We start from the raw sequence: 71,758 nt of genomic DNA on the forward strand, positions 1-71,758 counted from the left end.
TGGTACATTCATTTGAGATTTATTATTTCAAAGTTATATTTTACCTGTTTTTATCTATTTATTCAATCACAATTTTTGAGTATTTTCTTTTTTATTGTAATTTTTTTTATTTTATATGTCATATAATATGGGATTTTAATTCTCATACCATGTCAAGTAATTAATATCAACCATACGAAAATACATATTAATAGCAGTAATGAGGTGTATAAAGTCAAAGGACTTTGATAAAAAAATTGAATATCATTAAGATTTTAGTCAATGAAAGTTAGTAGTTGGGGAACGGATCTAAAATCTCTCTTCAAAACAAAAAGTGCGCATAAATCATTCAAATATATATATATCATGTGATATACACGTGTGATGGCTTTCAATTTCAGCTAGGCCCCCGTGCACTTCAAAATTTGTTGCTTTTTACCCTCGCCCCGTTCAATTCCTTGGCAGAATAAAAACTCAATAAGGGGCCAAATCCAAAGTTGATCCGTTTTGAGACTTTTGCAAAGCAGATATTTGTATCAAATTGCATTAGGTAATTAACTAATATAAATTGAATCAAAGTACTCAAAACTGAGGTAGTTTATTCAGATGGTCCCGACGCCTACGAAACGAAATATATGAGAATCTTCTCTGCAATAATATTATTCCGTCACAGTAATATTGTTCCATATGTTGGTAGAACTTGGGACAGTGGATACCACGGTGGGGTTTGATTACTGCACTCTTCGCTGAGACTTTTTAGTTAAAAATATGACTTGGCCAATTGACCAGGCTACCTCTGGATGCATTAGAGCAAGTCCACTGGGAGTGGATTGCCCGACATCCAGCATCCAAAACAGGCCGGCCCCAAGCCAAATTATTCCAGCCCAACCTGATAGGCTGGCACCAAATCCAAGTCATCCTATAGGCCGGCCTAGAATGTGCTGAGCCAAGGTCCGACCTATGTGACATCATGTTGATGCCAAAGTGATGTCACAAGCCATTTAATTTTTTTTTTTTTGCACCAGGCGCGTGGGAAGCACGCGCAACTAGGCATGCGTCGCCAACAAGAAATTAGAGCTGGGGCCCACATGCGCAGTGCACCAGCCAAAACCAATTTTTACAAGTGCCATGAATTCCGACGAGAGTGAAGGGGCTGAACGCTCCTAGGCATGTTTTTCGGTGAATAGAGGGGCGGCCGCCACTCCTCGCCCTCAGGTAGCTTCACCAATGGGTATGACCGTATGAGTAATGGCTACAAACACAGCATCAAATCTACGCTACCTTAAAAGACTAGTCCTAACTAAGTATCGAAGTTATTGCAGATATAACAACTACAACCGCATTACCATTACCATGCAGAAACCAAATATTTGCATGGAAGAAAAATCTTAGGGTAAGGTCGTGTAGTGTAAATTTTACCAGGACGAGACTAGAGAGAAGAAAATTGGGTCCAATGATGAATGATGGTGTTTCGTTTTCCCAGGTTGGTCGGGGTCCATCCTCTGCAGCTATGATGACAACCATGAATGGTCATGGGTGCGTAGACGTGGCTCAGTCCAACAACCAGTTGGAATCTTGCGGATTGGTTCAAATTATTTGCTGTCTATCAGTCTCAGTCTCCCTCAGATGAACAACGGAAACCCAGGCAAACCAACAAGACCGCTCTGCTCCCAGATATCATGGCTCGGCCCCAGCCCAACCTCTCCTCTCGTGCGGTTTGCAAGTAATGGGACCCAATGGCTGATCGATCTGTTTATAGACACCACAAAATGATGTTTCCAAGTTCCATCCAAGCCTACAACGAGGTTGGCTTTTTATAATTTGATTAAAAGGAGAATAATTTTTAGACTATATTTGTAAATTATGTAATGTGTTACTAATATGAAATAACCATATTAATTAACATTTTAATATAATGCAATTATCAACAACCACATCATATGATTTACAAAATATGATTTAAATAAATAGTCTACCTAGTTATAAGGAAGAAAGAACTTTGCATGTACTTATAGTTGTGGTACTCCCATATTATCAATTAGCTGGAAGTTGATGCTTGTCCACTAAAATATATAAAATAGTCTACCTAGTTATAAGAAAGAAAGAACTTTGCATGTACTTATAGTTGTACTACTTCCATATTGTCAAGTAGTTGGAAGTTGATGCTTGTCCTCCTAAATATAAACATGAGGAATTTTTTGTTAATAAATTTTTGGAATGCGACGTGAGTTCTATACAAGAAATTTTTCAGTCGAAACATGGACCGATACATCGTACACCACGTATTATAATATAAGTACTAAGATGCTTAAAGAAAAACTCTTCTCCACTTATTATGATACGTAGAATACCGACTTCATATTTCAACAACAATAAATATCTGTTAATCTTGTACATCACGATTATTAATGAAAAGTTCTTACATGTGCACATTTGCATTGTTTTGTGTCAATGTATTGGTACAGTTTTTGCGCACATATATATTATTTAGCAACATATATTTGAATTTGAAGTGAATTAACTATAAAATAAGGAGGGTGTATTCAATTGAAATTTTGGAGATATAAATGGATTTATAAATGTGCGAATTTGAATGGAGTTTAATTGATTTGTAGATTTTTCGTGTAAAATTTTGATTCAATTCCGTCAAAATTTCAGGGGAATAGGTGAGATTTAGGAATGTATAAAATATACTACAAAATCCCTTCAATTCCCTCAAATTCCTTTACTTTTTAAAATTCTCTAAAATATTCCTAATTGAATACACGTAAAATGTTATAAACTTCTTTAAAATCCTAATTGAATACACCTGGATTTCTAAGGATGTTAATAAACTGTCTTAAAATCCTGATTGAATACATGTTGAATTTCATATTACTTAAAAATTCTAATTGAATACTCCTAGATTCATTAAAAGAATTAAAATCCCGCAAAATCCCAAGTTCCCATTGTTTGAAAAAAAAAATTTCTACAAAACAAGTTAACAAAATTAATCAATAAAAAATTAAGTAGATCACCTAGTTGGGTATCGGGGCCGGTTTTGAGATTTTTGAGGTTTGTGGCGACACAAAAATATGTGTCCTAACTTCATATAAGAAAAATTATTTGTTTTCTCACGTAAGATTTCAATAAAATAATACTTAGAAAAGCACTTCAAACTTAATAATTTTGAAATACGGAAAAACTAATTTATTTTGTGTTGAGAGAAGGTAATCAGAAAACACCGGGCTTACAAGTAGATAGATGATGAGTTTTGTTTTCCTTCTATATGAATTTTTAAAGTGATTTATATAAATCGGGAGGTTTTTCTTTTCTTCCCTTTACTAACCTTGTTAATTAATCATTATTTTGAGTCTTTAAGTGATATGCATAAGCAATGAATGATGATTTAAATAAACCTATTGGTGACACGTCATAAGAATTGCAAATTTGGTCTAAAATTATGCATTACTCCTTGTTGAAGGTTAGACTTGAATTGGTATGAATGTTTAAAAACTACAACTCACATTGCTATTAGCTAGTAATTAAGAAGAAATTAACAGCCAAACAGAAATTCGTAAAAATTAGAATGAGTAAACATGCACATAGCATTTTGAACTCAAGACCTCTTGTTAATTTTAAACAACAAAACCAAAGCTTCTGATTAAACTTCTTGATCATTTAACCAAATGTTTTATGAACTTTTACTCTTGTGGAAAGAAATTCGTAAAAATTGGAAAGTAAAAAAACCACACACAACATTTATCCAGAACCTCCTCATTAATTTAAAATAGCACAAACCACCACTTTTAGTTAAACTTTATGACATTTGAACAAATTATATAAATTTATACTCTTATGAAAAGAAATTTGTAAAAATTGGAAAGTAAATAAACACACAGTGTTTTGAATCCAAGTCTTCCTCACTAATTTTAAACAATAGAACCCACCAATTCTAGTTATTTTTTTGGATAATTTGACCAAATTTTATAAGTTCATACCCTTATGAAACAAATTATATAAATTTATACTCTTATGAAAAGAAATTATAAAAATTGGAAAGTAAATAAACACACAGTGTTTTGAATCCAAGTCTTCCTCACTAATTTTAAACAATAGAACCCACCAATTCTAGTTATTTTTTTGGATAATTTGACCAAATTTTATAAATTTATACCCTTATGAAAACATATATGAAGATACCACCTTAATAATTTTGGTGCCCCCAATTCTTTTGGCCCCAAATGGTCGCCCAGGCCGTACTTGGCTAGAATTGGCCTTGTTGGGTGCTTGGGCTACACTCCCATTTCACACTAGAATTAATTATAGTGTTAGTAAAATTAAAGGATAATAATTTTGTCCTTAATTAATAGTTAGGACCTCATATCTTTGTTTTTTTTTTTTTTTTTTTTAACAAATGATATTATCTACACTAAAGGAGGTGAGGGAGTGGCTAAGCCTCACAATGGCCTAGCAATAATGCGGTTCAAATTTTTCTTTGGCGAGAATCGAACCTATGACATCTCACTTACAAATGAAGAGGAATACAACTAAACTGTAGTAATAAATAGCCATATCTTTACTTAATAATAATGGGCAAACACTAACGCAACACATGTTCTATTATTTTTTGTACAAAAATATTCTACTGTAAGGGGTAGAGATTTTGTTATCAAATAATGAACCAACCCTAATAATTAGGTATTGAATTCATCATTTAGGTGAGTCATCTTTACCTCAAAATAATAATGGTCGACTACTAATTAATGCAACATATTTTCCAGTTTTCTGTACAAAAATATTTTACTCTTAAGGTGTGAAAATAGCCAACCATACTATCGAACTCATTAATTATCAAGTGATCAAGTCGTACGTGAGATTTCTTTGATAAAATTGAGTATTGACGGATGTAGGAGAGGTTTATTTTAAGGAAAACTAATGAAAATGACTTGAAAACTTTGAGTTTTAATCAAAATGACAAAAATGTGTTATAAGTGAATAGTACAAGAAGTGACTTTTTAGAGTAAAAATGTCATCTTCATTAAATTGAACAGTACTGAAAGTATTTCGTTAAAACTCCCTTTATTTTAATAGAATGGTGGGGATTAGTCCAGGTCATGTAAATTTTTGGAGGAGTTGGTAGAAGGTTAATATGTTCGTTAGAATAGTAAGAGTCTTGCGAGCTAATTAAGCAAAGCTCTTTATGACATAAATATATTGTGATTTGTAATTGCATATATACCTAGACTCCTTAACTAAACTGTTATGACTTGCTACCAAGGCTATACAATATTCCTGATATGTAGTTGCAGATTTGCAATTCATTATATGACTCATCAAGATAACTATTATAGCGAATTCACAATGATCATGACAACAGATGGAGAAACTTTAGACATTAATATATTGGGATATCAAGGCTACACATTGCCGATCGGTATGAAATATACTCTCAAGTCTCAACCTTGGTTTTGTCAAAGTAAACTAGGTTCCATGTTTCAGAAAATACGTACAATAACTAATTATATGTTGTGCTTACTGCTTAAAACCATATTCCCGGGCTTTCTCTCAATATTAGATAGATTAAATGAAACAGAAACAAAACTGTAGTGGAGTGAGTGGGTAGGTAAGGATTTGGATTTAGGGTTTTTCTAGTGAACACATATGGCTCATTGTTTCATGTAATGCAAGATATTCGAATGGCGGAGCACAGTGTGGTCCAAAGCATAAAATAATAGTACAGTCTGACATATACAGAAATAGAGTTAATTACACGATTGCCCATGGATTTAATTCACAAAGGTGACCCAGTGAGTGATGACGACCCTCCGCCCGCCCTTCAAAGTTGTGAATTTTTTGTGATGCCCAAAATTTGTCTAGTGCTGCTCAACTCCTCCTCATTTAGGGTGCCTCTGGGAGGGACCACTGCCCCAAAATTTACTTGTCCGTTGTCTCTAGGCCCCGTGGGGTACCCTACAGCAATGCAACAATCCTTATTCTTAAAGCTCTCCACTCGATTCGGTTTGGACGGGTATACCTTAAAGATTATTGTTAGCACTAACATTACACCGACCCAGATGCTTAATATCGCTATATCAGCAGATATTTTTAATTCTGAGTTGTATAATTATATTTTGTGTTGCATTTTGGAGGATAAAGTGACACAGAGGGTCCTAAGATTAGCTGCAAAATTAAAGCAGCATTATATTCTTATACGGATATATGCACCGACTTGCTATTTGAGCCTATTTTCTTTCAAGAATATATCTGCCAACCTACTTTGACATCCTGTATTGGGTCTCAGTGTCTCATTTGGTCTAATATCCACAGGAGCACAGGCATGCACTCCATGCCATAATCAGAGTTGTCATGTTTTTGAACAAAAATAGAGAATAAGAAAAGAGTTGTCTAAGTTTAAACATGAGAAACGGACTTCTGTACGTGTTTCTTTTTTGGGGCACTAATCAGAGTTGAATGCAATATTTTCTTTTTCTTTGGTATATATTCATGACATTTTGTTACGTGATACTTTCTAATTGTTATGAGTATGAATTCTATATCAAAAGAGAAAATAAAATCCTCAACTTTGTTCAATGATCGTGTAATTACAAGCGTCATACAATATGGTAAGCATCACCTTGAGGAATATATGAGCACATATAATTAAGAGAGGTTAAAAATAAGCTACACATAGACTCCTTTTATCTCTCAGCTCTCCCCGTCTCACCCTCCCCAAAACCAAACCTAGGTTTCTGCAATCTTAGTCGCTGGCCCCTTGCTCCGGCTTGGGGTCGTTGGCAGCCACTCTCCACCTTCCTCCCAGCCTCTCTCTCCCCCTCCTCAACCCTCTGCCAACCCATTCACCTCTTTTACTCCCTTCAGTCCCTCCCCCTTCTCGGCGCCGCCCCCTCCCCCACGTCCCCCCCTCATCTCCCCCCGGCTCCCCTACCCTCTCTTAGCTTCTATAGCGCCTCTCATCCTCCCCTCCATGGCTCTTTCCCACCATTTTGTGAGTAACTCGTCCTTGGCTATGCCTCTACCCAGATCCGAGCCATCCCCGTTACAAGGTTCCTCGATTTTGGGTTGGTTTGTGGTTTGGGAAGGTTTCGTGGTTGGTTCCACTTCCAACAGCTTGTTTCCATGGTGGTAACGCTCTCCTCGACCGATTTGGTGGCTACGTATCCTTGCACTTTCAGATCCGGCAGATTTACTGCCTGGGTGTTCAAAACTGACGACGCTGCTGGCTTAAGTGTGGTCTTGGTTTGTGACCTGCTCACTGAGATGAGCTGACGGATGGTCCTTTCTCGGAGTAGTGTTTGACTCCATTGCCTCACCCTATGAATGTTGTGGTTGCGTGTTTGCGGTGGTTAGATGTTGTCTTTGCTTTATGCGTTGAGTTTGTGGTCTTATCTTTCAACGATGACTTTTTGTGGTCTCGTTCTATTGTGATGGTTTTATGTGGCCTCGTATTTATGCGCTGACCTATGCGGTCGTTGGTATAAGTCTATTGCATCTATCGTGTTTTTGTAACATATTTGTATTGATGACGTGTTGTAGTGTTAGGACAGTGTTTGTGGTAGGTGTATAGGGGTTGTTTGTTTTACTGTGCAAATTTACTCCATATCAGCTCACTAGAGCTTATGTATCCAATTGACAACCTCTGTAATTGTTTATGAAGTTTAATGAAATAACACTCTATTGTTTCTTGTCAGAAAAAAAAATAAATAAATAAAAGGTATAGAAGTAGCATGATAAAAGAGAAGAAAATCAAACAATAACCTTATAAAATCCATCAGAAAGTAAAAAATCTGAGAGTTTATCGAATGATAAATGATGTCGTAGGAATCCAATTATGAATTTACACATTTTCACTTGATCTTGAATACATTACACCATCTGATTTAAATATTATCATTCTTTTGGTTAAACTCATAATTGAAAACTAAGACGCTTTGAAAGATAGAAATATTTAAGCAATTTCTAGGCAATTTGTGGTATGATATGTTGGCTGTAGCAATTACAGCTCATAAGGATATGAAGTAGGGTTACGTTTTGAAATAATAGTCAAGAAAAAACATAGCATGCAGGAAACATATATATCAATGCTTCATATCCAAATCTCATGCAATATGCCAGCACCACAACACGTCTGATTTCTTGGATGCCAAACATTAATTAGAATCTTTGTGCGCCACGAATGCAAATCCATAGTGGTCCATGCCACCCTATACAATTGGTCAAGGACGACATTGCATGTCCATCTGGAAATCTCCATTTCCATTTAACTAGTTCTGCATGCAATCTCCTGATTAGTCATATCATGTCCAACCTGAAGTTTGAATCGGTCCGATCAAAAACAGAAAATGTATACCTAATTTTATTAAATATAATTATTAAGTAGTTGTGTATCGTTTTCTATCTTAATTCCTTGAGTTTTATGAAAGAGCAAGTGGCCAAGCTTACAATTCAGGCACCACAAGTGCAAGCAGCTGAAGTACGTACTGATCGATCTGAATCACTGAATGCCATGTTCATCGCTTGTCTGCCACAACTGTCAGCTAACTTTGTGGATTGCATGAATTGTGTTGCTATTGGTGTGTTGATAAAGAAATAATGACAGAATTCCCGACGAGGCCAGTAATGTGAAATAGCTTAACGTTCGTACTATGCTCGTCCTGTTCCTTGATAGTAATGCTTCAAAGTTCCCCAAAAAGAAAATTCTGGAAACAAAGTACGAATTTGGACTATAATATGCAACATGTAAAAAACATATTAAGAGTATGCACAAATGCCTTTCAAACTAAAAATCTTGTGAATTTACCATCCAGATACCCATGTTTAAGTGCGAAGGTATCTCCATTAGTTTAGACGTATCATTTGCAACTCATTTGAACCATTTTTTAAGTACTTTTTTTCCACTGATTAGAGACCCCAATAAATGAATTTAGTTGACTAAAGTTTGTGAGACATATCTTCTACTTATTTGAAGATAAGATGTACATCTTTGAAAGCATAAGTTCTTTTTTTTTTTTTTTTTGAACAACGATATTATCTATACTAAAAGGAGGGGGTAGGCTTAGACTCAGAATGGGCTAGCAATAATGTGGTTCAAATTCGCCCTTGGCGAGAATCGAACATAAGACCTCTCACTTACAAGTGAAGAGAAATACCACTAGGCCGTTGTACTAAGTAGCAAAGAACAAGCTTTTTTAGTTGGCTAATTTCCTAGATTGTACACAATACGTATCCATAAATTCGTATTAGTGCTGAGTTTATTTATTTATTTATTTTTTTTTTGAAAGAGGATTCGATAGTTTTATTGAAATTATCAAATAGAATACAAGTCTTGGTTCAGCACCTCCCAAATAGAATTCGGAGGTTCCTCAAACCAAACAACTGAGTCACTACGAGATAAACTTAGCTTGGCAAGGCGTGGCTTGCATAGCATCTCAATGAAGGCCAGAATTTATGGAACTCCAATTGGTAAGTAATGTTCCATTCATATAGGAAATCATGTATGAGAAGTTTGGAAATGTGAGATCAAATATATATGCTTAGTGTTTAGGAATCAGTTTGGTTTGGGTTGTAGGTTTCATAGAAAATCAATTTAGTATATTTAATTGTGTTGGGTAAGTGGTCATTTACCATAGCAGTGGAAATGTGTCAAGTCCTTATATGACGGCATGAGTTCAAACCTCGTTGGTGACTAATCTAATATCTAATCTAACAAAATCTATCGTTTGACAAAAAAAATTGTGTTGGAAATAAAATAGATTGGAGAATGACGACAGATTGATTGTTGGGAAAAATCAAAGTGTATACTTTTATTATCGTTAGACCTCTTTATGTAGGGTGAAAGTAAGTTGGAAAGAACCCCAAGTTTCTCTAATTTAAATCAATGATTTATGAGTAATTAACTAACAGTTTTATGCATTAGTTAAGAATACTGATAGCCACATAGACATAAGTATTTAGAACACTCCTTTTTGGATGTCTGTGCGTTAATGAAGTTTTGTGCACTGTCAATGATAGTTGCCTTGATAAAATCATGCTTGGAAAACCCATTAGGACAAAACCTAAGTAAGCCTTAAACCGAGTAGTCATCGTTGTCAAGTTTGAAGTATGTGACTTCGGTCTTCAAGAAATTGAACTTTGAGTAGAATATGACCCTGGAAACTGCAGAAGTTTATCAGAAGTTGACAATAGCTAGCTGTTTGTATTTTAAGAAAAAATAAACAAAATAAAATCCAAATTTAAAATAAACGAAATATTTTAAACTCCATGATAAATATAAACCATATATACAAGTAGTCTCATATGGCTTTCAATAGTCCTACAAAATGTGAACTTTTTTCGAGTATGATGTAACAATACAATTTCATTTGAAAAGTGGAGTTGCCTTTTTCAATTTGGCCAACCTTTTTACAATTTTTCGACATTAAGGGAAAAATATGACTAAATAGCCCTTGATGATACGAGTTGCTAATTACTATAATTTAAAATTATCAATTACCATCTATCTGTGATCCAATAATTCTCACTTGCATGCACATGCTTAATTTATAAATATCTCATTGCTTGTTTATCAATGCCTCCTCTGGACTTCCTTTGTCATAAAATGAATTACTTAGAGAATTAGATCATAATATCCAATAGAGTGTTATTTTCAATAGGGCTTGAACTGTACTAATCTCTACTTCTGGGAGTCCAAAACTTGGAACCTATTTATATATATGTCATACTTCAGACATACAACATATATTAATTTACGTAACTTGTGAGACAAAAGAAGATGTATCAACACGTATTCACGATGTTCTTGAAACTAGATACCCCTAATGAGACAATCAACAAAATTGCAATAAATATCAGCACAGCTAAAATAAAACAACTTGAATCCCATTTCTATGAATGAATCATCCTTGTATACACAATTAATTAATTGGTTGAAAAATAATCTCATCCGAACTGATCATGATGATGATGATGCATGTGATCAAGATGCATCTTCCAAGTAGAAATTAGCAATGAATAAAATGCTTAAAGCTTTTGGTAGGCAAGGATAAGTTGTGTGCTCAAAATCAATCTGAAGTAGCATGAAATAGCCTATAAAATTTGAGAATTACGCTGGTAATAGCAAACGATTAATATAATGACCGTCATGTAGATACATCTAGGTCATTGGTCAAATAGTCCACAATTTGCTGTTGATTACCTAAAGGGTCAAAAAAGTATATACATACAGATGAAGAACATGACCACAAGAGGAGTTTACCTGAAAGAAAAGTAGAATCCATAGACACCAAGGCATCCAATGCTCCAAAATCATGTGATAAATGGAAACTCTCAACAATTGTAGGATAGGAAACATGTGCTCTAAATGACCTTATGATCCTAAAACACCATCAAAACAAGAAATCATAGACAAACAAACACAATGAAATATTTTTAACCCTAAAAGCATCAAAAGGTTTCCTGATTTCCAAGCCTATATCCTAAAGGCTAATGCTAGCATTAGAATGAAAAACGTTTTCAAATGAAGTTACTGCTCGGAATTTGACCAAGCAATCTGGTTAGTAAGTAGTTGTTTTGAGATTAATTGCTAATGTGAACATGAACATAAGAAGTTGATATTTGAGTTGGTTCTCGACAATAATTGATCTTCTTTTTAGGGGTGTGTGGTGTGCTATCCACACACCTTATTTTACTTTTCACACATCTTTTGATAATTTCTGTCCGTTGATCTTTTTTAATTCATCCGATCCGATGGCCGAAAATTAAAAAAATATGTGAGAAGTAAAATAGGATGTGTGGATATCACATTCCTTTTTTTAATGCACACGAGTGCGACAGGGAAGGAATGGACTAAAATGCATCATAACAAATGGGTTGCGATGCATTGAACAAGCATACTTGCCTTTTAAGGACTTGCCCTGTAAAGTCATTAATTAATTGATCAACCTTCACTTTCGAACCCCCCAAAATAAAGAGTAAATAATAATTAATTAGAAAATCTAGCTTTGCTAATGCATGCCCCATCTAAACCATACCACTAACTCAGAATGATAGTACTTGCGTTTAAATAATCATAACTCCATAATCTTCTCCTATAACAGATCTAGATCTTCGCTTTTAAAAGCACAATATTGATGTGATCAAGCACTAATAGTTTTTTATTTTTTAGTTTATTTTTTGTTATAGTTTTACATTTAGATTATTAAAAAGTCCACTCATCTTGTATTTGATTACAAATGCTTATCAATGAAGGGTTATTTTTTCTTATAATAAGTAAATGGTCTAACCTGCAATATTCAGTCAAACAATATATATAGGATAGTGCTACTAACACACTTATTTTTACCTTTTTGTTATTAACATTTTTATTTAAGTGTGATTGTGTAAATCCTATATTAGATTTTATTCTAGTTATTCTTCCCTATTAGGACTTGTATTCCTTGGAGGAGAATGATTTCTTCATTAATTCCTTATTACTATAAATAAAGGCACTGCGTAGGGGCAATAACACATCCTCTACATAACCCTACAAACACATCTCTCTCTATTCTCTCTCTGTGTCGCCGACCCTCTCTCCCTGTCAGTTAAATATAGGCCACAACATGTTATCAACACGCTCCTACCACTGCACTTAGGAATCTGACATGGAAGTTTTTTGCATCAAACCAGTTCATTAATATCATCATGCAATCAGGTCCTTTTAAAACAACGATTTTTATCTCGATATTTTTGCAGCCCTAATAGCATGAACATTCACTATAATGCATGACCCAACTTTACGTTTTTCGAAATTTAGATTTCTATATAAATTGTGTATGCATTATATTGATAATTATTGAATTATGTGAATTTGATATTACCATGAATTGCATCAAATATATGTCCATGCATTAAAGTATTTATATGAATATGCATTGAATTAATCTGGAAATTGAAAAAAATATTAAAATATGGATTAGGGTTTCGTTTTAAGCCCCTTCATCGTGTGAACCGCAGCTGGCAAGCTGCCAAGCCGTCAAGCCATCAGCCCTAGGCCTGCAGCCTGAGTGGCAAAGCCGAGCCGCAAGACCATAGAACCGAAGCCGAGGGCTCCTGGTTTTGAAATCCAGAAAAAAAAAAAAAAAAAAAAAAAAAAAAAACAAAACAAAACAAAAAAAAACCGATGCCTTCAATGACGTCTCTATCATCACAGGTGGATCTGCAGCCCAACCTCGACCTTAGGTTACCGTCACAACGGCCTGAAGCTCATTCACCGACAAAGATTAACCGAAATTCCTTTGACTCTCGTCGGATTTTTTTTTGAGATTCCAATTTGAATTTCTAGGGTTTTTTGGTTGAAACGTTGAGATATCAAAATCTCCGTTCATAATCAAGGTTAAAAAAAAAAACCCAAAAATGGTACCCTCGAGTTTTCCCTTCCAAGATTTGGCCACCTGCAGTGGCAGCGCCTGTCATCTTCTTCGATGAAAACCCTTAGCTCTGCTAGGACTTCTTGGTTTAAGCTCGATACCAATTTTAAGGGCTGGGATTGACTTGGGCTGAAAGAAAAAAAAAAAAACCTTTTTTTTTTTTTTTTTTTTTTTTTGGGCTCACTATTGCAAGCCCAAACCAACATCTCAGCCCACTCATAACACCAGCCCAATTGGGCCTTAGTGTCCCCGTGTCCTCGCTGCTGTGGAACCCAGCCGACGAGGCTATTATGGATTTCCTGCGCTGCGACACACCGGATCCCAGCCTTGCTGGTGCATCCGTGCTCTCTACCGCACACAATCAGCGCCCTTACAAGGGCCTATTTTAAGCCTGGCTTTCCTTGGTAGCCCGTTTGCTACCTTGGGGTTGAAGCCTTTTGGCTTGATCAGCCTATTCTAGCCCAAATTTGGGCCTGGATCCCACGATATTAATTTGCTTAGCCTATATTTTTAGGCCCTGAGCTTAATTGTTTATTTTTTTTAGACAATTTGGTTTTTATAATTTTTCACCCACACTTTAATTTTGGCTCGAAGTCCAAATAACTAATTCAATTATTATAATTCTAATACCTGAAGTTCTATTTGCATATTTCTGTATATGTTTGTGTTTGTCTTCAGGAACATATGAACCTGAAGTTTTCTTTAAAAACATCACCTATGAAAACCCGAAGTTTTTTTCATGAAAATTTAAACCAATACGAATTTGACTTGACTGCTTTAGAGGTCTCTGGAAGAAACTACCTCCAGTGGGTCAAAGATGTGAAACTCCACCTCATGGCAAATAATTTGCATCCTGCCATTGAAGATGAGATGGACAACCTGGTTGGCAAAGTTGAGAAAGCCACTGCAATGATCTTCATCTGAAGACACGTTCATGATGCACTGCACACTGAGTACCTTGCTAAGGAAGATCCACGAGCAGTTTGAATCGCTTTGGCTGATCACTTTGATCACCAAAAGGACTTCTTCTTGCCTGAAGCAAGACATGACTTGCAGCATTTGTGCTGATTTTAAGTTTGTGAATGAATATAATTCTGAAGTTTGTCGAATCCGATCACTTCTCAAGTTCTATAACGAGACCTTGACCGAAGAGGATCTCCTGAAGAAGACCTATTCGACCTTCTTTGCTACTAATATTATCCTGCAGCAACAATATAGGGCTCAGAAGTTTACTAAGTTTTCAAATTTAATCTCTATTTTACTTCTCGCCGAAAAGGAAAACTAGCTGTTGATGAAAAATCATCAAGCTCGACATACTAAGGTGACTGTTGTTCCTGAAGCATATTATAACACAAACCAACACCCAAAACGCCAACATAGGCGTGGTTAGGGTGGCCAGAAGCCACCCCGTTAAGGTCAACAGAGCCAAGGCCCATCTAAGGGAAGAAACTAAGCTGAGAAGCACTTTAACCTCGTTCCCAAGGCCCTAAACTTCAAGAATAAGGGCAAAGCACCTGAAACCATAGATGCAGACATGTGTTACTGCTGTGGTTCAAAGGATTGTTGGTCCCGTATTTGCCATGCTCCTCAGAAGGTTGTAACTGAATATCATTCTTGTCGTAAGAAGTTTGAATAAACTTTATGCAAGTGGATGAACCGAAGAGTACTAAGATGGAGGTTTCTAACTTTCAAGATGCTGTTACCCAATGGAAGGTTAGAATCTTAAACATAAACTATTTTCAGTTGCATTTAGAAATAATGGGGCCGAATTCCAATATGTGGCCGAACCCATCCCTTGTTTTTTGGTTTAATTTTGAACATTTTTCCTTTATATTTGGATTATTTGTTGGTGATTGTTTTTGGATATTAAGTTTTTAATTAATTACTACCCTTGAATACTTAAATTATTTTGAATGGATATTTGTTTTAAGAACTTTTATGCATGTCACCGATTCAAATTAATTTTATTCTAGGTATGACTAGTGGAAAAGTTAGTTGTTTGGCAGATAGTGCAACCACACACACCGTTTTGTATAAACGCATCTATTTCACTAACTTCATACCTAAGAATGCACCTCTGACAACCCTTTCAGGCCCATTCAACTTAATCGAAGGATACGGTAAGGCACGTATAATGTTGTTGAGTTTCAAGGACATTAAAAACCTATGTAAAAATGGAGTTGAATTTCTGTGCATAACTTTCTACGAATATGGCTAGAAGCGTATTTTAGAGAAGATGGAGAGTATCCCGAGTGATCTGTATACTACGAGCTATAGAAAGCTACTAAGTGGCTGGCCCTACCTCAAGAACTGTGTACAAAATTACACTTTGGCATGATCATTTGGGACACCCTGGACGAACAACGATGCGCCGTATTCTCAAATCTTCACACGGGCATCCACTAACCCGAAGTTTAGGTTCAATTCAAGGAATCGCATGTCAAACATGCTCTATGGGGAAACTTATTATTAAGCCTTCTTATGACAAGATTCATACGAATCCTCCTATTTTTCTACAAAGGATTCAGGCGGACATTTATGGAACGATTTACCCTCCTTGCAGACCATTTAGATATTTTATGGTTTTGGTTGATGCCTCCACACGTTGGTCACACGTGTGCTTATTGTCCACAATGAATGCTGCATTCTCCAAACTATTGGCTCAGGTTATCAAGCTTAGGGCTCACCACCCTAATTATCCGATCAAATTCATTCGATTGGGTAATGTTGGAAAATTCACATCTAAAACTTTTGATGACTATTGCATGTCGGTTGAGGTTGAAGTTGAATATCTAGTACCCCACGTTCACACCAATAACGGCCTGGCAAAGGCATTCATTAAGTGCTTACAAATGATTGCTTGATTGTTGGTCATACATACCAAGCTCCTGATCGTTTCTTAAGGCCATGCAATATTGCATGCATCCATATTGGTTCACCTGAGGCTTGTTGCGACCCAACCATATAATGCCCTTCAGTTACTTATCGGATACGAACTCGACGTATCGCATCTGCGCGTTTTTGATTGTGTGGTCTATGTACCGATTTTGCCGTCTTTACATACAAAAATGGGGCCTCAACAAAAGATGGGAATCTATGTCGGATATGATTCTCCTTCGATCATTCGTTACTTAGAACCTTTGACAAGCGATTTGTTTACTGCTCGTTTCACGGATTGTCACTTCTATGAAATAGTATTTCCGTCGTTAGGGGGAGATAAGAACGTCAACATTCCTAAAGAACAATGCAAATGATCATGGACAACTCCATTTTGTCTCATTTAGATCCTCGCACCGCTTAGTCTAAAACTAAAATGCAGTGCATATTAGATCTCCATAGCATGCTAGAGATTTCACCAATCTAGCGTGAGTTACAAGATCACATATTCCATCTGGGAATGTGCCTACAATGATGGATGTACCAAATGTACGACAGACTTCCCTCTTAGAGGCCTGGGACGCCACTTTGACCGATCCACATACATTAGCGGCTAGCTAATCATTTGCCCCTATACAAAAGTGTGGCAGACCACTCGGTTCAAAGGATTCACACCCACGGCATAGGCCCCTAAAAAGCCTACTATGAATATGACTGTCGCCAACTCATTCTATCCAACTCATGAGAAAATTCTAGATTAAGGAAGCATCCTTGAAGAGACGAATCGACCTCCCAAGAATCATGAGATTTTGGACCATTATGCTAGCTTAGATGATGTTTGGTGTAGAAATGAAATGATCATCAACGATGCATTGGCATATGTAGTAGCTACTGGCTACTGAGATCATGCTAAGCGATTACATTGAACCCTGTTTCGTTGATGAATGTCGCGACATAAAACTGATTGGTTAAACTGTAAATAAACAATCCAAGTCAAACTCGATTCGTTTGTGAAACATAAAGTGTTTGGACCTGTAGCTTCTACTCCTTCACATGTGAAGCCCATTGGCTACAAGTGGATTTTCAATCGAAAACATAATAAGAAGAACGAAATTGTGCATTACAAAGCTCGTCTTGTTGTGCAAGGCTTCTCACAACGCCCCGAGATTTACTATGATGAAACTTATTCACCCATTATTACTTTTCGCTACCTTATGAGTTTGGTAGTTTTCGAAAAACTGAGTATGCAGCTGATGGACGTAGTAACTACGTATCTCTATGGGGATCTTAATACGAAAATTTATATGAACGTTCCCGAATAACTTACATTGACTAAATCAAATATTTCTAAACCCTGGAACACACTCTCAATTCAGCTGAGGCATTCACTCTACGGTTTGAAGTAATCTAAAAGAATGTGATATAACCATCTAAGTGAGTATTGGACTAGTCAAGGATATGTGAACAATGAACTATGCTCTTGTGTGTTCATTAAGAAGTCACATTCTAGTTTTGCGATTATTGCAGTATATGTCAATGCCATGAATCTAATCAGATCTCTTCAAGAGCTCCAGAGAACTGCCACGCACTTGAAGTCGGAATTTGAGATGAAAGATCTAAGAACGACTCGATACAATCTCAGTATCGAGATAAAGCACCATTTGGATGGAATCTTAGTACATCAATCAAACTACACCCGAAAGGTGTTGCACCACTTTAACAAGGATAAAGCGAAGCCTTCGAGTACTCCTATGGTCATTCGATCGCTAGATGCAAAACAAGATCCTTTCCATCCGAATGAGGATGATGAAGAGATTTTGGAGCCTGAAGTTCCTTATCTAAGTGTGATAGGCACTTTATTATACTTAGCTCAATGCACTAAACTCGACATCTCCTTCGTTGTTAATCTTTTGGCAAAATACAATAATGCACCAAAACACAGACACTGGACTGGTGTTAAAGACATCTTCCACTACCTTAAGGGTACCACAGATATGGGCTTGTTTTATCCTTACAGATTCCCGAGTGATGCCGCACCCCCTTATCTCGAGTCAATTCTCGCCTTGTTGGTTATGCCGACACAGGATACTTATCTAATCCGCACAAGGCGCGCTCTCAAACAGGTTATGTCTTTACTGTTGAAGGCACCGCAATCTCTTAGAGGTCAACTAAACAGACCTTAGTTGCCACTTCATCTAACCATGATCAAATTCTCGCCTTACATGAAGCAACTCGGGAATGCTTTTGGTTAAAAGCAGTTGCGAGCTATATTCAAAACTCATGCGATCTTTACCTCGTTGTTGACATTCCAACGACGATCTATGAAGACAACACACCATGCATCGAACACCTCAAGAAGGGTTACATCAAAGGAGACAACTCCAAGCACATTGCGCTGAAGTTCTTCTTCTCACATCAACAACAAGAGCATCAGAAGATTGAAATCACTCAAATCTATTCACAAGACAATCTGGCCGGCCTCTTCACCAAATCACTACTAAAGGCGACGTTTCATAAGCTTGTTCAAGGCATTGATATGCATAAACTTTCTGAATTGTAACATTGTTAGTTCTCTTTGGAATTATGTCAAACTCAGGATGGGTATCCTGAAGTATACTTGCTTGATCTTAATGTACTATTTTTCCCTACGATTAGAAGCATATTTACCACTGGGTTTTTGCTATCTAACAAGGTTTTGACGAGGCACCCACCTTGTGTTGATCATATCCCTGGTGACGTCCCGTAGACATTTCATTTGACTTTGCATTTCTCACGCATTTTTCCTTAGCCTATGGGTTTTGTCCCTACTTGGGTTTTTACCATAGCCATTGGGTTATCTGTGAGACTTACTTCCTTATGCAAGTTCCTACCTTACCTGAGACTAGTGTGTTCCCAAAATCAGTGCCGAAGAGTCAACTTCCTTAACCCTACATGATGTTGAATCTACTTAAGTATTTACACATTCAAGGGGGAGTGTTATAAATTTCTTATTTAAGTGTGATTGTGTAAATCCTAAATTAGATTTGACTCTAGTTATTCTTCCTTATTGGGACTTGTATTCCTTAGAGGAGAAGGATTTCTTCCTTCCCTTGTTACTATAAATAAAGACAGTGTGTAGGGGGAAAACACATCCTCTACACAATCCTACAAACACATCTCTCTCTATTCTCTCTATGTGTCGTTGGCTTTCTCTCCCTGTCAGTTAAATATAGGCCACAACACTCTCATACATGTTTGTTAATTTTTGGCCAGTAATTTTCTTCAATTCATTCGATTTGAAGGCCGAAAATTGAAAGGGGTGTGTGAGAAGCAAAATGAGCGTGTGGATAACACCACCCTATAGATACACTGATAAAGACTAAATTGCATGTCACTAGGTCAGTCAGGTCAACCAGTTTTAGAATTTTTGAGTTACCAGACAATCAACATCAAGCTTTGCCTGGTCAAGAAACAAAAATGTTACTTTTACCTTATTTTTATACCACATTTGTGCTATCATTTTAATAGAGATATGATCTACATGTATTGGTGAGCTCTACTTCTATTAGAGATATTGTATATCTGATATGAAAAATGTAATAAGTGTAGCATTGCTCATAAACAAAAAAGAAAATTTATTTCTCTGAACAAACTAGATTTTTTTTTTTTGAACAAACGATATTATCTACACTAAATATTTTTTTGGGTCAAGCGATAGCGTTAGTAAGTTAGGTGTTGGATTAACCATCGACAGGGTTCAAACCCACGCCGTCATGCAATGACACAATACATTTCCACTACTGTGATAAAAAGCCACTTACTTATCTACACTAAATATTGAATACAATGAAATTATAGAAAAAAAACAAAAACAAAAAAAGACCAAGCAGAATAATCTTTTGTAGATAGAAATAAAAATTGGGAAGGATAAAGTCTACGCAAAGTGAAGAACTAGTTGTGATGTGATTTATCGTAAGAGTAGAGTTAGACTTTTTAACTCAATTTATTCATGTTGAGATAAATTAGTTAGAGCAGTGTATTTTTCGGTGTTTTTTCTTTACATTGTAGTTTGAAAACCTTGAATGTTCTTTCCCGTAAGTTATATCAGGTCATATATAATATTTTTTTAATTTTTTAATTATATAAATAAAGAAATAAACTCAAATTTTATTATAAAAAAAAATTAAAAAAGGAAAGTGCCAAAGTTTAAACTCACATGGTGATGCAAATGCTCTTGCCAAACATTCATGTGGTCCCATTTCACATGGGAATGCTCCCCCCAACTCTTCCCTTAAAATTAAAGGTCCAGATTGCATCCCACAATCCCCCAACGCACCTTGACCGTCCTTTGAGTTCACAATTTTGCATAGGGGTTAGCTGAGCTTGTCCAACTCTTGTCGCCCAAACGCCGAGGCAAAATTCCTCAAAGGTGCTGCTATTGCTACCGACAGCTTAGCTTTCCTTTGTCCGTAATTCATGCAAATGAGAGAGAGAGAGAGAGAGTAACAAATTAAACAAATTTAAGGCATACTGCACAACTCCCGCTTCTTCCTTCAATCATATCTATAAAGTACAACACACACCTTGCATTCCCACATCCCCACAAATCATACACATTTCTCAAACCTCTCCATAGCAGAAAAAAAAAAAAAAAAAAAAAAAAAAAGGAAAAAAGGGGAAGAAAAAAAGAAGGGAAAATTTTGCCTCAACCAGAAAGAAGAACTTGCTTGGTTCTTTTGGGTTTTGCTAGAGCAGATTACCGGATTTTGTTTCTTGAGGTTCAAGAATTCGTTTTTTTTTTTCAGTCGAAGATTGTTGGGAAAAATGGAAGGCAAGGCTCACGAGAATGATCTCAACCTCAAGGCAACAGAGCTGACACTAGGGTTGCCAGGGAGAGATGAAACTAGTGACCTTCCTAATCAAACCAAGAAGAGATCACTGCCAGCTGATTTAAAAAATGAAGAAGGAAACCCTGATGCTAAAAATGCCGAAAAGGAAACTGCTCCTCCTGCAAAGTAAGCCATTTTATCGATTGATCTTGTTGAAATGAATTTATATTATAAGAAATATATAGTATGAACTACATATTGGAGTTGTTGTACTCATAAGTTTTGATGTGTTGGTATGACAGGGAACAAATAGTGGGGTGGCCACCAATAAGATCTTATAGGAAGAACAGCCTCCAGGTAAATAACAATACTGAGGCTGAAACTGCTGCTGGGATTTATGTGAAAGTAAGCATGGATGGAGCACCTTACCTCAGAAAGATTGACCTTAGGGTTTACAAATGCTACCCAGAACTCCTCAAGGCCTTAGAAGTCATGTTTAAGTTTACTATAGGCCAATACTCAGAGAGGGAAGGCTACAAAGGATCAGAATATGCACCTACTTATGAGGACAAAGATGGTGATTGGATGCTGGTTGGAGATGTTCCATGGGAGTAAGTTCTCTCTCTCTCTCTCACTATATATATCTTTCTGTATATCGACATACGTACTCACAAGTCTTCTGTTGCTATTACAGTATGTTCATGTCATCCTGCAAGAAGTTGAGAATCATGAAAGGGTCAGAAGCCAGAGGCTTGGGGTGTGGTGTATGAAAAAGACAAGTCAACCCATAAGAGCAAGGGAGAAGAAAAGATATATCATCTCTCTCTAGATCTCATGATATGGAGAGAAAATTAATCTCACAGCTTGGGTTATCGACAAACTAAAGATATTCAGATCTTATTGTCCTCAATTACTGACATGTCTTCTCTGGATTTGATTGGGATTGTAGACAGAAGCAGAAGATAATCTACTGAAGTAATTACAGATTCATTCCACAAAGTTTGGGTAGCAAGATTTGTTTGCGGTATGAGTGCATCTTTGGTCGATGCTATATCGTGTTGTTTCTGATGATTCCGTCAAACCAAACTGCATACAGAGAGGGATTTTGGTTCCAAATAGATTGTTCAAAAATGAACAAAATATGGCATGTTTCATGTTTGGGTTATGAATTATGTACTTTTGATATTTGGTATGGATATATAATAAAAAGCTACATTTTGAGTGTATATGTGGGTAGACTGCATGCAGATTTTGTACTCTTTTCTTGTAATACAAGTTGAAAAAGATTTCTAGATATGTTCAATAGTTTCACTGTTCGATTCCATTCCACTCCTTAAACATGATCAAATTGACAACTGCGTAAAGATTTTGCCGTTATAACAGATTTGGATGTTCGGGATAGCTAGGGTGCAGCAAAATCTTTGAAGGGCTATTGATGCATCTTATCCTATCTATTAATTATATTTTGATCACAAGCAACCATAAATTTCAATCTACCAAGAACTTCCTGGACATGATCAAGCAGAGTTTAAGGCTGTATAGAAGAACAAATTTTTTAATTTGTTCGCTAGATATTCTCGTAATATTGATCCATAAGACTTGGGATGCAAATCATTTAAGAGAATGGAAAAGCAGTCAGCTCAATAAGAGTTTGAATAACCACAAATTGCTCTTTGTTTGGTCATCCAAAGATGCTGAAATTCAGATTTCATGTTTTTCTTGCACACCATAAATAGCTTAGAGATCAGTTGATTATGAACATTCACTCTTGTACCTAAGATTCTGAGTTCGATTCTCCCTCCAACTAATATAATGAAATTAAGAACAACTCGTCTTTCAACCCAGTATATGAGCAAGGCAAACTTACCAAGTCATATTGGGAATAGTAGTCCCAATATGCACATGGCTCATGATGTTGGAAGTGTGGAAAATGGATTACCTTTTCTCCTGGCCTTTTAAGATATGGCTGTCTACAAATCTAAACCCTAATTACCAAAACATGTCAGCAAAGTCGGTGATTGAGTAAATTCATTAAACTGTCTTTTTGTCTGGAAATCTTAACAGGAAAAGAAAATTATTTTGGAACTACGTAAATATTGTATTAACTATATGTGTATCAGTACTTGGTCATTAGCAGGGGATGCATCTGACTGCTTTACATTCTTTGTTTATATTAGATGCAATTTAATAACAAAGTCACCTTTATTGAAGCATTACAACTTTAATTATATTTTAGATTTCGTATGTTTCAAAAAATTTAACCTTCCCTTTTTATTTTATTTTTATTCGAATTGTCGCACATTCCATGTTACCATTTTCATTAAAACATGTTAATGCTGACTTTAGTTTATCTTAGTGTTAGTGTGAAAGATGTATCCAATACTAAATTAGATATGTCTGATAAATACTACAAGCCTACACAGATTACTCATATTCTGAAACATTATCATGCCCTTATCCCGAAATAATCCAGAACTCATACATAATATATCAGCGGAAACAAAATTAAAATAAAGTAACCAACCCTACTCTCATGTAAGATTTAAACCAATATTAGACTACGGAAATGATTTTCAAACAACCTTGATCTACTTATGCACATATTTGATTATTTCCACCCCTTGATTCTCTTTTGCTCCGGATTATTCTTGTGGTGACCTCCATCATCTTAGTAGTTGCCCAAATTCTTCCGCCTAATTTCCCTAATTACATATATTGCAAATTTAAGTTATATCCACAAGCAAAGATAAGAGATTATTACGGCAGGATAGTTTAAAAAGAAACTGTGGTTCAAACTTGTAAGAGAACTTTCTAACATAATATTATTACAAGCATATAGTTTTCGTTAACTCACAAAAATCTAGTAACAGAGATGATACAAATAAATGGTAAGTGTAGCACTAAAATCGAACGGGTTTCACATCGAACGCGCATCTCATAGAAAAGTGGAACTCTTTGGATAAACATGTAGTCTTGTATTAATCGGAGATTTATCATTTTCTAGTCTTCTAACTATTGTAAATCACTTCATCATTTGTGTAATTATCTCATGATGTGAACCAAACCCTGAGAAATATATACCAGATACTAGGCCGTGGCCCTAAAACCTAACTAGTATAGTATTTTTGTTTTTGCTCAACCAATCCAATGGGAATTTTCTCAAAAAAGAAAGAAAAGGATAATTTTTCAGGAAGAAACTTTCAAGAAAAAAGAAGACAAAATTCCAGTCGGTGAGATTATTGCTTTCTTCATGCATGGACTGCTGTTCAGGGAGGGATTTCCATTTTTTTGCAAGCATATTATTGGCTCCTATATTGCTATACGTAGAGAATTAGAGTCAGTAACTAGAGGTCGAAGAGATTAGGCTAACATGGAGGTAGGTAGCTTATCTTATATTAGTTTGTTTCATGCTTTTTCTGTGAGTTTTCATCTTACTGTGCTACATTTTAATATTCTTTAATTTGCGTACTATAATTGTGGCTTTCTTTTCATTTGATTAATTCAGAAGTGGTTTCGTTGGGTGAAGTTGGTTTTCCCTATCATGAATTTTTGTTTATCAACGGCGAGAGGGGATTAATTCAAACTTGGGTCTACTTCTGAATTCTATGACTTGTTTGGAAATGCTTTTAAAATAACTAAAAGCATTTTTAATGAAATTAATTTTGACACTTAAAGGGCTTTTTTAGGATCCACTTGGATTTTACAAGGATTGATTTCAAAACTTTTTTCACCAAAAGCGGTTTCATCTCGTTCTAAAAACACTTCCAAACAAGTCTAAGTCATTGTGGATCTAGAATGTATATATTATATTAATAATATTGGACCTTTGGATTTCAATATATGTCAACAGCTTCAGGAATGTTATGAACTTCATGGTTAAGACAAAGACTTCTTCCTCAAACAATTTGACAACTGGAGGCACTATATAAGTACTCCATCTTGTAGTTTAATTTTTGCTTGTAATTTTATGTTCCATTTGTTTCTGCACATTTCGTGCTCATAATGTGACATTATTCTACTTTTCTTGCGTATTGGCTATACAATTTCAATTTTAGATTGTATTGCTTTTAGCATATGTATGTTTTAATTTGGTATGGATACGTTTAATTAGACATGAGTACAATAAAAATAAAAATAAATAATTGCAGTGCCTAGTAAAATGTATCCATTTCAAATTAAAACATACATATGCTAAAACCAATTATCCTCTTCAATAAAAACAATTTTTTTCTCCGGCTAGCATCAATATCATTTGCTAAAATTTCTATTCATTGACCTATAATATTGATTGACTCAATCCTGACACTGAGAATAATTTGTGACCAAATAAATTACCTCATTAAAGAAAAGCGTTGCGCATGTGTAAAGATGTTCTTCTTTTCTTTTTTTTTTTTTTGTTTGCTACCCCACTCGTAAAGGTGGGGCGTCCCTATTAACCCAAGGGGCTTAGATAAAGATGTTATTATTGAATCAAGCTGATAACGCGTGATTCAAAACAGGCTTTTCGTGTGTGTAGGGAGTCTAGTTCATAAAATTCATGGTTTGCCCCAGTTTCAACTCTCCAGTCCCCACCCAAACAAGTATTTTACTTGGGCAATATGTTAGCAGAACTCCTCCCAGTAATCGCTTCTCAAGGGCATTTTACGACGTTGGAACAATTTATGGACTTGTGTTCCAAATCTAGACTACAACGATAAAGCTTTTCATTTTTACTCAATTATCGTTGCTATAATAGACGAATAGCGAAGATTTAATTAAATTGTCAAAAGCAAAAATAAACTTGGAATGTGTATTTGCTCAACAAGGTTCGAATCGCGGCAGCGGAACATACTGTTATCGAACTACTGAACCTGCGTATGGTTTCCAGAGCTTGACAATTCTGCTTTCTGTTCGCTGTCGATTAAATAACCCAGAAGCTTCATATCTTCCCTAAGCAAATCCAGTACAAGGTATATCCTTTCTGAACCAAAATGTGACATATCTCCCATAACAAACTCATGGATTTCACATCCCAACTCAATCCAGCTCGACCCTCTATTCTTCTAACCCCATGCTCTCTAATCAACGCTCTTACTTTTGCCACGCCATCCCACATTCCTGCAGCAGCATAGGTATTGGATAACAGAATATAATTGCCAGAATTGTCTGGCTCAATCTTGAATAATTCGGCTGCAGGCAACTTCAGCCAGTTGGACATTGCGATGGACCCTGCACGCTGCAAGTAAAGCGCCCCATACAGCTGAAGGAGCTGCAAATGGCATCTTACATATAAGCTTGTACGCTTCTCTGAGGCATCCGCCACGACCAAGAAGGTCAACAACACATGCATAGTGTTTCACAGAAGGATGAATTCCATGTTCAAATGTCATTTGTTTAAAGTACCTCCTGCCCTCAGTGACTAGACCAGCATGGTTACAAGCACTCAGAACGCTAAGAAAACATATGCCATCTGGTTTTATGCCTTCCCTCTTCATCTCCTCAAACAAAGAAATGGCATCTTGACCCAGTCCATGGTTGGCAAAGGCTGAAATCATGGTGCTATAACAAAGCAAATCCTTTTTTCGGGCCATTTCAAATATTTGTACAGCCCTTTCAATGCTCCCACATTTTGCGTACATGTCTATCAAACTAGTGACCACTTGCAGATTAGACAGAGATGATTGTCCCAAAAAATCACCCACAATGGATTCTGCTGTACCAAGAACTCCTAATTGTGAGCAAGCCGAGATGATTCCCAATACAAAAGTCTCATCTGGTCCAACTCCTAGCCTCCTTGAAGTGTTTATACATCTCCAAAGCTCTGCGAGGCTCCCCATTTCGCGCATAACCCCCAATTATGGTAGACCACGAAACCAAATTCTTCTCAGGCATCTGATCAAATAAGCTCCTCGCACTAGTAATATTGCCAGATATTATATAACCATCCATCATTATAGTCCACGAAGCAACATTCTTATTTGGCATAATATTGAAGAAGTCTTCTGCAAGTTTGATATCCCCTGCTTTACATAACCCCGAAATCATCAGATTCCAAGTCCCAACCTCACGGATTGGCATTGCTTCAAATAAAGAGAGAGCATTACCAATTTCACCGGCATCGGTGTACCCAGAAATCATCACATTCCATGACACCAAGTCTTTGGTTGGCATTTTCTCAAAAAGAAACCTTGCCTCCGCCATGTCCCCAGACTTCACACATCCACATATCATGCTTGTCCATGAAACTGTATTCCTCTCAGGCATCCAATCAAAAAGCTCCCTCGCAACATCAACTCTACCATTACCTCCATAGCCTGAAATCATCGAATTCCAAGAAACCACATCTTTTTCATTCATCTGGTCAAATACACCCCTAGCGACATCAACTTTGCCACATCTCATAAACAAGTCAATTACCGCATTTTGAACGGTCAAGTCAGAACCGAATCCAAATTTCAAGACAAACCCATAAATTGCTTCCCCATCTTGAACTCTACTCTGCCTAGCTAAAGCCTTGAGAACGGACTGCAAAAGTAAAATTCAATGGCCCAACGGACTCACCATGCATTTGGGAAAACAGATACAAAGCTTCTTCATATCTACGATTCTCGACATGCCCATGAATCAAGGCAGTCCAAAGAAAGGAATTTGGTTGAGTAATTTCATCGAACAGCTTGCGGGCATAGTCGATAGCTCCAAAGCGAGAGTAGAACCTAAGGAGCTTGTTGAGGACAAGGTGGGACGAGAGGAACGAACCGGTGACTAGGAGATGGGCATGGATGGATTTCAGTGGTCTGAGAGTTTGGCATTTGTGTACAAGTTTCAGCAGCGAGTTATTCATTTCATGGCGCCAAATGGGAGGAAGAAATTCTAACTTGTAACGGTCACATAAAGTACTTAAAATTAATGGCCAGCTGGGAAAATGAATAACGGGCCTTGTGCATTGGGCCCACTGAATTGATTACAAGACGATAATCTAAATTACTCTAACCTAAATCTGCACTCGAGTGTCGTCTAGTTCAGGAAAAGATAGTTAATTAACCTCTTCTTAAGTACTTTTTTCTTATTTTTCCCATATGAATTTAGTCATTTTGGAAGTGGTTTATTTGTTCTCTAATTGGAGAACAAAATTAATTACCTATATACAACTACACTCCGTAGCAACACCGTTCAAATGATAGAAAGGAGGACCCCCGGGGTATACGTAGGAGGAACAAAATGCAAGACCACGAGTAGCATGTGTGCATGCTCTTAACCGCTTGAGCTACAATGCCATTGGAGTTCAAACAATCGATATTGAAAACCGTAAAAGAGTAGATAATGGGATTCAAAACAACTTATAATTCTTCAAAAAAACCTTGACCTCAAGGTCGCCAATCCTCCACCAAACGGCATAAGCCAACAAAGAATCAGCTGCAACTCTATGTAAGCCTCTCATCTGTGTTTGTATTTAGAATACATGTAAAACTAAGGTATCTCACTATATTCAGTCCTCTGACATAAATTCCATGAGCGAAAATGTCCAGCTCCTTCCCCTTCTTCAAGAATATCTGAATTCCTATTCATACCGAAGCTGATGACCCCCCGTTTCAAAAACAAACTTTTGAGACCTACCAGAAAGAAAATGAAAATGTACGTAAGTTATGCTACAATACGCCGAGTTACATGAACCTAGCAAGTGACCACATGCCAGTGTCTGGGTATGAGAGGGCAGTAGAACCAGCAAGGCAGATCTTCGACATAACTTCATTGTTCATGTTTCCACCCGTGAGCTCCATGTTTTATCTGTAAGCAATTTCCGGGTAATTTACATGAAGTCCGAAGTTGAGAATCTCAAGCAGTTCCAGGCTTCTAGATAACAGAATGAACAAGTTTGACATACCAGCCCCTTTACCAGAATCCCCCTGTTTGTCAACGAACAATTTGTAGAACTTAAGAATCACTGAAGCAGCTGAGATTGTGATTATTACGAGGCTACAAACAAGTTCAATTGAATAAAACAGCGCTGTCATGATTTTTGAGGTGTATTCCTCCCTGGTCTTCCGTCACTTGATTCCAGAGATTTCTCATGGTAATTCTTGTTATCTGATGATGAATAATCAGAAGTTTGGCTTTCGACAATCATCACTGACTGGCTCTCAGCAACGTTCGATTGTCTTTGGTTTCTGGACTTCTCAGGAGCTTTGCGGCTTGAGGACACATATGATATACCAAATTTCTGCCCATGAGTTAGTCCTTGGCAAACCCCCTGCACAGAGAGAAATTTTCAGTCTGACTTCAAAGTGATACTATTACTACCCAAACAAAAAAAATTTAATTATGTATTTTCTGTAGTTTTTAGTTTCCAATTAGAAACATTTAACTTTGCTATAATTCCAAAAATACCCCAGTTCTTCATCCCACTAAATTTAACAAAAACAGGGCTTCATTTTATAAGAGCCACAAGCACATTAAAAAAGAAAAGACTGCAGAGCGAGCACGAACTAAAATCCAGTAAGACAGGCATAATAGATTCAAGAAGAGAAACGCCTGGTATGCAATTCTCACTTTTATCAATCCTGATATAGAGGTAGAATCCGACAAAGACGAGTCTGAAGGAATTCCATTGCGGACCCTTCCATATAAGCTACCATCATAAGTTTCTTGAGAATTACTTGGAACATCGGAAGCTTGAGATTCATTTCTAATGTTGCCAGTGTTACAATAAGCCCCAAAATATGAACAATGTTCCTGCACAAGAGCTATTTCAGGGGTTGCAGGCAATAAGTGGCCTTCGGTACTAAATATGTACCTGCAAATGTAAACATTTTCACCAAACAAGGCAAATATGAGACATTTTCACCAGATATGGAAAATATAGATATCTTAGCTCTTTTATTGAGATAAGTTCCTGCACTGAAGCATCATGAAAGGAATGTGCAGAACTTACATGTATGGCCCATTTTCAACAAGGTTATCTGGTCCCACAGCCAAATCAAAAAGAAGCCACAGGTATTTAACCTAATTATACTACAGGTTGTTAATATCGTGTAATAGAAGATGAAAAAGAAAACAAAAGAAAGATAAATGAATGTAAAAATCGAACACGATACAGTGATGCTAGTAGCAGCAGCCAGGATAAAGAGTAACCAAGACTCTCAAGTCCCAATTAACCCACTACCATCAGATGGATATTTATCAATAACAATCTTACTCTACTGAGAGACTACATGAAGAAAAAAAAAACATTTGACTTCAAAGTTCTTACCGTTTCTGCCAGGAAAAAGCTCTCCATGTGATCTTCCTGCTTGTGGAACTCAACATCTGATATATGACAATATCCACAGGGGCATCGTGCACTGTGCTGCAAGCTGGCAATCATGTCTCGTCCAGCATCAAGATATCTACAAGAAATACAAAAGATGACTAAAGCCTATACTGAAGTGTCCTTTTCTTTAAACTAACGTAAATGTCCTTTTTTCCATATTCCCTTTATAACAAAACCTGAAAAAGGGTCCCAAAATTAGAAGTATTTCTGAACTTACTTTGGATCTCTAGTTGCCTTATAGAGCCAATATGTGCTCTCCATTAATTCTGGACGCAGTGGATAACTTCTTTGTCCATGCTAAAAACAAATGTAGACTTAAATATTACAAACGGAGTTGATATAGTAAAGTGAAATTTAAAATCCATACTATAGAGAGAATTATTGATTGAGAAAATAATTCCAAGAAAGTCAAAATAATAAAAATATGAAACAAAAAACTGAGAGAGTGAGAAAGGACGGATGTGATACCAGAGAAGCTAAGTTTAATTAATTTGTTAATAGGGACACTGATCTAGAAATATTCATGGACTGCCTACTATTCGTGAATTCATATAACAGCTCCATGCCCCAGAGGCTTAACCAGGCCAAAAGTTCACGCCTCAAACTATGACCTGTCTGACCATCTAATATTGCCTGTGGGATAAGAAGAGCACTATGGAAATTTTTACCTAACCATTCACAAATCAAAGGCAGACCACAAGTGCTGATAACCTTACGAAAAATTTTATCTAACATACCCCAAAATACAGCTATATAATTTTCACTTATGAAAAATGGTTTTTAATTAGATGCATCAAATCATTCACAGTACTATTAGTAAAATAAGAATGATAAAATTGGTATTAGGATAGGGGAAAAAACATTATTATGGTACCTGCACACTGAGCGTAGCGAGATTAAAGCCCTCCGGAGTAAAACCATATCTTTTCCACACACTAAAGAAGGCAGTATGAGTTCGAATGGCAGGATCAATATCTCCAGCTAAAACCTTCCAAAATATAAGGTAATCAGTCTCACTGAAACCTAATGGGCAATTTTGAATTATCCAGTCTCCACTGTAGAAATGTTAAATCTTTAACAACATGTTACAAACCTGAAGTCCGGGCCAGAATGCTTGCAAACTGTTAAATAATGGCCAGACAACAGCAGCAGAATCCATATTTACCTCTACATACCTACAAGCGTAGGTAAAATTGGCATGCTATTAAGTTAAGGAGAATAAAAACCTATAGAGAAATTAAAATAGTTACAGCATTTACCAAGGATCATTGTAAAGATGGTGCATAGCAGCGGCATAAGCTTCTTGAAATATGAAAAGATACTCTTCATCTCCAAACAATAAATAAGCCTGGAATGGTAAACAATGATAGTAGGAAAAAAAAAAAAGCCATGAATACACAAAAACCATGTAAACCCAATATAAAATAAAAACATACGAGTCTACAAAGGCATAACCACCAAATCAAGGCTTAGAAAAAACTAGGAAGGGGGACTACGGTTTTCCTGCTAAAATAACAATAAAAAACAAGGACTCCTCAACATCACTTATTGTAAAGGTCCTATGGGGCTACACCAAACTATTGAAAATGACAAGCCAAAGCTCCCTGTAATCAAAACCACAAAACTGAAGAAAGTTGAGGTTCCACCATAAAACCAATTGGCAATATGGGGAGTAGCCCAACCTCTTATAAGCCCACGCAAAGTCCCTCCTCCCATCAATGTGGGACTCATTCTCAACACGCCCCCTCACGTGTGGCGAAATTTTCAAGCCTAACACGTGGACAACACAACGGGGTGATGTGGAGGGTGTGTGGCCGTTTGGCTTCACACGTGGGACAACCTGGCTCTGATACCATGAAGAAAGTTGAGCTTCCACCATAAAACCAATTGGCAATATGGGAGTAGCCCAACCTCTTATAAGCCCATGCAAAGTCCCTCCTCGCATCAATGTGGGACTCATTCTCAACACTAATTTACATTAACAAGAATGCATTGTCTTCCAACAATCACAGTGATTACTTTGTCTCATGTCTCCCTCTCAACCCCAAAAAATACCAAAACTAGCACTGCAACTTTTTAGTCCTAGTTACCTTATCTTTCCAATTTAACTTCCAGGAGCTTTTGTAATCAGTCCTGACATAAGGATATCAAGTATCGACCTAGTGACTGAAAATGTGCTAATGCCCATTTCAAAAATATAAATGTAATAGCTACAGAAAAGTTTCACCTTTCCAAGTGAAGTTACACACCTTTAGAAGATACTCATAGAAAGAGTCAATACTAGTTCCTATTCCAGCATCCTGCATAGAAGCAGAGAAACGTAAGTATAGGTAATGCTCACGAAGAACATAGCAGAGAAGAGTGCTTGATGCCGGCACAGAAATCTAAAGAAAAAAGAAAATACCAACACATCATAAAAAAGTGACAAAAAAGAATAAACTACTAACTACCCTATAAATACATCTAATTCAGGCCTTTCGAAGGTCAGACTAGACATTCAGATAGGATAAGAACCCCAGTTATGCATTTGGGACACAATTTAGGCAATTTAATGGGACAGTGGGATCCTTGCAGGTTCACAATCCCAAGTTAGTAGGATGACCAATCCCACTTAGTAATAATGGATATCCCAGAAGCATTGGCTTAGTGGGTTTAGTCCAGTACAATCATATCAGGTCCCCAAAAGATGGCCTAAGGGTCTGTCAAACTAACAACATCGAAATCAATAATGTGGTAGTGGAGATAATGCAAGGGTGAGTTAACTCTAAATCCGTCGACTGCAAGTTGTTCAATAACAGTGGCTTGAGTTTCTCGACTTTGCCTTAGGATTAGTTAGTTCTATTTCTCTATAGCCGATTGGAGAAGGTTGATCAGTATCATTAATATAAAATCGAAACAAGGATATACAACGTTGTTTAAAATAGTAAGGTGAGGCCTACCCCGAATGTGTATACCAACTTCTATTTCTTAAAGTAGAGTTATTCACAACATAAATGCCCCAGTTTCAAGCCAAAGTAAAATTAACCACTATTATTATTGCGGTCAGCTTTTCAAACTCCAGATGAATCAACTTAAGTTATATATCTGATTTTCCCATACGGTATGATGATTAAGAACCTTTTATCTTGATACTACATCTACTGACTCAGAGTTGCATGTTTTGCAAAGTAATCATGTTAAAAGGAATGTTACCTTCTGTGTCCATTCACCTGTAAAAACATTAATGTGAGCACCAACTAAATTGAGCCTTGAACGACGAGCCCAAAGTCCACGCACTGCATTCTTGGTAACTTGTTCAAAAACTGCAATCCCCATAAGACAGAAAAAAGTAAACTCTCCCTTCGATGAGAAAGAAATCCAAAAACAGACAAAATGGAACCGACCAGTCAGAGATGAAATATAATGGAATGTAAGATGGTAAAGAACACCGTACTTCAAATATTGGCTCTAAAGATGAATTATAAGAAAGAAAGGTCACAGTTGCAACTTCAACACCAAACAAGATTGCAAGTAAAAGTGAGCAAAATGCATTTTGGTCTACAGGCGAAACCCAAGAGCATGCTTCTTAGAAGCCAGGGTTCAGAGGTAGCTACTACTTACTGGGATCTTTTGTCAAACGGCTGAGCACTCCAAATTCCAAAGTCAAGGTCCCACCACCAGCTGTCGATGTTATCTACACAAACTAAAACTGAAATTTAAAAACGTTTGCCCAAACTAACAAATAAATACTAGTCTTGATGATGGTTTATAAACAAAATTAATTGAGTTTGGTTAACAATTTAGACCTTCACTTAAACTTCAGCATGAACATGGCAAACTTACTTACCCAGAAAAAAAAAATGGCAGATCTACTCATTAGTTGTTGTAAAAAGTGTCACAGACACAGGAAAGAGTAAAGAAAATCGGACATAAAAGAGAAAATGTTGAGAGGCTTTGCCTTGCTTTCATGTTCATCAACTCCATGCATTAGATTGACAGATCCAAAAGGAATTCCTGCAATACAAGACCGTTTAATAAGGATATTTAAAATACCAGTACTATTCATACACTTCTGCAACTGGAAACAAAAAGTTTGACATTCAAGGTCCGGTAGACAATTGAACCTTTAAATAATGCATTTATAATTTAGTTAGCTACAGCATGCTTTCAATCAAGTTAGTTACAATCATCCCATATGGCTTGTTATGCCCTTTTAAGCCTTCTTGTCCATACCAAAATCAATTGGTGTTTTTTAAACATATGGCTTGTCATTCCATATGATCTTATCTATTACTATTTTTAACAGAAAAATAAAAGGCACTCATAATTGTATTCCCTGCAGGATCTCTACAAAAGAAATGTCATCATTTTCCTAAATTCATATATTTTGAGCAAACCTCTGAAACATTGGGAATGACAAAGACTGCAAAACAATGAAGGTTCAGACAAAAGAATCTTGCAGAGTTTTGTGTGTATTAGATGAAAAGAATAATCCAGTAAGTATACCTGAAGGAGTATCAAATGCAGGTAACAATCTCCGGGCAAGATCCTCAGCTAAGGTAAGTAATTGATTGTCATAGTTTGGAATTTTCATGCCCTGAAATGGACGGATGTAGAAATAATTCAATAATGATCTTCAAATATATAAATTCTATGACATTGCACTCCAACCGATTATAAATGAAAATAGATAACCAAATTTCTCCCCAGTAAACTTTGATAGAAAAATCAGATAAGTGATATTGCTATATGTATCTTACAAACTAAAACATCTCCTTTCTTGAAATATCAGACAAGTGATATCGCTATACGTATCTTACAAACTAAACCATCTCCTTTCTTCAATTTTATCCTTCTAATATTTATATGTTTTCTTTCTTTCTCCTAGAAAGTGGAAACATAGTTAAGCCAGAGTCAAAATTGAGCTCATAGCAGACATTCATCATATCAGCACTAAAAGAAATTAAAAAAACTAATCTTACAGTGGTGCCATTAATGCTGAGCAGGCAGTCGGGCATTTACTTAGTATCATAGATAATCAAGAGAGTTAAGGTTGGTCCCAGGAAAGTTTTACTTTTAATATTATATCAATGAACCCAGAATTTCCCATCCCTTCTGGCGGGTAAATTTTCTTGCTAACTACTCATTGCTGGTTCTTCTTGAAATAGCGAACAAAAGAGAAACAAAACAGCCACAAACCAATTCTCTCATAACTCATTAGCATTACTCAGACCAGGTGACTGCCAGTTCTATAACCCCTACCTATGTTTATAACTTTGTATAATAATGTGTACTCGTATGTACTTAAAAAGAAGGGCACTGTACACTGTTCACTGATGGCATATAAAAGGTGATTTATGGATGTGATAAAAAGGTGAAAGATTGATACATAGAAGTACGCAACTAATTAGTACCGTGGAATAATCACTTGCTATAAGATGTGCAGAAAGTAAACCCCCAAGGACGCGGATGGTAGTCTCAAAAACAGATACCGTCTTATTCTGCATCAGTACAAAGATCCCTAGTTAGATTGACAATGTCGTCTACTATCTAGAATTATTTAATTTACAACCAATGCAATAGTAAAAGCACACATAAATTTATGATAACAGTTAGATAAGAGTCATAAGGAAACAAATTTCATAATTAGGGAAGACCAACATATAAAAAGGAGAATTTAAATAAAAATCAAAAGAGCAACACATCATATTAGAATGAGAACAGTCTGCCACTGTACCTCATGAGTCATGGTATGTTATTAAATACATACCATGTCAACAACTGCCACATTTCAAATCATGTAAAACAGCCTTATGTAGTGTTAATTAAAGTTAGGGATAACCTTTGATTTGAACCAGACAACCCATCAACCTAAAAGCCCTGTTGTCAAGTGAGCTAACTAATTATTCCACAAAAGGAAACACTTGAAGAATCTAACCAATTGTTCCAAAAGAAAGAAAAGGAGTTCAATGTGAACCCCTATACATGAGCATCACTTGTGCATCCTGAGTTCAGATTACCAATGAAGAGGGAAAAAAGGAAAGAAAAATACTACTCACTATATCAAACTGTAGTGTTTTACCAATCCATTCAACAGAGGCGGCAAAGTGTTCTCGATCACCAAGTAAAGCTAGTGTGTCTAAGGAGTCAATCTGCAACAATGGTTCAGCAGAAGCATCACATTAGAGCTTAGCAAAAAAAAAAAAAAAAAAAAGAGTGTCTTAAACAATAAAGTATATGCAGTAGAGAGATTGGAAAATGAGAATTTGTGATTTGGATTACCAAAGTTAGGGCATAACCACCAAGCGAATCTTCACCTGCACAAGAATGAGGCCTTAACTCATCCAGAGGAAAAGCATGCTCCATATATCCATTGAATGCATGATAAAACATTTCCCTGACCTACAATTGAAAATATATATTTCCAAATAGTTAGAACGCCACATTGTAAGTTGCAACAAATGACAAGTTAGCCCACCAACTTTTAGTGTTCTTTAGAAAATTTCACATGGACCACAAAAATATATAACAGAAAGAATCACAATTTATTACTTTGATACAGCACAATAAAAATACAAGGATAACATCCTACATTCTTAACATGTAGATTCTCAAAGGGAGAATCCGAAGAAAAAAGGATTCTAGTGTCTTTTTTATTTGCATACAAATGCAATGCAAGACTGAATTGAGAAAGTTGTTAAAAATGTGTAAAATTGAAGCAAACTGATTACAAAGTGGATATTCATAAGGCTAATAAAAAAGAACAATGCTTAGCTACTCAAGGATGAGTAGGAACGCCTACTAAAAACTCTTTCTGTTGGAATCACAAAGCTTTCTGCTTATGATCAGAACCGTTCATATTGTGAATCATACTGTAAAGACCTAATTTTTAATTTATATTTTGCAAAGGCGATCTTTATAAAGTGATTTATAATATAAACAGTTCTAATCATAAATACAAAGTTATGTGAATTGACAATGAACAATTTTGAGTAGGAACTCGTAGTCATTCTTTCAAGTATTATACAATAGAAAATGTAAGAAATAATAACAATAATAAGTTCACCAAAAACCAGAAAAAAATTATAAAAAAATGAGAAGTCCTGATTATGATTCAGGATCGAGAAAATACACTAACAAGCAATCATGGGTGACCTTCCAAACTCAAAATCCAAACTTTTACAAATAGTAATTAAAAATCGAAACTTTCAGCAACTGGCTAGGTGAACTACATTACACTTAGATTAAATCATTATACACTCAAATCAATTAATTCAAAAATTGCAAACACCACCAATCCTTTGCAAATTGAACTCTGGATTGTTCCGAAAATCGGGTTTTTACAACCAAACGGCCCCGAAACCGCTTCAATCTCCCTAAACCCTAATTACGAGAAATGGATGGTGAATTGAGGATTTACCTCGTCCCGGAGCTGCTTGGCTTCGGCGGGAGTGACACCGTCGGCGAGAGCCGCGCGGATGAAAGAATCGGAATGGAGTGAGAGCAACAAGAAGAATGATAAGATTGGAAGTGAAGATTTCAGAGCTTCCATTGCCGCAGCCAGTATGCGTTTCTGAATTGGTGTTAGCTGTCGGGTAAGGAAGGGAGGAAGAGTTGTACAGTTGCAGTAGTTAGCTCTGTTACAATCGGGTTTTTTGGTGCCTCGGAGCGCCGGTTTCGGGTCGGCAAAGCAAGTACTTGTCTAATTTAATTTGATATCTTTATCTTTGAATTCAATGGTAAAATAAAGAAAGTGCAGATTTTAATAAATCAAACTTGGAAATAAAATAAAATAGAAGTTTTTATTGTACTGACATAAATTATAAGTTAGAATGTCATTAAATGGCTGTGTGTGTATGAAAAATTAAACTAATAGGGACATTTTTATATCAAATTCAAAAGGCGCACCTTAGCTCGGGTGGAAAGATGGTTTCGTTATTGTCTATATATAAAGAAGGGTAATGTTATATGTCACATCCCGTCTTGGGCCTCTATTATATTCTAGGCTCGACTTCACCGTAGCACGATATTGTTTGCTTTGGGTCCTTACCACATCCTCACGGTTTTGTTTCTGGGAACTCAGACGATAACTTCCCAGTGGGTCACCCATCCTGGGATTGCTCTCGCGCGAACTCACTTAACTTCGAAGTTTCTATGAAATCCAAAGCCAATGAGCTCCCCAGGAATTGCTCTCGCGCAAACTCGCTTAACTTCGAAGTTTTTATGAAATCTAAAGTCAGTGAGCTCCCCATATAAGACTTACAGGATCCACTCTCCTGGGCGATGTGGGATGTCACAATCCACCCCCCTTAAGGGCTATATGTCCTCGTCGGCACATATCCGGGCAGGGATTGGCTCTGATACCAAATTGTCACATCCCGGACCAAGCCTCCACCACATCCCCCCTTAAGGGCTCGATGTCCTCGTCGGCACATATCCGAGCAGGGATTGGCTCTAATACCAAATTGTCACATCCCGGAACAAGCCTCCACCACATCCCAGGCTTGATTTCATCGTAGCACGATATTGTCCGCTTTGAGCCCCTACCACACCCTCACGATTTTGTTTATGGGAACTCACACGAGAATTTCCCAGTGGGTCACCCATCCTGGGATTGCTCTTGCACAAACTCTCTTAACTTCAAAGTTCCTATGGAACTCGAAGCCAATAAGTTCCCAAAAGGCCTCGTGCTAGGTAGAAATGGGAATATACATATAAGGCTTACAGGATCCACTCCCCTGGACGATGTGGGATGTCACATTATAGAGATTAAATTTGGATACTAAATTTGAAAACTAAATGATGTGTTATCAATAAGAATGAGCATGTTTATCAACGCTTAAGTAATAAATCAATTATCAACTTCCATGTCCTTTAGTTTTCAAAATTTTGTCTACAAATTTAGTCTCCCTAGTATTATCTTATAGAAAATAATTATTTACTAAATTAGTAAAAATTAAAGGACTTGCCTCATAACATTGTTTTTTTTTTTTTATTGTCAATAACATTAGTATTGTAAGTTTAGATAATCATTTCCTTTGATTACTATTTTATTTTTAATTTTAATTTTGTATAGTAGAGATTGAGAAAGTATATGTGGGATCTGAAGAAAGGTGAGGAGAGTATGGTAAAGAAATTTGAAAGGATGTAATGACATGGCAAAATGAAAACGAAACATTAAAAACTGAATACACAAAAATTAACATGGGCGCATACAATAATAAATTAAATTAAATGTTTACCAAACGACAGAATTTGGAACAAAGAGTCATATTTACATGCGCGTCATCCTACCCTTTCAATAAGTGAGTGTAAATAACTTCCACATATAGACTTTTCATCTTTATATACAAAGGGAGAAGGCAAATTTAGTAAAATATTTATAATACCCATCCCTTCATACAACTTTTAAATAATTTAATTAAAACGGACAAACTAGTAACTTAATAATAAATAAATAAACCCTATAGCAAGTTACTAACCAATTTTTTTTTTCTTTTAACAAATGATATTATCTACACTAAAGAATAAATAAGTGAGTTAAATCTCACAATGAAGTAGCAACAATATAGTTAAATTTATCTTTAAAGAGAATCGAACTTCATTGTAATCAAGTTTTTTTTTTCTTCAAATAAAATTAAAATATCCAAAAAATAATAAAGATTAAGCTAAAAAAAAAAAAACAAATTGCCGCACACACTAGCGTGTGACACGAGGCTTTTAAATGACTAAAATTGTTTTTAGATAAAATATTTTTAGATTAAAAAAAACACTTAAAAGTACTTTTTTCAAGATTAACTTGCATTATTACTAAAATTTGATTTCAAAAACATTTTCTCTAAAAGTGATTTTTTTTTCTTCTAAAAAATACTTTTATTCATCTCCCAAACAAGCCCGTAGTTTTCGAGACAAGCAATACCACGGCCTGCATTTGTCGTCGGCCGCATAAAGAGAAGCTGGATACGAACAAAACGCAAGAAAAAACAAGCTCAGGCAAGCACGTCATAGAGTAAAACGGTTTCTTAAAAGCAATCAAGTATAAAAACTAACGTAAATAAACTAGGGCACCATCCAATTCCAATATGTATTTCTCAATCAGCACCAAGAAGTCCGTGCCGTGCCATCCAGGGATTTTGTGATCCTCACTACATCACAAGTTTGTACAAATTCTCAAAATAAATCAAACCAAGCTCGGAGTGAGTAGGCATGGAGTTAAGACTAATTGTTACATAGAGCGGTACGCACCGCCTTTCAACTTCATTGTCAAGACGGAGCTGTAAGAATTCCACATAAGCAACTCAAGTGATCGAATCCTTAAAAGCAAAGGGTCTCATCGGCACCAAGCAACTTCCACTCATCCCTGCAAATATGTAAGTAGTTATGAAAAGGAATTTACCAACCGCATTAAATCATGATAAATCACATCAATTGTACAAAAAATGCTAGTGTGAATCAGACTTTTGATCACTACGAAGAGCAAGTACAAAATTGGCTCTGAAATAAATAAAAGCAAGCACAGCACTCACGATATTGAACATAACCCATAGCTGGTAGCCTTGTGTGACTTTTAAGATTCTACTCATTGAAGAAATCCACTTAGCATAGTATGGTTACCTAATGATAAATGAAGAATATACAAACAATAATGGCCCATAGTTGAATTATACTCAGTTTTTCGGCTTGAATAATTAGCTCAAATCAATCGGGCTGAGATATACATCCAACTTCTGTAAGTTAGCCAAAAAATGCCCAGCCACTGCTCTTATGCCTATCTCAGCGCAGACGTACATCAATTCAACCTAAATCAACTCCTTAAGAGATTTCTAATGTGGCCCCATATACCAATATGGCATATGAACTTCATAAATCACAGGAAAAGGAATGCGGCCACTTCCTATCCTACCAGGCAATTTTGACCCTCCTGTGTGCAAGAACACCAAATCCCCGGTAATTGTGCACTGATAGCATATATTTATCATCCATGGTCCATGGAAACGCGTGGGTAGTAAGTGCAATATATGTGTGCTTGACGCAACAGGGCCAATACCTATACGCCCAGAGTCAGATAAAGCGCAGGTACTCATTTTAGCTCTTGTCAAAGGGCTCTGTAGCTGAAGCATGAAAAGAGGTGCATATTCTTATAAAAAATGAAAACAGATACTAAAACCAGGTAGCCGTAGGTTATACCAAGACCATTAGCAATTTCCAAGTTTTTTTCTTCATATAAGGAGATATATTACTAGACAGACTTTTAAAAGCATTGTAACAAATTTCCAAAAGAAAATACTAGACCTCATGAACAGATGCAAAACTTAAACACATCTAACATTAACAAGTAACTCGAACCTGCTGCTTTTTCTTCTTTGGCCTCCTCTTTCTACGGGGTTTATGAGCGTCAGAGTTGGAGCTCAAATTACTACTTTGACCCGCAGTTGAATTAGAGGATCCCCTAGCTTTGAACGAAGTTCCACTTCTGCCACTTGATGTATTGCTATTTGATGTATTGAAGGAAGTTCCATTTCTGCTATTTGATGTATCGCTTGATGTGGCCATTTCAGCAATGCTTTTTGAGAATTTTTGCTTGATGAAGGACCAAACCTTGACTGAGCACGAACAGAACTTGGGCGAGAATTGCTGGACGGCCGGGGAGGAGGCATCAAAGCTCTAGCAGAAATCTGTCGCTATTTAAGAAATTCAGGTGAGGCAACAGAAATATAAACAATCAATAATACATATAGTTAATCACAGCAGTACAATAGTCAACAGATGGGAAACCTGATTTCTCTCATCACTGGACATGCCAGAAGTTGCTTTTCCTGAAGCACTGGACACCGGTTCCCTGCAAAACAGATAGCGAATTTTGATGCAACTTCCATCAAAACGGACCATATTTTTAATAAATAGGCAAGGTACATGAAAAAAAAACAACAGATTATACACTAATTCATATAGGTTCTGTTAACTTTTAGCTTTGCCAAGTAATATATAACCAGTGGGCTTGTGTTATAAGCTTTCTATTCCACTCCACCTTTTTTTATAAATCTGTTTTTTTTTTTTTTTTTTTTTTGATGAACTGGAACTTACACTGCAAGTTCAACTAACCAATCAATGAGGGAATATCAACACAGTCCATTACAACAAATCAAACATATAACCCTATCTCAAAACAAAAAGTTCTCAAGAACAAATTATGACATCTCACTCTCAATTTTAATTATTAGTGTAAGAAACAATTTTACTGCTAAAAACAACAATAAACTACAAACAGAACAAGTTGGAAAATACTTTGTACTCTTATCTGTCCATTCATCATCTGCATCTGCTTCATCACTAGAACTCCCATTTAGGAAGAAATCATCTTCGCTCATATCCAGAAGCCCATCATCCTCACTCCCTGTTTCTGTAGGAAGTCCAAAAATAGACAGCATTCATATCAGTGTAATAAAATAGTTCAATAATTTGTAACCCTCAGATCATGTTCATAATTGATAATTAAAAGAAGAAAAGGAAGGTAAAACAAGCCTCCTGGAGAGAAAAGATAAAGCATCTAGCTTGGCAGGAATGCGGAAAGAATAATTTGGCAAGTGTTTTTGTTTGATAGGTTATCTTGCAGCCATTCTTACCTGTACGGTTAATTTCATCTGAAGACCAGACGTTTTGCTAGGTATTTATCCTACATTTTTTAAGCGGTATAGACCCTTTAATGAGCATTCAGAGAAGACTCAACGAAGTTAGGTTTTCACCCTCAAACAACTTTAGAATACTAAAAACTATGTATTGATGTATAACATCAGGTAGTTATTGCTTATATGGAGAATGTTTGACCTGATCTTATAAAGAATAACTCTACGAGAAAAATTCTGGTGGAAGTAAAGCATAAAAGAAATACCTTCCAAATCCTTTCCGCTAGCTGCTGCAGCAACTATATTTGCCTTAATCTGCTTTCGCAACTTATTTCTCTTATCAATCACATCTGTATCTTCGCCTCCAGTAAATAGAGAGACATACTTTTCGGTCTTGGGAAAGAACTGGTGGTCAAAAAAATATCAGCCTTTTAGTTCAACATTATTGGAAACAAGTACCATGTTATTTCAAGAAACAATTTAAAGTCTGTAACAAGTAAAATACATTCGGCTCTTCTCTAGTAAGGCAAGTCAAGTAGAAATTCACATTTCAAGTCCAATATCAGCTTAAGATACTCTGATGACAGAAAGAAAAAAAAAAAAAACCAAATTCCCAATTACAAATGCCATATCCCCGCATCCACATAAAAGGAAATAGACCAAGGACCATTGCATAACTTACCCTAACATATTCAAGATCTTCTTTCAATTTCGAAAGGTTCACAGAAACCTCTGCGTCTTGTGCCTGACCCGATGAAGCACGTTGGAGTTTCTCCAGGCGTCTTACTCTTCTCTCTATCTTTCTTCTTTCTACAAAAAGCACATGCTATTTTCACCATTCGAGTAAAACACAAACCACGGATGCAATTAAGCCGCAAATCATACAAGAATTCACCTATAAAATAACTAAAGTAACAAACAAAATCAGTTCATCCGTACCAAAAAACTTTATCTTCCTGTCACGCATAAATATTTTGCGTTCCACAGCGAGACGGGAATGAATCTCCTGTTGTTTCTTGAATCCTTCCAACTTCTTTTCCTGAGCCTCCCTAACTTCAGCTGGTAGATTCTTAGAACAATAATCGTCGTGTTAGGCCACACTTCACAATGATTATCACTTCATCAATAGCTAAAACCAGAAAGTTTACTATTACAAATTTATAATCTTACAAAATCGACAGAATACTAATCCAAGCGGTATTGGGCCAGAAAGTTTCCTATTACAAATTTATAATCTTACAAAATCGACAGAATACTAATCCAAGCGGTATTGGGTCAGAAATTTTCCAATTACTTCAAATTCCTATGAAATTCAGAATACTGTATACAGTTTCCTCTCTCTATATAGATACACGCAACAGGGCTAGCAAAGAACTCCAAGGTGACTGAAGTTCAGTCACTGAACCCCCCAAACCACACAAACCCTCACCCTAAAATCGACCCCAACTGAAGCAAAATCGAAATGGAATAACGGAAAACTGAAAGTGGTGGAGATTGGGAAGAAAGAGCGAGGGAGTACCTTACGGAGCATGCGCTCGATGGAGCGAATCTGGTTTTTGAGGGTGACGGACTTGGGCTTCTTCTCCGGGCCCAAGGCCGACTTGGACCGACGTCCGGCGGGGTTCACCCGCCGCTTGCTGTAGCCACCGTGAGCCATGGCGTTGCCCCTCCAAATTATCGCTGTGAGGGCTTAATAAGACACACGGACGGTAGACAGCGAGCAGCAATTTGTTTTGCTTAAGAGTTTTTCTCCTTATTTAAAAAAATGAAAAAATATACAAAAGTTTTCCACACGTCGTCTGACCCAATTCCGTCACAAATTGGTTTTTTTTATTTTTTATTTTTTATTGTTTTTTATCTAAAATAGTTTTTAAAATTGGCATAATTTCACTTTGATCTCTAAGATTTAAAAGTAGTAGAAATGGTCCTGAGTTTGTTTACTCTCAATTAATTTTGTCTTTTGGTGAAAAATCTTTGTTAAATAAGACTGAACTAACAAAAATATCCGCAATTTAATACACAATAGGCCAAAATAATTGGGAAATACCCTAAAATATGATAATTTCTTAATCTTGAGACAGAAATAGGACAAACTGGCGATGCACAAGCCATGCATACCATGCACAAAATCAAAATTATTAAAATAGCCACAATCAGGACTTAGTGAGGGATTTCAGATATTTCGCCACTATGCAATGAAAGTGGAGGTCAATGGGAAGTGGTCAACCGTTGACTACTACAAGGCACTTGCCGTTGGGGCCACTCGCCAGGTATAATTTAATTTGAAGTTAATTTGAAGTCTTTTGTGGGTCCTTCGTATTTTGTTATATGTTAACATTCTGTGTGTGATTTGTCATAAATAAGGACCTTAATGTTTAATTAGCTCAATGTTATCTTCGTATATTAATGGAATTCCTCTATTGTTTCCGATGTTGGTTTTTTTTACATACAATACAATAACCGGTACTGGACATTATATGTTCAAGTGATGCACATCGCATGTACACGTCATACACATGAAATGAACAGAACATTCACAGTACATTGCTGCATCAGGAAGCCTTAGAAGTACAAATGCCAATATAAGGCCCTTGAATGCTAAGTAATAAAATAAGGATTACATGCTCAAACAGAAACCATGTGATTGCAAAGTGTACTAAAATTAGACTAACAAGCTAATTACAACTAATGGCAACAAAAGGCCCTTGAATGCTAAGTAATAAAATTAAGAGTACATAATGAATACTGAAACAAAAATGCCAAATTTGTCTAAAATTACAATTACATACTAAGTACTAAAATTATGATTAGGATGGTAACCCAATTGTTTGGTTATAACAATAAAACTACTGAAATAAATGGTGTCCACATAATGATTCACACAAATTCATCGACCTCTGATGAACTTAATGGCAAGCTTTAGTATGAAAAAGGCAAGTTCTCAAGTTGTACGTGGTCAATTTCTAAGCCCGATGATAGGTAGTCAGCAAATTTCACTAAAAAAACTCTACAGTCCGACCCACTAGAAAATGACAACTCTAGGTTACAACACAGTACATATTAGACATTTACAATTAAGTTTAAGATAAGTACAAAAGGAACATACCCATTCTTCTGTTGGACTGCCGTTTGCCCTCGCCAGAATCTTAAACGGTTTATCCATCGCTTTTGAGGTTAGGTTCAAATCGCTTCATGCAGCCTAGAATCTCTTCGCCTTTAGAAGTTGGGGTATTACAAAACACATATGAGTAAGTTGTTTCTTCATTTTTGACCACTGTGACCTTGACCAATGTGAATCGTAAATCGTGATTGTGCAAAGTAAACGATAAACATCAGCCAACATCCAATGGTCGTCATTCACATGACATAGGATGAATACTTGGTCAACATCATTCCATGCACGCGTGTAAATTCAAACTACAATTTACGAGGATTTATGTACTCACAGCTGACCTGGGACGACAATGGCAATGCTTCTATGCGTGTGTGGTATCCTTTCTTCACCTTCCCTTTAGGTTCGGATGAAGGCGCGGCCTCAGCGTCTTGATCAGCATCCACAATACGTTTACTTTCGTCCTCCAGTGTTGCATCTGTACTAGCCTCAACATCATCAAACATGATGTTCCAATGAGGTGCCATCTTTTCTTCCTCGATTGGAGTAATCATGGCGGACAACAACCTGCATCTACAAAATCAGTATTGCTTACGTAAGTACAACCAATTCGTAATACAAAATTCACTAAGTTTATTAAAACTCGAACAAACACATACCATTTTTTTAGCAAAAAAAACCACTTTTTAGCTTTTGATGGGACGGATTTAGGTAGGTGTCCCAACAGCAAATCCGGGGCAATAACTGAAGGTTTTTCTGTGCGCACCTTCGCATAGTTTTTTGACCCGAAGGACGACGATGTTTCAAAAAACCAGATCTACAATATTTAAAGTGATAATGTCAATAAGTTGCAGCAAAAAACGAATGCAAAAGTACGTTCAACTTATAACAACAAAATAAAAGGGAAACTAAGAAACCCCTTCAAATTATAGGAGTCCCTGATCTTACCCCTCGGTTTCTTTATAGCTTTTTTTTTAACAACCTTGTGGCAGGTCGAAGCATTTACGAATATGCTTGGCATCAACACTTGGAATGATGCAGTTCCCTAGGGATATCTTTCCCATTTTTCTTCATCTTCTAGCAACTGAAGTAAGTAGTGGTCAATGGCTGACTCTTTCTCCTTGCCTAAAACAACAAAGTGGGCGAAGTACCTTCGACCGAACTTGTACCTATCTTCTAGATGTTGGCACATGTTAAATTGCTCCTCCAATTGTTTCAAGGTTATCTTCTTCTTCCCCCTAAAATCAATGTCTCTAAGATGACATTCATCATCCTTATTTTTTAAGGGGAATTCTCCGAAACCGAGTCACATCACCAAACAAAATTCGCAGCTCCCGAAAGTCGCGACATGTTCCCCAAAATGGAAGAAGACGGAATCATCACTCACTATATCCTTAATAACCCTAAAGATAGCGTAGTGGGTAAGCTGCCTGAACTAGTCAGCGATTCACATCAACCAAATAGCCAAAACATGAAATGTCATATCCCGGCCCAGGCTCTCACCACATCCCGAGCTTGACTTCACCGTAGTATGATATTGTCCACTTTGGGCCCCCACCATGCCCTCACGATTTTGTTTCTAGGACCTCACATAAGAGCTTCCCAGTGGGTCACCCATCCTGGGAATGCTCTTGCCTGAACTCGCATAACTTTGGAGTTCCGATGAACTCTGAAGCCAGTGAACTCCCAAAAGGCATTGTGTTAGGAAGAGATGGGCATGTACATATGAGGCCTACATGATCCACTCCCCTGGGCGATGTGGGATGTCACACGATGCCTCAATTTTGTTCAGTAGATCCTTTGTAAATCGGCCTCTAATATTACCTAGACACCTTGAGGCACATGACAGACAAGAAATGGTTGCAAGAAACACCTCATCCAGTGGACACACAAGTTCTATTAGAGATGCAAATTTGACTTTGGACCTGCAATATTTTGAACATAAGCAAATCAATTAAATAAGATAAGCATGCACACATGATATGCACATCATATGCATATTGTCTACCTAAATTAAACCAGTTCATCAACCAAATACAAGTATGGTGAACATCAACTCATGCACAGGATATGCATAATATATGCACATACTATCTACCAATTCATGAATAAAATTCAATTGAATATTTCCAACTATATCAAAAGGATATGCACAGAATATACACATAGTATGCATAAATTCAACGAATTCATAACCCAAATTCAAGCATGCCTAATATATAGACATGCACGGATTATGCACGCAGTATGCATGAATTGATGAACATGTTTCAATCAATTAATTTCCACCAACCTCTAAACCACATGCACAACAAAAATTAAAATCAAACAACTTAACTGTACAAAACACTAATTCACACCCAAAACCCAAAATTCCCAATTTTACAAAACCTAGGTTCAAATAATTAAATTTCATTTCAAACCGTACCTCTTTTTGGATTTTGTCATTGAAATCTTTTGGAAAGGATGTGCAAATGCTGGAGTGGAAACAACTATTTCAAAAGGATGTGCAAATGCATAGCACAACACCTTCTAAATATATAGAGTGGATGGAAAAGGTTGTGTCGGTCGGAAATTGGGGTGGAAAAGGTTGCGTTGGTCAGAAATGGGGTGGAAGAAGGTCGCACAGTTTGGGTAGAGCTAAGGGTTGGGTGCCACATAATTTTAAATAAGGAGGAAGAAATGCTGACTTGGTTTGGCAAATTAACCCATATAAATACAAGGGCAATTAGGTCATTTGAAGGTGTAAGAAAAAATCCTATTTATGTCCAATTGTTGTGCATCGCGTGCGCATTGCATATGCATATTTGTCCTATTTCTGGCCCCAAGATTAAGAAATTGTCCCATTTTGAGGCATTTCCCAAAATAATTTGACAAAAATTGAGAGTATTTTTGTCAATTTTTCCTTATCTAAAGGAGATTTTTCACGGAATGACCAAAATGATTGATGCCAATAAATTTAGGGGTCAGTTCTATCAATTTTGAATCTCACAAACCAAAGTGAAGAGTTATGTTAATCTTAGAGGACCATTTTGGCTAAAAAGTCTTCATTCTGACCATTTCCAATCACATAGAGCTAAACATAGCCCTTCAGTAAATTTTTGTTTGTTTTCCAATCATGCTAAATTTTGCCTCTTGCAACATATAACTATTTTTAAATTTTAACACTCTTGATATTTTATTACTTTTTAAGTATATTGTTTAGGATAATACTTGGGTACACATGGTTCAATACCCAATTTGTTGACTTTCCTTTGTGGCCCATTAGATTTATGATGCGTATAAAATGAAACTATCACCCAAACACCTATTATCATGCTAACCAAACTGACACACCCCGAACCGGAATGTCCACTAAGACCCCGAATCAAGACGTGCTAGCCGACACCTGAAAGGTGACAAAGCTATAAAGTGTGATAATGTATAAAATGTGAATAAATTAAAATCTAAAAGTGCCTAAGTACACGAGTGCGTGGTGAGCGGGTCTAGACCCATTTCACGCGTGATATAGAGCATAGGTATAGTACAATAAGGTAAGATAATGATTATACTATCCTAAGAAGACATCTGTACTGAAAAATGCCACAAATCCTCGTCGATACGAAACTCTGCTGCTAGAACCTAGAGGGGTGCAAAAATAGAAAATGTGAGTAAGTGAAACAAAACTTTTCAAACCAATTTCAATTACCAAAGGCAGTAGCCCCTCGCCGTAACACCTGTATAATTTCCTAAAAATAACGGGCGTGTTATAACTCAAAACCATAACCAAAATAACAGTGTCACAGTTATGCCGTGTCAAATATCTCAACAAGAATAAGTAACCCAGGTGAAATAAATCAATATGAAATGGTATGTCAACTGGATCCACCTATTATGGCTTATACGGCTGAATCAATAGCTCATCAAATATTCTTGCACACGAGTCGAAACCACCTCTAGTGGTCTGTACAACATGACTGGGTGTAAATAAGTATGCTCAAGTGCTACGATCACGTGAAGACTTTGCGAATAATCGCAGGTCATCTACGAGTTGGAACCACGTATAGTGGTCTGTACGACAGACCTGTGCACCTACCTTGGATTCAAGGTGAGTGTAAGGTGCATAAGGTGAACATCACACGAAGGACTATGCCCTAGCCACGGGCAGGAGCACTAACATCGGGGTGTAGGTTTATGAGCTTTAACTACATCTGTTATAACATGTACAACTCATGGGCAACCTGTACGACAGTATTGGAGTTGCCTATCATTGCAACCTGTACGACAAGATCGGAGTTGCCTAAAGCATAAATATAGCCATGTCATAACCCCATCATTTCAAATAAAATGTAATCATAACCATGCATCTCACATTTCACAGCATATACTCACCTGAACTTACCTGTGCGTTCTGCGTTCACCTTCGCACTTCAAAGCATTCACAATAATTAAGTGCTGGTAATATACCTATGGATATGCCATGATGCAATCTAAAACTCACCCATACCATAGCATTTCAAGTATATATAATATGGCGTAAAATGCACAATCTATAACGCTCTAATACCGAACTATTTATTTTCGGGAATAATTATCGGTGATAAGCCCAACTAGATAATTTAATTAACCTTCATCACTTATGTTTCTTTACTTCATTTCCTTGATTCCTCACATATTGATTTATGACCAACATCTAACCACCAAATCATAAGGTTAAATCTCACATTTTCCACCAATGTCCCTCATATTGTTCAATTCCTCAAACAAGGTTATTGTCTCAATTATTATATGGTTGCATCTAACATCTCGTTAGATTGCCTTTGTACCCTAAACAGAGATTTAGCCATTCGTAGTTCACATGTCCAAAATTCAAACCAAATCCGAATATATTTATTTAATCCAACATATACTACAATCATATTAATATTCAAACCACAGCAGCTAGGTCTCAAAAGCATAATTAAAATAACAAAATTCACATAAAAATGCAATGTCGGCTCCCTAGTTGTGCTCCATCGCACCTACCGCCGCGGGTGGCGGTCGGCCGCCCCGGCTCGCTGGAAAACTCAACTATTTATAAAATTCTCAAAAATTACATAAATGAAGATCTCAATGAGTAAGGAAACTTTCATACCTGTGACCAAGGCCAATTTGGTTGGGAAAAGCCCCAATTTTGCTAAAACCCGTCGAAAACCCTATATGTGGGTGTGCTCGATTCGACCTCCAAAGTCACTCCAACGCCTCAAACATTGCTTGGGCTTTGCTCCTAGGGTTGAGGGGAGCCTAAAGGTGGTGGTAATTGGTTGAGTTAGCTTCAAGATTTGTGGATTGCCGCCATACGCCCACACTGACCACCAGTCCGTTTTTCCTCCAAAATACCACCAAATTCTTTCTAATTTTGGGTGGAAATGGAAGAGGGAGGGCTAGGGTGGTGTTTCCAGGTAGTGGTTCAACACAATTCACCGGAAATTGGCCGGAAAATGAACGAATTTGGCCTTGATGCTTAGCCAGGTCTCGCGGGTCAAGGAGGAGGCTCAATTTCCCCTCCTTCTCACCTTCCTTCCTTTCCCTCCTTTTCCCATTTCTGATTTGTTCTCTTGTTCCTCTCTCCTCCCCTGATTCGTCCCACCTCCCTTCTCTCTCCGGTTCCTTCTTCATTTCCTTTTTCCTCGCTGCCATCAGGTAGCCCCCCTTTTTTCCCTTTCTTTTCCAACCACCCTTGATAATAAATATAATAATAATATGAAATGAAATAATAAATAACAATCCATACTAACATACTTTTGAAATACAGTAAGGTAATAGTTCATACGCGTCATGAACTAGCGATCAACGAAAATCAATACCCTCGCCACTAAGGTATTCTCATAAATTCACATTTTAATTATAAAATCGTAAAATTAGAGACGGGTTGTCACACAAACACACCAATTCTCTTCTTTATCGAAATACAAACATCCATCTTCTCTCGTACCAAGACATAAACAGACATATTCACTCGTCGACGTCCAGATTTGAGTTAGGTGTCATCATGACTTTCACAAGAGTAGGTTGGTATTCGGTGAAAAATGATGTTGCCATTGCTAAGAAAAAGAAAAGGGTTTGAGGGCAGGAACGATAGAGATTGGAGGAGGAGATATGAGTGGGGTCGATTGAGGAGACAAGGTTTTTGGAAGGTGTTGGAGAATATGAGGCTTTCGGCATTGAAACTATGACAAAAGAAAAGAGGATGGGGCGTTAGGGAAGAAAGGGACAAATTACATATAAAACCATATTATATGTCTATAATTTGGAGAGAGACAAAATTTTTGAATTTATTTCTTAAAGGAACAAACCTTATTCATGTGGGAGGCGATGTCATGGTTGTTATTTTAATTCTCTTATCTTACAATAATGTTGGAGATTTTTAACTAATCTTGCAGAAGTGCAAGAATTTTCAAACTGATCTAGCACAAGTGTTGGAATTCTAAAACAGATCTTATAGAAGTGCAGGAATTTTGAAATTCATATTGCAAAATTGCTAGAATTTTGAAATTGATATTGCATCATTGCCGGAAATTTGAAATTGATCTTGTAGAAATGCTAAAATTTTGAAACTAATTTTGCAAAAATGCTAGAATTTTGAACCTGTTCTTGTAAAAGTGTTGGAATTGATCTTGTTGAAGTGCAAAAATTTTGAAACTCATCTTGTAAGATTGCTGAAATTTTGAAATCAAAGCGTTACATATTCTATATTGTATAAGTTTTTAGGAAAATACCCTAAAATAGGACAACTTCTTAATCTTGGGACAAAAATATGACAAACCGGCCATGTACAAGCCATGCACACCATGCACAAAACCGAAATTGCTAAAATCCCACATAAATACTAAAAATCCTCAGCTCATGTCATCATTTTTCTCATTTGGAAGAGAGGATGCCAAGAGAGCTCTGTGAGCTTTGGGTTTCTAGGTTGAGCTCAGATCTCTAATCTCCTATTTCGAATAGAGAGAAGTTGAGAGTGAAGCTTCGAGTGAGGGTTTCTTGTTTGCATCAATGTTCTATCCTTAAAGATATGATATATGTACTAAATTTTGTGTTTTGGCTAGAAAGTGGCATTCTTTTCAGCCAGCGAAGCTTCGGCAGCCATATTTCTACTAACATTAGGTTCGTCTATCTCTCTCTCATCTCTTTTTCTCTCTCTAACTCGTTCATTGTCTCAATTTCTGCAATTAATTACTTGTTTGTTCAATCAAGTTTTTTGGATTTGTAGAGATGGGAAGTCAAACAAAAGAGGGCTAGGGAAGAGAGGGCTCAAAATGTGTTCTAGAAATCTTTATTTGTTTATCGGTTTTGTTATTTTAGATTTCTGGGTTTCGTTCTTAGAGTTTTGTGTTTTAATTTTTGTGTAGGGTATTGAAGATTCATAAAGTTGCGTTGGTGGATTTGGCTTTGTGGGTTTGTTACAGAATGCTCAATATTTGTTAATTTTGTTATGAACTTGCAAATTTTTGTGAATTTGATCTGGAATAAGTGTTTGTTTGAAAATGTTTGTAAATTACAAGTCTTCGTTCAATATGAAAGAAATTGTACACGATATGTACACGATATGCACATGACATGCACATTTGTCATCTCCTTCAATCAATGAGTTAAAACCATTACAATGGGTTTAGAAAGAAAAAAAATAAAAATAAAAACCAAATAAAAAGATGTAAAAATCTCTAAGTTTTGAACCCATGTCTTGTCGAACCGATCAATGTATAATTCCCACCACCATTACAAACTAATTAGATATGCTTGGACCAATCCATGCACAGCCTGTTCTAGGGGGTGTGAGATTTGATAACACACTAACCTTTATGATGGGAATGAAGTAACAACATTTGGAAGCATCATTCAAGTTGAGGGACAAAAAAGTAGTGGTGGGGATTCTTACAACTTTTGAAGGTCACATGCATCACATCCTCACCACATAAACACCTTTAGAACCTTCCCTCTATTACCCAACTGTTTTCATCTTCATCATGGTAGACTTGTGTATAAATATGCTTCTTACGTATAGTTGCAATAACCATTAACCCCCTCTCAAAAATTAGACTTCTCAGATAGCTAAAACGATTGAGAACACAAACGTGTCCAAGTTCCTACATGAAACTAAGGGCTTTAACACAGAGTTCCACGGGTGGTACAACATGGAACCTCCTCCACTTCCGGGGTCTCCGAAGGCAAATCCTATATCATCGTTCAGTTGTGTGGACTTAAAGACGCCACTGAAAAGTATAGATCAAGTCCGCAGGAGACTCGACCATGAGACGGGCATTGGCAAGTATTGGAACCACAAGTTAATGAAGGCAAAAAATGAGCTTGTGGACCTCAACAATGAAGCCAACGAAACGCTCTACCATGTAAGCAAGCAAAAAACAAAGGCTGGCACGTTTGTAGAAACAATCACATTCCTAAATTTTGAATTGTTCCAGAAGCGTAGGGCCATATTGAGTCGTATGAGCATTATTAGGAGAAAAAAGGCCGAAATAGAAGAGGAACGCAACAAGGGCTTTGAGGATTCATGTCGACTAGCGAAAGGAAAGGAACCGCGCCAACCATAATGGGATTATATGACATTTTACTGTTGTGCAATGTATTAGCTAAGTATTTTATGATAACAAACATGTGTACTATGTATCCTTGTTATATGCACATACCATGCACATAATATGTCATGCGCAAGAAATGCCATCTTATGCACACAACTTGCAAAACATATGCATGTCGTATGCACACATCGGAAAAATTTTGTGAAATTTCTGCAATTAAACTGAAACACAAATTGGAACATACCCAATATTAGCACGTCAAAAATCAAATTTTTTCCACACATTACTATAAACCCACTCGGCATTAGCATGTTGGCGTTGGGATTCTCTTCAAGACTAGTCACCAAAAGGGATAAGAATTACCCCATTATTCTAGACAGTTAAAAGTCAGCGCGCAAAACTAACTAAACAATCAAACTAGACAGAATGCAGCACGAATATAGATATGAAATGCACATGTATGAAATAAACCTTTTAAGGTGAAAAGTGCCACATCTTGAACATTTAATCCAGGAGCAACAACCCATAAATAGAGTATAGCCTAAAACTATATTGAGCATATGTGTGGTTTAAATTACAATATTTGACAAGGAAAGCCAAACCTAAAAGTCTTTACTTCACAATCTCCCCATTTGGCTTTCCTTGACAAAATACCCCAAGCCTATAACTAATTTCACTCAACACCCACACTCAAGAGAACATCAATCAACGGAAGAAGACCAAGTAACAACTCCAGCAAAAGAATAACTCTTGACAAGAATAAGTGAAATTTATCATGGGTAAAAGGCTTACAAAGGTAAGAAACACTAATATTTAGTCCCCTATTTTTTCATGGTAAAACAAAGACAAGGCAAAATAACAGACACAATGTCCAAATAAGCAATAAACAACATAGGGCAGGAGCAGCATAAGCACAGCAGATCAAAATTAGCAATAAATCATATAAGTATGCCCAACCAAAATGAAATAGTAATTGGAAAAGCAACAAGTAAGCACATGAAAATGAACCAACTCCCCCCAAAAGGATGCATGCAATATAAACGAGCTCATCCAGAAGTGATGCTCTTGATATAAACAAACTCCTTCATAATTATAGACACGGCTTGAAACAAGCACAATAAACAAACCCTTAAAAGTTTGTATTTTTCTGATGAGAAATAGGGACTCAGCAGAAACAAAGAATGTCAACATGGAAGCAGTTTAGAGTAAAAAAAATGGTCCTAAACAAAAGGAGAGAACCTATTAAAATGATGTAGGTCAAGATGATAGTTGAAATCTTTGCACCAATAAAAGATAGCTAAACCATAAGCCAAGAAGAGAACAATAACAAAACAATTTGAATATCAATGCTTCCAAGAGATATTGATAAGACAAGTGTTTGACAAAACAATATGCAATGCAATTCTCAAAAGACAACTCTTCAAGGCATTCAAGGATAGTAATACACAGATGAACACTTTTTCATGATGCAACTGTGATGTGTCAAGGTAAGGAAATAGGATTGGTGATAGTCATATTGAAATCATAGAACCAAGCACTTAACCGTAAAAGCATTTTCAAAGTTAACAAGACTTATAATAATCCATTGACTTAAAGAGACAACACTTCTTACATAATATGAACATAAGGCAAGACTCACAAAAAGCAAGGCACAAGCATTGGAAGAAAAGTTAACTTTGGTGAATAACTTTGAGTGAGACATCAATTTGAGAAATGCCAAGGTCATTGGAATGAGAGTGAAATTTTAATGAATCACCATTGGATTTTTCAGAATTGTTGAAATATGACCTATTGAAGGGATCTTGAAGTACTACACATGACATAGCATGGAAGGCCAAAATAAAAGGATTTTCCCATTTTTGATGATATACTATTTCTTTTGAAGACACCCTTTTGCTTATAACTCTCCCAATTGAATTTGTTCTAATTTGGGAAGAGGACAAAAAGAAGATGAGAATTGGCACTTGGTTCAGATTATAAAGTAAGTAAAGTCACTACCACTGAATTAGGACCAAAGTACATTAAATTCAAAATCACTTCAAGATTAGGATGAGTAGAAAAATGATTTTGCGGAGGCCATCTGAGAGAATAGGGTGACCCTTTGACATGACAATGAATAATTATCCAAGGCTAATCCACATATCACTAATAATGTATGACAAAAGAGATGTATACAGAGAGCAAAAATAAAGTTATCTGATCAGATAATCGTCTGAATAAAAACATGCACAAAGACTGGACAAAATATTCAACTCTTAGAAGCAAGGCTATACAACTTATTCAATTCATGTCACAAAGACCAATAGACCTTCGAAGATCTTCATACCTTCGATTATCTAGGGCTTTAATGAAGATATCAGGTAGCTGTCTTCAATTGGCATAAAGGTTAAGCTAAGGATTTTACCTTCCACGAGATCTATAATGAAATGATATATATATATATATATTGTTCTAGAATGCTAAACAGGATTCTTAGAGATATCAATAGCATTCATGTTATCACAATAAACAAGAAAAGTGGATTGAGAGATACCATAGTCATTAGGCATTTGTTTCATCCATATCAAGTGAATGCAACAACTCCCGGCAGCTACATATTCAGCCTTGGCAGTAGACAAAAAGACATAATTTTGCTTCTTGCTATACCAAGCAATAAGATTGTTCCTAACATAGAAAACTCCCCCTGAGGTACTCTTTCAATCATCAACGTAACTAGCACAGTCAGCATCATTGTACCTGTCACATCCCAGTCTTGACTCCACCGTAGCACGATATTGTCCGATTTGGGCTTACCATTCCTTCACGGATTTGTTTTTGGAAACTCAGACAAGAACTTCCCAATGGGTCACCTATCCTAGGATTGCTCTCGCCTAAACTCGCTTAACTTCGGAGTTCTGATGGAATCCAAAGCCAATGAGTTCCCAAAAGGCCTCATGTTATAGGGAGGGGAGCATGCACATATAAGGCACATCAACCCCTCTCCGTTGGCTGATGTGGGATGTTACAATCCACTCCCCTTAGGGGCCCGATGTCTTCGTCGGCATACTCGCACCACATGACAGAGTGGCTCTGATACCATTCTTGATAACCCTCTTGATTGTTAGTAAATTAGACTCCTTAGGACAACTTTGAAAGCAAGCACACACCCCAACTACAAAGGCAATATCCGGTCTACTTGCAGTCAAATAAAGTAGGCTTCCAGACATACTTCTATATAAAGTTTGATCAACATCCTTGCCACTAGAGTCCTTATGAATTTTGGCACACGTACTCATTGGTGATCTTGCAACCTTTGATCCTCCAAGACTAAATTTCTTCACTAGATTCTTAGTGTACTTAGCTTGAAAGATGAAAATGCCATCATTTTCTTGTTTGACTTGAAGTTCAAAAAAGTAGTTTAGTTCACCAACATGGCTCATTTTAAACTCACTGGTTATCATATCAATGAACTACTTTACAAGAGAATCAGAGGTGGATCCTACAACAATATCATCCACATATACTTGAGCAATCACAACATTAGATTTCTCCTTCTTCACAAAAAGTGTATTATCAACTAAGCCATGTGTATAACCATGAGCAAGAAGATGAGAGGACAATCTGACATACCAAGCATGTGGATCTTGTTTAAGACCATAAAGAGCCTTCCTCAGTTTGTACACCCCGTCTAGGTGTGGGGATCCTCGAAGCCCTTTGGTTGATCCACATAAACCTCTTTATTAAGATATCCATTAAGGAATGCGGTTTTGACATCCATTTGAAATAGTTTGAACTTTAAATGGCATGCAGTAGTACAAAGAAGTCTGACATATTCAAGATAAGCAACAGGAGTGAAGGTTTCATCAAAACCAACACCTTCAAGTTGAGAGTATCCTTGAGCAAAAAGTCTAGCCTTATTTCTAATCATATCTCATGACTCATCAGACTTGTTTTTGTAAATCCATTTAGTGCCAATAACATTGGTATTCGATTGATGACCAACAACCAGATTTCATTATTTTCAAACTGATTCAGCTCTTCCTGCATAGCCAAAATCCATTCCGTTAAGGCATCTTTAATATTTTGGGCTTAATTTAGGACACATAGCACACATTCGCAACTTCATCAACAATTTGCCTTCGAGTTCTAACACCTTTGTCAATAGGACCCACTATTTCATTATCTCGATGACTTCTAGCCATTTTGGCTTGTCCTTGAACATGCTATGGGAATCTTGGTCAGTATTAGATTCATTCTCTGTGTCACTTTTTCACAACTCATCTGACTCAATAGAGGCATCACCTTTATTCTTTAAGGGAGGAAAGAACAAATCAGCATTTTCAACATCAGGAGCAGGAGGAACAATGAAGTCATCAACTTTGACATTTATGGATTCTATTTGTTCGAAGATTGTAAACTCTATAGGCTCGACCTATGCTGGAGTAACCCAGAAAAATTCCTTCATCACTCTTTGTGTCAAACTTGGCTAGGTGTTCCCGATCTCTCAGAATATAGAAAACACTACCAAAAACTCTAAAGTACTTCACTATTGGCTTTTTACCTCTCCAGAGTTCATAGGGAGTCACATCAGTTCCTGGCCTAAGAAACACAAGATTTGAGATGTAGCATGCAGTGCTCATAGCTTTGGCCTAAAAGCAGTTTGCTAGATTCTTGTTATTCAACAAAACCTTAGTCATCTCAATCAGAACAAGATTTTTCCGTTAAGCAACCCTATTTTGTTGAGGAGTGATAGGAGCAGAGAATTCGTGTTTGGTGCCATAAGTAGAATAGAATTCATCAAATTGAGCATTCTCAAATTCGGTACCATGATCAGTTCTAATTCTGACAAGAGGAGGATGACTGGACAGAAATTCATTCATCCTTGCTTTATACACGGTGAGGAACTGTGGAAAAGTATCTGATTTTCCCCTCAAGAAACACACCCAAGTATACCTAAAGAAGTTATCCACAATTACAATATACTTATTCCCTCCAATAAACAATGTCTGGATTGGGCCAACGAGGTCCATATGCATCAATTATAGAGTATTGGAGGTTGCAATATCATTCAACCTTTTGTGAGCCACTTTGGTATGCTTTCCCAACTTACAAGGTCTACAAACATAATCAAACACTGAAAGATGAGGTAAACCCTTAACAGCTTATGAAGATCTTTGAAGTTAACATGGCCAAGTCATCTATGCCACAACACATTAGCATCATCAATTGCTTTGTTGCATTTGGAGGAATCGCCAACTTTTGAAGTATCTAGAATGTAACAATTGTCACCAGATCTTAGAAGAACCATAATATTATTTCCATGTTCATCCACAATTCCACACCCTTTCTTAGAGAAGCAAACTTCATCTACCACTTCATCGTATAGTTAACTAATGCTAATAAGACTTGACTTCAAACCTTCCACATAACTAATGTTCTTAAGCTGAGGTAGACCAGGAATATTTACAACCTTTATTGCAGTGATTTGAGACTTATCTCCACTACCAAAAACAACACTACCACTATTGAAAGGTGAAAGAGATAGGAAGACATCCTTATCCCTAGACATGTGATGAGAACACCCACTGTCAAGATACCACACATTTAGCTTGGAGGCAGAGAATGCATTGAGAACAACCAAAATCTTTCGAACAACAATTTTTTCATAAATAGGCTTCATTGGTTAACATTTCAACTTTCTTATAGAAAACCGAGAAAGTCTCATACTTGAGCATTCTCAAATCCTTAAATTTTGAAATGGTCATCTGGAGCTTTAGATCTCTCACTTGTTTCTCACCTTCATGAAGTATTCTGAGCTTGTCTTGAGTTTGAATGGCAATTGTGCAATAACGAACATGAGCAAACTGATTAGACGAAATGGCAGAAACAATAGCGTTCCTGGCTTTCCTATTTGCCATGGCAGAAGTAATTTTTCCTTGAGTCCATTCACCCTTAGGCTTAACCACTAATTCACCATTAACATTACTTGACGATGCCCTCCATTCTAGGGTAAGATAGTCAGCAGCAACTAAGTCTTAATCTTCCAAAAAGATTTGAAACTTTTCACTCCATGTAGCATAATTAGTTCCATAAAGTATGGACGAGAATTGTAAAAGGCAGCAAAACGTTCACGATCCATGGTGAGATTCCACCCAATACCAGTTACTCCCAGAAACCACTATAAGTATATCTAGAGCAAGGCTCTGATACCAATTGAAATTGGTACCAAGCGGAATATCCTGCAATTTGAAATTCGATATATGCTTGATTGACTAGTCAGTGTCACCAATCAACTAAGACCAGATTTATTAATTTACCAAAACCGAAAGTAAACAACTATACTTGGTTTACTAACCTAACTCTAGTTAACAAAGGTCTAGTTCAGTGTACATGTAAACTTTGTTAAACTTAGTTGACAACACATATCTATTTGTAAACCCTAGAGTCAATGTGTAACATGCAAATTAACAAGATATTTGAGCAAGAATAACAGTAATCAACAAAAGGAGTTTTTCGCCGGAAAAACCTAGAAAAAACCAAGAACTCACCACTAAGCCCAATCCATTAGTGTAAACAAAGGTTCACACAAAGCACAATTCCTAGAACCCTATCTATGAAGCAGCTTTACCTTTGTGCAACCTTGCCTTACACGAGATGAACTCATATAGTCTTCACGAAGTGGTAGCTCATTCTGAGCTCATTACCTTGTGGCATCAAGAACCAACACAACCAATGCAGATGATATAACAATGATGGTTATGTAAAATCTGGATTCAATGACCAGTCAATTTGTCCAGTCAAACGTTTAAAGGAAGAAACTGATGATAATCCTAAAACAGGTCTATATATGGATTTGAAACTTAATGCAAGACCATGAAAACAATGCAAACCTACTTCCTAATGATTGGTTTTTAATGCATGAAGAATGTTTGACAGTTATGGTTTCATATATGGAGAAGAGGCAAGCTCAAAGGTCTCAAAGCAACTCTCTCACTCTAAAATAAATTCTAAACCCAAAAAAAAAAAAAAACAAAAACCCTAGGGAACAGATCTACCCAAGGAAATCTAATTTTCATCAGCTAACTTATGCCTAGCACACTTGTCGGCTGCAAAAGAGATCTAGCCAGATCGATGGCCAGAAACTAACCACCAGGATAAAGGTGTCAGTCAGCCCATGTAGGCTATCTTAATTTGTGTGCCTATACAACTGGAAGTCAGCGTGCAAAACTGACTAGACAATCAAACTAGACATAATGCAACACGAATATAGATATGAAATAGACATACATGAATAAACCTTTTGAGGTGAAAAGTGCTACATCTTTAACTTTAATCCAGCAGCAACATCCTATAAACAGAGTATAGCCTAAAACTATATTAAGCATGTGTGTAGTTTAATTACAATATTTGACAAGGAAAGCCAAACGTAAAAGTCTTGACTTCACAACGACCATATGAGATTATTCAATGTGCATAGTATGTGGACATAATGTGCGTGTGTTGTGCATGTAATGCGCATGCGTTGTATACGGAGGGCGATTATCATTAATTTACTTCTGTAATGGTATTTCATGGTTTTATTTTTGAATTCTTACATACATAAGAAGTTAACTTTTTGTCATAGGAAGTTGCACCGTTTGAATGACTCTTTTTGTGATGGGAAGTTGCACCGTTTAAATGACCCTTATTCATCATCTATTTAAGTTATCTTGTGGGTTTATGTTGAAAATGATGAAGAAATGCCGCATCACCTCTTCCTCTATGCAATCTATTTTTGACAATGTTCTTCTCAAAATTCTCATCATTGTTGCTTCCCGCTCATTAAGGGACCTCTTTTCAGCGAAGATGCTATCGAAGAAGTTCAAGGAAATAGCTGATGACCCTTACATCTACCAACACATCAATATTATAGACTTTGAGACCGTCAACCCGCTTAGATCATGGTGCACATCTAACAAATTCTCAAACTTCATCAATCGTTGCATCCAGTGCCGCAACCCTGAGGCCCTCTACATGGTGGGGATACGATACTTCTTCCGAGACAATAAGGAAGAAGCCAGAATTCAGCGGCTTAAGAGTGCAATTTCGAAGGGCCATCAAGTAACAATGTACGTGTACGGTGTAATCTTGGTGTGCCATGGGTGGGATTCCAAGCATGAAGGGCTCAAACTTCTCTATTCTCTTAATTGTTCACAACTCGGGATAGTTGAGTGTAATGGAATGCCGAGAGAAGTTTCGGCAGTGTTTGTCGGGTTTTTAGGTGCATAGGGAAGTAAAGGCCCGAATCCTAAAACTTCACCACGACAACGCTGCCATCACTTGTAGCGATTGTGGAAGTCCACAGGGTCCAATCACACTCCGAACGCATTAGGATGTATATGATTATGAAAAATTCACTACATGTAATGCCTGTACATGGCATCAGGAAGTGAATATATTTTGTGATGTATTATGTGGTAGAGATAGGTACTAAGTATGTTTTTTAGTTCGTTTTATTTTGTTGTAATCGCAGCATTTAAATTCCAACCCAGCTTTTTATTTTCCTTTAGTCCTTCATGTATTACTAAATTCGTAATTCTATTGGACTTTATACTTTAAAATTTTTCTTCATACAAATACACAAACAAGAAGCTTTAAAAACTAGGTATAATTACAAAAACTAGCTCAAGGTGTCATCATTACCATGTCATCGATCTATCTTGCCGCCACTTTTTCCCACTCATCAATGCTTTGTCCATCTTTTTATTATTTTCTTTGGATATTGTGCATGAATGACTAACAAGCAAAGAAATGCACATTCCATGCACAGAACATGCACAACACATGCACAGTATACGCATATGTAGTGCATATGAAATGCACAGCATATGCACACAACATCTTCATGTCCCCTAAACGAACCCAAAATGTACAAATAATAGTCAATGACAGGTCCCATAGGTTTGGTGTGTGGTTGGGTTCTCGAGGGTTGTCTGAATTAAAAGTGATGATAGTTGGTTATTGTGCATGCATGGTTGGGTTGTAAAGTCTCAACCACCTCATCCAGTTGGTTATTATGCATACACAAACAAGAAGCTTAAAAAAAATAGGCATAATTAGGAAATTGTGATAATTAATTACGAAATTGTGCATGAATGACTTTTGAGTTGCATCAGAGGTGGTGTATTTATTCATGCTTGTCCAAGCAGAAACCACCTTATCTAGTTGCAGAACGATGAAGAAAGGCAGAATTATGAAGAAAGGCACAACAACCTCAACTTTCATAAAATCTTTTTCGGACAAGTTTCTTATGGAAATACTCACCACCAAGGTTACTTCTTGCTTCTTTCGTTCCTTATATTCAACAAACATGGTGTGTAAGAAGTTCAACCAACTCGCCGAACATGACCGCATCTTCAAACACATCAGCATTCAGAGATTTGAAAGGGTCAACTCACTGACTTCACAGAGGACACATAAAGAAGTGTACAAGCTTTTGGAACAGGTGCAGGGAGTGCAACAATCCTAAGGCCCTGTACACACAAGGGATGCGATGGGTCTTCCGATACAATAATTCTGAACTCGTAATTGAGTCTCTGAAGACGACGATTTCCAAGGGTCATCAAGCATCAACATACATATACAGTGCAATCTTGGTGTGGCCACCAGGGGGGTGAAAAAGAGAGAGGCCTCAACCTTCTACATTCTCTCAGAAATTGGTAAGTGTAATGAAATGTAGAGAAAAAGCTTGGCAGTTTTTTTGGTCAATTAGGGTGGATAGGGAAGTTAGAAGTAGAATAATAAAACTTCATGAGGACAATGTTGCCGCCAAAGCATGCAGCGATTGTGGAAGTGCACAAGGTCCTTTCACAGTCTAACCTATTGGGATTTCTGGTGCCATGACAAATTCAGTAGCTGCAATTCATGTAGATGGCATCAAGAAATGAACTTTTTTTGTGATATGTTAAATGTTTTTAATAGGGACTAGATTCGTTTCTTTTCCGTTACTTGTCTTCAAATTTAGTTCTCATGTATTTTTGTTAGTAAATGGAAAAGGGAAAAGTTTTTGGTAACATTAACAATGTTTGCTTTCTTAAATGAAAAGAAGCACAGCATAAAGCATGAACAAAGCATGCTTAAGTCTCCAAAACCCGATGTCATAGGTTCGAATCGTATAGGGCGTCTGATTTTGTGTCATTGTTAATTGCGTTATGTCAAAATTAGACTACAATAATTGAGCACAAACCCCAATTTGACCTCCTTTATGCATCTCGTGTGCATACAATGTATAGTTTTCTGAAAAAAAATTGAAGCCAAAGCCAAGAAACATTTGACCTTAGCCATAGAACCCAAGAACTCACAAAATATAGGTAAAGCCAAGAAACCCAGCAGCCATAAAACATATGAACCCAAAAATTAATACTCATAAATATTGCACTTTGAAATCAAAACCCATAAACAAACCTTTAAAAAATTAAAAAAAATTATTCCCCAAATATCGTAAAGAAACCCACATCACTCTTATTGGGCTTTAGCTCATGTTTTTTTTAATACATCGATATTTTTACACTAAGGGGAGGGGGAGCTTGGCTAAGCCACACAATGGGCAACCTAATTTGGTATCGAATTCGCCATCCACGAGATTCGAACCTAAGACCTCTCATTTCTAAGTGAAGAGTAATACCACCAGACCGTAATACTGAGTGGCTTGGCTCATGTTGATTCATCTAATCCCACCTGCGACCTTTATGAGAGCTTTGTTGGATGAATTATTATCCATTACACACCAAGCTTTTGGGATTGTGAGATGGGAATTGTCTTGCCACCCAAAAGTTAGATGTGATCTGAATCTTGGGTCACCAGTTCGAAAACAGAGAAAGGGGATGGGTGAAAGGACGGCTATTGATGAGAAAGAAAGGGTTGCTGCCTGGTGAGGTGGGTTGTTAAAGGGTGAGTGCATCGTTAGGGTTCTTTGACAGAAAGAGAGTAGAGAGAGAAATCAAAAAATGGGAGGAGATAACCTATTTACATATGAGGGTAATTAGGTCATTTCAAGGTGTAAGAAAATCCTATTTCTGTCCAGCAACTGTGCATGGTGCGTGCATGCTTTGTGCATATTCAAAAAATCTTATTTCTGTCCAAAGATTAAGAAAATGTCCCATTTTGGGGTATTTCCTAAATTTTCATTACAATTATTAATCAAATTCCCAACTTGAATTAAAGTGTAAATATGATTGGTGTGGCATTATTGGGTGTGTACAAATTTAGTGCACAAACTTGATGCACCTAGCATTATTCTAAAGACAATATCAAGGTATAGTAACATGGCAAACAATACTTGTTATTGTTAATCCAATATTCTAGGAGGGGGTGAATACTCAACCTCCAGATTTCCTTTATTGGACAAATTTCCATGAATTTGTGTGTTCCCTGCACCAGTGTTACAGTGTTTCACATCAGAAAAGATGCTAATACTGCAAAACATGAGTGCTAATGCCGGTTCTATGGTACAAGCTCGGAGAACATTTTCACTGTCAAAACATGAGTGCTTCTATTTAGCATGGGATTCAGACTTTCACGACCAAAATTTGGGTGAACGTTTCAACTTGAAATCATATAACACTCAACAGCAACGAAAACAATGGACCGGCGACCAAATGTAGAGTCTACAGAACGATAGGTTGTTCTCCCTCGAGTTCAGATATAACTATCAACGAATCTGTCAACTCAAGGGAGAGGGGTTCGGACTTGGGAACTGGATTGATAACCTGCACCGTGACATAAGATATGAATGAGATGTCTAAACCAATTTCAGAGCCGAATCAAATCAAGATGTTTTTACCTTCTTGTTGTTTTTCACATAACCTATTGCCACTTCTTTCCGCAGTTGTGCTCTTTCAGAAAGCTCAAAGAACGAAGGGTTCTCTCCGTCTTTAATATAGAGGCTGATATCCTGTTGGAACAAAAACAGGCAAAGTTTAAATATACAGTTTTAACGGATATCCAATCCAAATCCTGTAGCTGAAAATATAAAAAAGACAACGTCCAACCAGGATCAAAATCATAGCATATTAAAATTCAGGATTCAAGGTGCTTACCTTTACGTATATTTCATCACCCTCGGCATTAAGAATGTCTTTCCACACTTCATTTAGTTCACTGTTCTCAGCAACTGATAAGCACAATCAAATAATGACTTGTTATTTTGGAATTTGACCATTATATATGTGGTGAGAACTAAGTCTAGTACAATGATTCAATACCTTGGGCTGTTACGAGGCTCATTACTTCCTCTGAGGCAATGTAAGTCAGGGACGGCTTAATTCTCATGATCTGCAGGGATTTTGGAGTGTATAATAATGTTAATATGGAAAAATATTTGATAGAAAAATCATATTCATTGAGAAAAGTCTGCTGCATCGTACTTGTTTGCCCAAATTCGAGTCCACGATCTCTGCAACAAGATTCTGTACCTGCAGTACACCACTTTGTTACTTCCTTTGTCTGCTCTAGGTGACAACTATGACTAAGTTATTGTGAAAACTATTTAATTAATTAAACTCAGAGTTCGAAATTTTACAAAATTGGAAATGAGGTACTGATGTTTAAATGAACTTGACCTACCTTTACACCAAGTTTGTTGCAAATATTTTCGGCAAGAAGAAGAGAATACGCGGATTGCTTGTCTGCCCTGGTTGGATCTGAAGAGAGGGTACTTTAACACAATGCAACCAAAAGCTAATTTAAACTTCATAAAACCAAGAAAAGAGAAGGGAGGGAGGAATTCAAGTGTGTTCACCTCCGAGAAGCCATTCTCTATCGGATATTACAACCACCGACAAGGGAACATCTTCGTTCTTCAATGAATTATGGAAATGCTCTATGGTATCTTGTAAGGTTTCAAAGTTCAATGGATTTCCAATCTGCAGCACATTGAAAAAAATGGAAGTTTTAAAGGGCAAAAAAGGAAACTTCCAGAGAAAACTAGTATCGAGAAAGAAACGAAATCCATAATGACACCAGAAGGTTCCACTCTCTAGGTTGAAAGAGTGAGGCAGTACCCGATGAGAAACCTTGATGTGTTTGAGTTTTCCGTGTTCAGAAACTTGTCTCGTCTTCATTCTGTCCTCTAACGGTACATCTGACAGAATTTCCTGCATATATAAAACAATGATTCCTGGTTGTGAAGACAAAAAATTCTAGTATTGCTTAGTCTCTATCATGCTTCCTTAAGGTGAAGAAAATTGCAATAACATCCCAATTGATTTGTTGGCGATTTCGCCGCCTTCACATTACTTTTGGAGTACATTGCAGCCACTTAATATAGCTACCTCTTCACAGTTTTATCACACATGTACTTGCGTAAGTAACAATGTAGGTTTACGAATGCTTTACAGATCAGGGCAGTTGATATATTAGCAATTTTCACCGCCTTCTGTTACTTTGGAGTACCTTGCATCAATTTAATATAACTACCTCTCCACGATTCCATCACACATGCACTTGCGTAATTAACAATACACCTTGACTAATTAGAACATTGTTTTACAGTTCAGGGAAATTGCTGAGTATAGGATCCACAAAGAGTTCCAAGCGAATTAGAACATACCACAACACTGCCAGGTCCAAGATAATTGTCATACTCTTCAATCATCTCTACGATGTCGGGGCGCCATCCAAGCAGAAGTATAAATTCTTTTGGTCCCAGATTATAATCTGAAGCCTGCATTAGTAAGAACAAATTTATTCAGAGTTGGAGACCAAATCTATTAAGCCCTGGTGGCCTTCAAGCAATTATGTCTTAGTAAAGTCACACCTTAGAGCCTGGTTTCTTGGGACGCCTGACAATGTTCTCAAGTCTTGTTTTCACCAGTTGCAAGGAATGCGGGTGAGTACCACCGTTTGTTTCTAGATCATCCAAACTTTGATCAGCGCCTATTTCTTTGACAACATTCGAATAAGTAACATCTGGTGTCTTACTCCCATTAACAGGTGCAATGAATAATACCTACAAGACGAAAGTGCACAATGTTAGGAGCTCATAAATAAAAATGATGGTTAACCACGATCCATTCAGCCAGCAAAACAACATAAAGCAAATACCAAAGCAAATGAAGCAGTCACAGAGTGAATCGCTCAGGTTTCCATGATCATCTTAGTTTCTTTCTTCTATTTTGCCATTATCAAATTTTACCGCACTTTTGTCTAATTGTCTGCTCATGATAAATAAAAACAGGAACTGCGAAAGTAAACAATCTAATCAACCATCGGTGTGTAGAGAAATTTACAAAACAAAACTTTAACAAACATTGTGTTTATGATTCCATTTTTCACAAGTCAAAAGAAATCTCAAAGTTACTGGTGCTTGTTTTAGTTCAAATTAAAAATGTAAATTAAGTCCAGAACTTCTCATACTTTGTCAGTTTCCCGCAAGATTTCACTGTCATTGGGGTGGAAGTCTATCTTCCCGTTCCTATAAAGCCCACAAACAACTGCCTGAAAGGGATATCCAGTCAGAGAAATTCCAAATCAGCCAGCCGCAATAAGTTCTTCACTAGCAGAATTACATTTGGCAGATGGTGTTACCTCTCGAAACCCATGTCGTAACCTCCTATACTTGATCCCCGCTAGACTTGGGAAACTGCAAAGATTAAATACATTTTCTGCACTGAGCAGAAATGATATCAATTAGTGTGCCATCTCAGAAATGATCGGAGAGATGGTTCCAGTTGCCTGATAACCAACATGATTTAGAAGTAATCACCGTAGTAAAAAGAACAACACATGACTTGGGTTGACAGGTCTAATTTCTAGTTACCGCCTAAAGATTTCAAACTGATATTTGTAAAGATAGTAGGGCCTCAAGGTATCGATTTATTACCTACAAATAAATGCACAACTGATAAAATGGGAGAAATTATCATTACAGCAATAACATTTCATCTGTAACTTTCCGATTGTTGGTCGTTAATCACATGTCCTTTTGGTAATGCATAAAGTTAACTTTGAGGGTTCAAAAATAGAATTTCATAAGCATCCTCACGAGAAAATTAGTTATTTCTTCGAAAGAGACTTGTACCATACTTTGATAATTAAGCAAGTGCCTGTAGATCTTTATGAGTCCCTTTTGACGAGAGCATTGAACAAATAATTTTGATGCACCATTTTCTACAGGCTCTACTTTTAACCCTGAGATTGACTTTAAGAGCTTACACGTATTGGAACTTGAAACCTGCATTCATTGGGGAGGGAAAATTTAACATGGTTTTAGCACACTTTGTAATAAAGTTTAGTACGAAGACACAGAGATTAGTGATATACCTCAACAATTGTGGGGACAGATTCCATGTTAGGAATAGGTTGAAGAGCCAGAACAGACAAAAAAGCATCGGTGTCAACTTCATACCTAAACAGATGAGGATGTGAAGTCAAAACACGTTTGAAAGAGAAGAAATTTGTAATAAACTAGGAAATTCCAAAGAAACTTTAACCAAAATCTTGTATACTCTAAGATGATCTCTCACATAGAAGTTAAAGTTGATCAAGTTCTCACCGGTCACCCTTCGTTGGCAGTATAATTATTGCACGTGCCTTGTTGGCAGCGGCTCTTTCAAATGATTTTGTTAAACTAAGGCTGCAACTGTAAGAGTAGAGCCTCAATGTAAGAATCAGAAGCACACAAAGTCTCTATTTTATTATCAAATCCAATTACCTATTACATCATTTATTACTTTGTTAATTTTTATATTCATTGCACCGAGGCCTTCCAAATCAGACGGAGATGACTTAGAAGATTTCTTATAGCCGCACCTCTTTGAAAGGATATCAATATGAATAAGATCTTTGGCTAAATTGTCCGCAAGCTTGTCCATCTGCTTTCTTGGGAGATCGGACATAAGAAGAATTTTCTGCCTCCTGTGAACATGTAAGCAAGACAACAACACAAGCCAGTAATTTAACCACACAATCCTGATATAAGAACCTCTGTCCGAGTACAAGTATTAGATTACCTAGCTGTAGCAGTACCTAAGCGGACAGCAATTTCATGATACTTGTTTAGTTGCTTCAGTATGAACTGAAGATGACTGTTCACTCCACAAATAATGATATGATCAGTCTCCAGAACTTGTATTTGTGCGCCCTCTCTGAGCCTGTACATATTGGTCTGTGCAAATCATGGCCATAAGGATGCCGTTTACATATAAGTTAGATGTACGATAATGTTCCATGATTCAAGAACTTACCCTGAACTGTTCAGTCATTGTGCTCAACAAGCGAGTGTAAACCAATATGCCCCATATTGCAAGAACAAAACCAATAACACGTTCAATGCGTGTTCTTTGCTGCAGTGTACATCGTACAATACATGTTATTTACAATCATTTAAGAAAATACAGAATGAGCGAAAGCTTATAGAATGAACCAAATGATAAAAGTAGAAAACGACATCACACTTTTAGATGTGTCGATGATGAACACAGACATGCCCAAGCCTCCCAGAAGCAGTCCTCCAAAGACTCCTTACTACCCCTGTGTAATTTGAAATGCATTCAGATTGTAAACAAGCATGAGGAATAAATTCATTTAAAAATAATACCATTAATAAGACTGCTGAACCGTTACAATATCAAATAATTGTCAGCCGACATCATAACAGCTTCAAGTTTTTTGGAATAGTAGTGATAACAACAAACTTTCTCATGATATCAAAGCAGGAAATCCTGGTCAAATCATACAAGTGTAACCAATATAAGTTGAATTCCACATGTTGGCCTTTAATGGTGAAAAGAGGCCAGCATTTGACGGGAGTGTTAGAATATAAAATAATTGTTGGTCTAAGATGCTGAGATCCTTGTAAAGAATTGGATAGAAGAGACAAAACCATATTCTTTCAGCAATTCATTTGTGATAGACAACGATTAGACCCCAAATGCTTAAGCTGTTTGGGAATTGGTCAACAATGTATATCAATCTAACACCGTCCCTTACACAAAACCCGTTCTTGCTTTCCATGTTGCCAGGCAAACAGAAAGAAAAATATAGCTGAAACCCCACCCTGCACCAAAAAAGTAGTGAACGGATTGAAGGTTCCACATCCAGGACCTCCTGCTACCAAAGCTCTGATACGGTGATACCGTATTAGAAAACTTCAGCTGTTATGAAATGGGCCATCAATGT

At 36.8% G+C, this 71,758-nt stretch overlaps 5 protein-coding genes and 1 pseudogene across 7 annotated transcripts in view; 2 read left to right on the forward strand and 4 right to left on the reverse strand.

Moving 5' to 3' along the window:
* Positions 1-20,611: 20,611 nt before the first annotated feature.
* LOC103929778 (auxin-responsive protein IAA1) lies at positions 20,612-22,363 on the forward strand. The gene is made up of 3 exons (XM_009339015.3): positions 20,612-21,253; positions 21,370-21,678; positions 21,762-22,363. Exons 1-3 carry the CDS (start codon positions 21,063-21,065, stop codon positions 21,835-21,837), a joined length of 576 nt encoding a protein of 191 aa, XP_009337290.2. The 5' UTR covers positions 20,612-21,062; the 3' UTR covers positions 21,838-22,363.
* Positions 22,364-25,748: 3,385 nt separating this feature from the next.
* On the reverse strand, positions 25,749-28,050 carry LOC125477327 (annotated as a pseudogene).
* Positions 28,051-28,367: 317 nt separating this feature from the next.
* On the reverse strand, positions 28,368-38,031 carry LOC125477423 (alpha-mannosidase I MNS4). Of its 2 annotated transcripts, XR_007258503.1 has the most exons (18): positions 37,753-38,031; positions 36,615-36,734; positions 36,392-36,484; positions 35,747-35,833; positions 34,839-34,929; positions 34,291-34,346; positions 33,954-34,026; positions 33,546-33,655; positions 32,603-32,653; positions 31,613-31,701; positions 31,447-31,528; positions 31,228-31,341; positions 30,571-30,650; positions 30,294-30,429; positions 29,976-30,046; positions 29,594-29,837; positions 28,929-29,294; positions 28,368-28,831 (listed from the first exon to the last, which is right to left on the reverse strand). XR_007258503.1 is itself a non-coding variant. In XM_048584507.1 (17 exons), exons 1-17 carry the CDS (start codon positions 37,882-37,884, stop codon positions 29,055-29,057), a joined length of 1,869 nt encoding a protein of 622 aa, XP_048440464.1. In that variant the 5' UTR covers positions 37,885-38,031; the 3' UTR covers positions 28,368-29,054. The 2 variants fall into 2 exon arrangements, 1 of the variants encoding a protein (XP_048440464.1); XM_048584507.1 differs by having other exon boundaries at positions 28,368-29,294.
* A 2,356-nt stretch (positions 38,032-40,387) lies between these two features.
* LOC125477452 (rRNA-processing protein EFG1-like) lies at positions 40,388-44,688 on the reverse strand. 2 transcript variants are annotated; one of them, XM_048584582.1, is made up of 8 exons: positions 44,475-44,688; positions 43,895-44,024; positions 43,638-43,765; positions 43,222-43,360; positions 42,618-42,732; positions 42,108-42,171; positions 41,679-42,007; positions 40,388-40,692 (listed from the first exon to the last, which is right to left on the reverse strand). In XM_048584582.1, exons 1-7 carry the CDS (start codon positions 44,610-44,612, stop codon positions 41,741-41,743), a joined length of 981 nt encoding a protein of 326 aa, XP_048440539.1. In that variant the 5' UTR covers positions 44,613-44,688; the 3' UTR covers positions 40,388-40,692; positions 41,679-41,740. The 2 variants fall into 2 exon arrangements, with proteins under 2 accessions (XP_048440539.1, XP_048440538.1); XM_048584581.1 differs by having other exon boundaries at positions 41,679-42,013; positions 44,475-44,687.
* A 17,758-nt stretch (positions 44,689-62,446) lies between these two features.
* LOC125477288 (putative F-box protein At1g67623) lies at positions 62,447-62,869 on the forward strand. The gene has a single exon (XM_048584240.1). It carries the CDS (start codon positions 62,447-62,449, stop codon positions 62,867-62,869), a length of 423 nt encoding a protein of 140 aa, XP_048440197.1.
* A 3,026-nt stretch (positions 62,870-65,895) lies between these two features.
* Positions 65,896-71,758, reverse strand: part of LOC125477435 (putative ion channel POLLUX-like 2) — an 8,692-nt gene continuing 2,829 nt past the window's right edge. Inside the window, exons 6-24 of the mRNA XM_048584539.1 lie at positions 71,035-71,110; positions 70,825-70,923; positions 70,591-70,745; positions 70,391-70,495; positions 70,134-70,220; positions 69,902-69,986; positions 69,665-69,812; positions 69,167-69,243; positions 68,996-69,076; positions 68,397-68,588; positions 68,190-68,303; positions 67,642-67,734; positions 67,380-67,503; positions 67,205-67,281; positions 67,006-67,053; positions 66,844-66,913; positions 66,679-66,752; positions 66,423-66,533; positions 65,896-66,348 (exon numbers count right to left, since the gene is read on the reverse strand). Coding sequence (XP_048440496.1) covers positions 66,247-66,348; positions 66,423-66,533; positions 66,679-66,752; positions 66,844-66,913; positions 67,006-67,053; positions 67,205-67,281; positions 67,380-67,503; positions 67,642-67,734; positions 68,190-68,303; positions 68,397-68,588; positions 68,996-69,076; positions 69,167-69,243; positions 69,665-69,812; positions 69,902-69,986; positions 70,134-70,220; positions 70,391-70,495; positions 70,591-70,745; positions 70,825-70,923; positions 71,035-71,110 — 1,918 coding nt within the window. The 3' untranslated portion in view covers positions 65,896-66,246. The remainder of the gene's footprint in view (positions 66,349-66,422; positions 66,534-66,678; positions 66,753-66,843; positions 66,914-67,005; positions 67,054-67,204; positions 67,282-67,379; positions 67,504-67,641; positions 67,735-68,189; positions 68,304-68,396; positions 68,589-68,995; positions 69,077-69,166; positions 69,244-69,664; positions 69,813-69,901; positions 69,987-70,133; positions 70,221-70,390; positions 70,496-70,590; positions 70,746-70,824; positions 70,924-71,034; positions 71,111-71,758) is intronic.

The sequence above is a fragment of a genome, unplaced genomic scaffold (assembly GCF_019419815.1).
Source record: "Pyrus x bretschneideri cultivar Hongxiangsu unplaced genomic scaffold, Pyrus_bretschneideri_v1 Contig21, whole genome shotgun sequence".
In the NCBI taxonomy this organism is placed as follows: domain Eukaryota; kingdom Viridiplantae; phylum Streptophyta; class Magnoliopsida; order Rosales; family Rosaceae; genus Pyrus; species Pyrus x bretschneideri.

Bases quoted from the DNA above. Each gene is read 5' to 3' on its own strand.
- LOC103929778 (XM_009339015.3), top strand. From the start codon at position 21,063: ATGGAAGGCAAGGCTCACGAGAATGATCTCAACCTCAAGGCAACAGAG. The intron at 21,254-21,369 runs GTAAGCCATTTT...TTGGTATGACAG, and splicing joins GAAACTGCTCCTCCTGCAAA to GGAACAAATAGTGGGGTGGC. The intron at 21,679-21,761 runs GTAAGTTCTCTC...TTGCTATTACAG, and splicing joins GTTGGAGATGTTCCATGGGA to TATGTTCATGTCATCCTGCA.
- LOC125477423 (XM_048584507.1), bottom strand. From the start codon at position 37,884: ATGGAAGCTCTGAAATCTTCACTTCCAATCTTATCATTCTTCTTGTTG. The intron at 32,654-33,545 runs GTAACATTCCTT...GCTTCTATGCAG, and splicing joins CAGGTGAATGGACACAGAAG to GATGCTGGAATAGGAACTAG. The intron at 30,651-31,227 runs GTACCATAATAA...ATTTGTTTTTAG, and splicing joins TCGCTACGCTCAGTGTGCAG to CATGGACAAAGAAGTTATCC.
- LOC125477452 (XM_048584581.1), bottom strand. From the start codon at position 44,612: ATGGCTCACGGTGGCTACAGCAAGCGGCGGGTGAACCCCGCCGGACGT. The intron at 44,025-44,474 runs GTACTCCCTCGC...TATTGTTCTAAG, and splicing joins TCGAGCGCATGCTCCGTAAG to AATCTACCAGCTGAAGTTAG. The intron at 42,172-42,617 runs GTATTTTCCAAC...TCTGTTTTGCAG, and splicing joins TGGACAGATAAGAGTACAAA to GGAACCGGTGTCCAGTGCTT.
- LOC125477288 (XM_048584240.1), top strand. From the start codon at position 62,447: ATGCTATCGAAGAAGTTCAAGGAAATAGCTGATGACCCTTACATCTAC.